This window comes from Leiobunum rupestre, chromosome 5 (genome assembly GCF_980474605.1).
Source record: "Leiobunum rupestre chromosome 5, qqLeiRupe1.1.hap1, whole genome shotgun sequence".
NCBI classification, from domain to species: domain Eukaryota; kingdom Metazoa; phylum Arthropoda; class Arachnida; order Opiliones; family Sclerosomatidae; genus Leiobunum; species Leiobunum rupestre.
This window is the reverse complement of record NC_143388.1, coordinates 36664195-36736283: the sequence shown is the minus strand read 5'-3', so window position 1 is coordinate 36736283 and position 72089 is coordinate 36664195. Positions and strand designations below refer to the sequence as shown.

The 72089-nt window shown below is 36.5% G+C and overlaps 2 protein-coding genes across 2 annotated transcripts; both read right to left on the bottom strand.

Annotated features, from left to right (window-relative positions):
* Positions 1-20239: 20239 nt before the first annotated feature.
* On the bottom strand, positions 20240-21208 carry LOC149944384 (uncharacterized). The gene has a single exon (XM_090176333.1). The coding sequence runs from the start codon at positions 21206-21208 to the stop codon at positions 20240-20242; it is 969 nt and encodes a 322-aa protein (XP_090032459.1).
* Positions 21209-48561: 27353 nt separating this feature from the next.
* LOC149944383 (uncharacterized) lies at positions 48562-49224 on the bottom strand. Its single transcript, XM_090176332.1, has 3 exons — positions 49085-49224; positions 48799-49011; positions 48562-48733 (listed from the first exon to the last, which is right to left on the bottom strand). Exons 1-3 carry the CDS (start codon positions 49222-49224, stop codon positions 48562-48564), a joined length of 525 nt encoding a protein of 174 aa, XP_090032458.1.
* Positions 49225-72089: the final 22865 nt, after the last annotated feature.

Sequence of the window (72089 nt, the reverse complement as noted above, 5' to 3'; positions counted from 1 at the left end):
GCAAACCACGGAGCGAATTTTTTCTGAGTTCCGGCGGGAAGTGGGTAAACGCTATCGGCAACGCGCGAGAGAGTGATTTCGAATCTAGGGTACGAGTTTAAATTATCTTTGATGGCGTGATCAATTTCATTCTGTCCGAGAAATCGAAATATCCAAAGGATATAATAAAATGAAGAATGTCCAATCTCAAGTCAAGAAAAAACAGAAAATTCTAACAGTTTCAAAATAAGATTTTTAGAAAATGCCACTGATAAAAATCTAGTCTTTTAAAATATTTGCTGTTAGCAGTTTCCTTTATGAAAATAGCTAAGGAATGTTAAATTTTAAAACATTAATGAATTTGCTGGATACAAAAATAAACTGATATTAATGATCACAAAGACACAGCTATTCCTAAAATTATTTTTTAATACGACTAATAGGCCGATAAAAATATTATCCTACTAGAAGACTTCCCATCAGTACTTCCCGGCGAAAAAGAGGATTTCTCTGATTAGTTGGAATTTACGGCCAACTTCGACATTTTTTTTGCAGTCTAACGAATTCGCAATTCGCGAATCGGCAAGTTTGAAGCGATGGATTCTCCAAAGAAAAGGTTTGTTAATGTTTTTAATAAATGTAAATTAAATAACATTTAAATAAAATTTTAATTTAATGTATTTAAATAAAGGCATTAAAGAATAGACTGATACAAAAAGTGTTTTAATCGTTAATATTTTAAAGGGACGCTCTTAAGCCAAGGCCTAACAATAACTCACTAAGCGCAGTCAAAATTGCAGAATTAATCCCAAAAGAATATTCGGATGAGATTATTGCCAAACATCATTCAAGAATTAAAAAACACAAAAACCAAGGCTACCGTGTGTTCAAATCTAACCGAGTCACGAATGCTTTCTTATCACACTAACCTAGTCAATGTCTCTTATACATTAAAGCGAAAGTTCGTGCTCCTTACAAAGAAAACAGCATTTATAATTGCTTTGTTTCAATGGATGATAGTAAGGGAACTATTGTTTCGGGATTGCGCGAGTGTCCTTATGGCCAGGGAGGAGTTTGTATCCATGTTGCGGCTACTCTGTGGTACATTTTAGTTTGCGCGTTAGAAAGACGTAAGTTTGTTCCTAAGGATTTGTCACGCACTGAAAGGGCACAAAAGTGGGGACATCTCAAATCTGTCAACAAGAATCTGTCAACCACTTACTTTAGCTCTATCAAGTTTGTTAAGGAATGAATGCAATATTTATATGTGATATTTTTCAGTTACTTTTGATTTTGATGAAATTTTAGATAATGGTGAGAAAGGGATAATACCAGTAATAAAAATATTTGTGATTTTAATGTTTTAATTTTTTACATCAAGAAGGGGTTCAGAAATAAAATTTAACAAATAACAACATATTTTCAAAAATTTTTCCAGATTATCATTAATTGAATTAGGAAATACAAATTTAATAATTCTAAAGTCCAATTAGATGATTCATTTTATATTTTTAACTTATAATTTACGTGTTAATCATCATATGAAACGTTCGCGTACGGCCACGATTCTTGCTAAGGCTTATGTTTCCCACATAAATACTGCAGCAGACGAAATTTGTTTTAAACCTTTTTTATAGTTTTGATATCTGTACATATTGAACATACGTCACAGACTTACTTCCCCTTCCTAACCCCTTTCCGAAATCCTCTAGTAGTGAGGGAAAAAGAACAATTTAGGCGAAATATTTTTATCGGCCTAGTTACCACAGTTCAGTATAATTAATTTTTAAACGTAACTGAGCTTGTCAGGTAAAGCATATTGTCTTGGATATTAAATTGTGATATTATTTATCTCAAAGATATGTCTACTTTAAATGTTTATTAAGAGAGTGCAGTGGCTATAAAAATTGGCCTTTAACAATGAAACGAAATTGTGTATATATTTCATTAACAACCTCTACAAAACCAAATTTGGTTGTAAGGAACATGAGTTTCAGATAACTAAACACAAAATAATAAGATACATAATGATTTCTGAAATTAAACTCTTTTTTTTTATTTCTAGCAAAACTGCAAATAAAAAATTAAGCATATGAAATAATCTAATTCTAATTGATAGCTCGAAAAGACAGACCCTACCAGATATCGTGTAAGCCCCCTTACTCACCTGTTCTCTCCAGGAACTGTTTTCCAATGACGTCACTGGTGCGAAAGAGAAAAAACGTACCTTGCTTAAGGCGAATAGATGATAGATTGGTTCCACTTCACTCATTTAGAGAAGAAATAGGCATATGGCCCACAAACCTTTGACAGACTAGCTCGAGAAATTTCCGCTGAGACTTTTTGAGTGTTTAATTAATTATAATCGAAATATTAAGCTTATTATTTAATTTTAATGTAATAATAATAACGAACTGATTTAAAAGAAGTTAGTCGTGTTTCATTTGAAGAACTGCTTTAAGATCCATTAGCCTAGGTGTAATCTGCCTAAATAACCTGTAATAAAGTTTGTAATAGTTCCATTTAAACCATGTTGATTATAATCATAATAATTTAGAGCTTTTTCCACGTTAAGAACTTTGCCATTATTTCTTACATGTTATAATAAAAAAATTAATTTTATTACACGTAGTATTTTAGTAAAGGTAAAGCCTAGTTATTGAAATTTCTATAGTATTTACGTGTAGACCTTATAATAACACACAAAGTTGATCATAGCATTTACTCTTGATAATATTTACTTAGATCGGTTCAGATTTCACCATTTCATATTATGCCCCCTTATCATAAACGCAAAATTATGCCCCCTTATATCCCAAACATTTTTAGTTGTGCTGTTGTGCATTTAAGCTTCAAAAATACATTTTTCGTGTTCTTTTTTTCTAATTTTAAATGTTCGTTTTGTGGTCTATGTAATTATTTTCACACTCACAAGGGATTTTATGAACGATACTCATCCATATTTTATTGGGTATATTTTTAAATTAATATTAATTTTATTTATAACCTTTAATTATCTAAGCTATCTTTTGGTTTGTTTCGCTAATTGATTTTATATATTTAACTCTTTTTATTAAATGCTTTAAATGCGATAAATGTATCACCGGGAAATGGCTTGTTTTGCGCTTTAGCTAAGTTATTAGATCAATTCTTGTTTGTCGCGTACTTTACTTTCGACTGACGCTGGTTTAAAAACGCTAACCAAAATGAAAAATTAAAACACTGTTATTTATGGAACCACTCTTTGAGTCCTGACTGATTGTAACTTGTTGATCGTCTGCAACGTCACTTTGCATATTTTTCAGTTATACGGAATCATTCTAAATTAACATGTATAGAATTATATGCTCTGAACCTTCAATGAACAAATCAGAAAAAAATGTGTACGGTTCGTAATTTCCAACACCATGCACTTGCGGAGATTGATCCAAAGACATGAGTCCAGCATGGATCAAGTATACGTTGCAGATCACACGAAGAAAAATACGCAAATGACAAAATATGTTTCCCTGTAAGAGGGTTATACGAGTTCGGGGCCGGCATTCAAGTAAATGGAAGAGGTGATAGTGGGCATCTGTCGTTACACCTCTCAAGTTGTATCTGTAGTACAGACCATAGATAAAATAACTTCGTATATAGATAGGAAACTTCAATGGGGCAAACTGACTCTCACGAGATTGCCCTGACATCTAGTGACTGCGCCAGTTGGCTGTGTTCTCAAGAGCGTAGAACGTATTGAGGAATTTGAGGTCGGAGTTTTGGGAATAAACGTATTTTGCAAGGTAAATGTCTTCAAATATACAAGAAATAGCGTTTAAAACAAACTTGGAATCATTACTGAATGCTATTTCTTTAGTGCTATTTTTTAAATTTGCTCTCAGTTCTAGTAAAAAGTACTTTTAATACATATAGCTCGCTTAAGCCTTTGCAATTGGGATTGCGTAACACCAAGGTTTTAGTACGGACATCGTGTAGCACGAACTTCACCAAATAATATTATTTGGGTGCCGCCACCAGATGTCGGCCAAAATTCTGGCGGCCCTGCTACAAGAAGTTTCCTATCTATATACGAAGTTATTTTATCTATGATATGATAAAATAAAATAAATAATAATCACGGTGTCCAATAACTGGTGGCTTTACCGGGGATTCAGAGTTCGGTTCCGGTTACCCATAAGGGCGGTGGTGCACCGTTAGATGTAATTAAGCCTCGATCAAATGGTCGTATCTCCCCTGTCGACTTCGGTCAGATAGGGATTGGAAACTGGGCTCAAGCTAACGGAGAGGGTCCAGATAAACTCTGTTGCCTTGGAGGGTCTGGTAGCCAGCTGTGGGGCGGTGGGTCTCTGTATGAAGCGCTGTGACCCTGTTTCCCGACCTTTTGGGTCCCACCGGGATCTCCGGTGCCAGCTGCGCCGGGTTACGTTGTGTTGCAGTGCGCCCGTCGTCCCCGTTTTGGAACCTTTCCTTACCTATGTGGTTCGGGTGTCGGCTGGCTGTTGCTAGGTTATTCACTCTCTATTCCGTAGCTGTGGAAGCTGGCCGCCCCATTGCAACGCCTTTTGTCGGGATGAGTGGCTTGCTACGACGGTGTGACCCATGCCGGTTTTGTCACCTGTCCGGGCTTGTGGACGCTGGCTTAGGGCATTCTGATGAGACCACCGGTGTAGAAGGCTTTATGATTCACTTGGAGCGCTGGTATATAAATTTCTGACCACATGTATCTGTAATCCAAGGGTCGTTTTATTTTTAGATTTTAAGTGACGTACGACGAATGAGTGTCGAGAACAATTTCGATCTGCATTATCTCTTCAGGTCAAGAAAGGCCAAGAAGAGTTGCTCATTTCAATAAGTTGGGTGACGTCATAGATATATTATCACCCTACTAGGGGGGGGGATTGATATTCTCTAATTATGAATTTTCCTTTGCCCGCTGAGCTATTCATTTATGACTTTTTCTTCGTGAATTAATTTTTATTTAACGTGTATCATAAATGTATTAATTAAAAATAATTGGTACTTCTAATTTGCCTTTTGTTGCTTAACAAACTACTTTGTACATTTTCACAAAAACATTCTAGTAAAACACACAATTTAAATCAATAGTATTAAAAAATATTTGATTTAAAGAGATAACAAGAGAGCTGTTGATTTTAGTGACAAAATCATCGTTAGTTTAACAACGAATACAACTAAACATTGCATCATAAGTTTATAATGAAGTCCCTATAAGTTAGAATCCTACATAGACTCTGTGTTAACTTCAAATTCTCCCGCCTTGAGCTCCCGCAACGTATATGCGAATCCTTGTGGGGAATTTTACTACTAGAATCGGCATTTCCTTTCTCACCGGAAGCGGAATGTAGAGCTAGCCAATCTCGTCAATTATGGCCATAGATATAAGAAATGTATATAAAGGTCTAGATAAATTTCGGGGCGTCTAACCCTAACATAATATACGGAATTGACACCTAGCAGACACCGAGGAAGGCACGTGACCAAGAGCGCGAGCTCTCTTAGCATTTTAGTACTAAGTGTTTGACCTTTCCGCAGGCCGTAGTCTTTAGACACCATCTGTTGGTGACTTTTAGTATAATTTTTAAGCAGGAGACAATGGCTGTCGCGATGATAGCACGAGCTTTCTTACCGATAGATAGCGTCTTATAAGGATAGCCTGCAGAAATTACGCGTTTCTGCTTGCTGTCACCTCCGTTTTCACTCCCTTTGAAATATTTTATCTAGACCTTTATATACGTTTAATATATCTATGATTATGGCGCTCCCACAATATTTTGAACTCCGCTTTTTTAGTTGAGTTTTGTAGTATTTTCAGCAGTGCCACCACTATTTTTGACTCTTTCCGGTGTTTTAATACTGCGATTTTAAAGTACCGTGTTTGTTATTTACTGTTTTCGCGAGTTAAATATTGTTTTTAACGTTTTCGCGATTCAAAGTTTTGCGCCGTTTTCGGGCCTTGGCGTCTTTTCGCGTCGCCTAGACCACGGCCAACTTAGATCTGTTCTCGCTGTACTCGCACAAGAAGGCCCGCCAGCTTGAAACGACTCAATGTTAACGAGCGTATGAGAAATTCACGTTTTACTCGAAAATATTCCGCTTGGGGCGCCAAAATACGGGAGTACCTTCCTAATGCTTTCCTATGGGAAAATATTTTGTAAAGTGGATCACTTTTCCGAACCTTTTTCGTAACTTTACCGATTTACGTCAGTGCCGAGTTTCTTATATGATTTCAGGTAAGTTTCATTAATAAATTCAAGCCTAATATCGTAATTTTCCATCATTTGGTTCGCTCACAATCTATTTTTGAAACCACCGATATTTTTAAGGCGAGGAAGCGTCTCCGCATCGGATTTTAAGCCTTGGAGTCGTCTCGCGCGTATCGAAGGTCCTCTACGGTGCCGCCCAGCTGGAACTTTGTAATTAATTCAACCAAGTAATTTAAACTTTAAAATAAAATTTCATAACTTTTATATTACATTAAATCTCCTAGTTATGTTGTATATTAAATCTCCTTATTGGGTTAAATATTAAATATACTTGTTGGGTTAAATACTAAATCTCTTCGTTGGGTTAAATACTAAATCTCCTTGTTGTGTTAAATACTAAATCTCCTTATTGGGTTAAAAACCGTTAAATACTAAATATCCTTAATTTCACCTAATATATATTTTTAAAATTTCAAGACTTTTCAAATTATTTAGAGATGTTGTGCATCAAATTGTCCAAAAGAGGGGGAACTAACTGATTTACAATATTTCTAGCCAATATTTCGGTGTGTTGGTGAATTTTGGAACTGTTCTGCAGTTTCAGGAGTGTGTCTTGCCAATTTTTCATCCAAAAACTGGGTTATCTTTTATATATAGAAGTTGGCTATTCAACGACATCTCATCATTTGCGATTGATACCACTTTCTCGTGATGGTTTAATTTTTCCGCTTCTTCTTGAATTTTTTACTCATTATTATGTTGGTCAATTTTCTTGTTTAGTCTCCAAATTGTAGAATTGAGTTTATTTACAGTTTTCTTTAAAAGCCCATCTGATTCTTATTGAGTAATTATTTTTGTCATAAATAAATAAATATTCTATGGTTTTATTTAATACTTAGATTGAGTGCGTTTCTGGGTTTTCAATGATAGAAACTTTTGAATTGAGCATAGTTTTTTCACTGTTTTCGGATATAAATAGAGATAAATCAGATCTCTCTAAGGTTTTAATTGTGTTCTTGTTATCAGTTATCCAAGTAGATGTGATCTTGAGACTTTTTTCCCCTCACTTTTTCTAGACATACTTTTCGACTCAAATCCAATTTATTTTATTTTTTCTTTGGTAAACTATTTTCCTTGCAATGGCTTTAAGCCATTCATTACATAAGATAGGATCATTAGGAATCTCAAGGAAAGACAACCCAGCGGTTTTATTTTTATCTGTAGATTTACAGAACGGTAAACAACAAACTATTACCATTTTAAATGATTTTTATTACGGGTTTTTTATTGAAACATAATAATTGAAGTTAAAAAAAGAGGCAAAACTGTGTTTTATTTACTATTTTATTTACTGTTCTCAGTTTTACATTTTCAAATCTCACGCGCGCGATACGACTCCAAGGCTTAAAATCCGATGAGGAGACGCTTCCTCGCCTTAAAAATATCGGTGATTTCAAAAATAGATTGTGAGCGAACCAAATGATGGAAAATTACGATATTAGGCTTGAATTTATTAATGAAACTTACCTGAAATCATATAAGAAACTCGGCACTGACGTAAATCGGTAAAGTTACGAAAAAGGTTCGGAAAAGTGACCCACTTTACAAAATATTTTCCCATAGGAAAGCATTAGGAAGGTACTCCCGTATTTTGGCGCCCCAAGCGGAATATTTTCGAGTAAAACGTGAATTTCTCATACGCTCGTTAACATTGAGTCGTTTCAAGCTGGCGGGCCTTCTTGTGCGAGTACAGCGAGAACAGATCTAAGTTGGCCGTGCCTAGACTCACGCAATGTCTAGCGGCAGTTCTTACGCAGGCGCCGGCTCTCCGCCGGTGATGACTACGGCCGCGCCGCCCGGTTTTTTCGCGTCCGCCGCTCCCTCCCCTCGCTGTTACGGAGGCCTCCTGTCCTGTCCCTGGACTTTTTGTGTCCGAGGCTTAGCGCCGTCGGCGCCTTCGCCGTACGGACTCGTCTCCGGCTACTTTTCTCCTCCCGTTTATGGGAACGTTTTCTCTTATAAGTCCGTAGCTTCAGAGTCTGATGCCGACTTTGAAGACGCGATGATTTTGACAAAGACCCTAATGTCAAAGTCGTAAAAGGCAAAAATCGACGCCCTCTTTCTAAATACCGCTACGAACCTGGGAGGCTATTCTGTAAGCTTCGAAACCGAGTTGTCGATCGATATCTCTCTCGATCTCGAACGGAGATCTCGAAAATGACTGAAATGGTATTCTGTACGAAAGTTATCGAACTTTAGAAGTCGAATATCGACAACGCTCTCGAAGACGATGTCGACAGGGAAATAGCTGTCGACATCGCCTTCGACTAGCTCTCCTCCAATGAGATTCGGTTCGTTAGAGGATTGCGCCGCCGCTAAACGCCGCCGCCGCCGATTGTGCGAAAATCGGCGCACGCCGCCGCCGTTTCTTTTTTCTTTATAGACTTTTTTTATATATAAACATTGGTTTTCATTTACGCGAAAATAACTACATTTGAACACGACGTCGAACGTCCAATTCGGATTTCCGTCGACGCAGAGTATAGCATTTTCACTTCGCGTCAGTAGATTCCAGCATTGCTATCTTGGCTATAGAGAGTCACTAATATAACCAAGGCTTATCCACATTTTAATTATCTTTAAATTTAAATGTTGCTTGGTTTATCGATATGTTTTCTAAAATTACATTATAATAATCAGTGGCGGACTGGGTCTAATATTTTTTGGTTGCTCGGAGACTAAGGGTCCCAGCTTTAACAACTATAACGCTACCATGTTTACGGAGGCCCACTTCATGAACGGTCCATGGGATCCACGCCGTCGGGCAGGTTACCTCTATGGCCAATCCGAGACTGATAATAATTTTTTACTTGAAATTCAATAAATGAAGCATTTGATATACTGCACTTTAGACGTCCAATACGTTTATAAAATCACATCATAATATCTTAAATTATATTTAAATGGAAAATAACTGTTGAGTAAACAACAAGATAACGCGCTTATCTTAATTCCTGTTTGTATAGTTTTTTAATATGCACTATGAATACGAACGCGTTCTGTACATTGCCAGTTCCACGCCGACTGCTGAACCATGTAAATAGTCTGTAAATAAACATCTAGTTAAGATCTTATCTCTCTCAGTTATTACTACTAATCCTCCCTAACAATGGCGACGGGAATGGGATGCCCACGACAACAATAGACGCCCTTCAAGTAACATCGCAGCATCAGTATAACAAATCCATCATCGAGACATCATGTCGGTCAACACGAGGTCCACAAGCATCGGACAATTCGACGCCTCATCCGACCACTGGACAATCTACGAAGAACGGTTGGAACTATTTTTCCTTGCCCATGAACTTAACGAAACCGTAGGAGGAACCAGCGCCGTAAACCTTGCCATAACCGAGAAAAAGAAAGCCATCCTACTCACGGTCATTGGAGCATCCACGTACTCAATCCTGCGAACCCTGATCGCACCCGCCAAGCCGCAATCGAAGACGTTCTCCGAAATCATTGACATCCTGACGAATCACTTCCAACCGCTGCCGACTGAGATCGTGGAGCGCTGAAAGTTCTACAAGCGAGATCGATAACCTGGGGAATCTGTCAAGGATTATATAGCCGCCATCCGCAAGAAAGCAGAATTCTGCAATTTTGGTGACACACTCGACACCATGCTCCGTGACCGCATAGTATGTGGAATTAACGACGACCACATCCAGAAAGAATTACTAGCATTAAAAGGTATCAATCTTCAGACAGCAGTCAGCAGAGCGCAGGCTCTAAAAACCATTGAGCAAGACACCAAAGCCATTAAAGGTCACGATAACGATGACAACACCGAAGTACACCGCATCTCGTACCAGTCACGGCACAAGCTCACCACAACGGGACATGGTCTGGATCAAGACCACCACAACAGCGGCAACCTCCGCCAACGCAAACCAGGACAAAGGACATGCCCACGTTGTAAAGATACGGAACACACACAAGGGGAGTGTCCATACACGACATACGTATGCCGAGAATGCGGAATCCAAGGTCATTTAGCCAGAGCATGCCGTAAGAAGTCAAACAATTCTCACAGACAGCAAAGGCGACCACACACGGCGAGAGACGACCAGGAACGGCGGAGAAATCAAGGACGATGGCCATTCATCAAAGACAATAGCAACACACGCATGAACATGATCGAGTGCCACGGTCGAGAACACAACGATCCGAATCATAAAGATAGATACAACACAGCCTCATCAACAGCAAACCACGCAGAATATGATATTTTCATGATCAAGGAGAGCAGCCACGATGACGCCAATCAACAGAGCAACAGCCCTCCTCCATACGAGACAAGCGTCGTCACACGAGGTCCACAGAGAAGACCACCACCGGCTATCAGAATCAAATGCATGGTCAACGATACACCAATGTCATTCCAAATGGACACCGGATCCGGCTACACGATTATTTCAGAAGCACAGTTCGCTCAGATACGTCAAATTTAATGGCGGACACAGGACATCCACTCGATATCAAGGGTGAGGTCCTGGTAAACGTAAAACACCGCAACAAGAAATTGGAGTTACGACTCATCGTGGCAAGCGGGCAAGTGACAAACATCATGGGTCGAGACTGGATCTTCTCCGACTTGCAGATATTACCCGAGATCTACCAGTCAATACAAGCAATCGATTCGCCACACGACGCACTATCAACATTACTGAACAAATATGACGACATTTTTTCACCGGGCATGGGCCTTCTCAAAGACGTCCAGGTGAAGCTGTACATATCTGAAGACAAGCCCATGCCACGATTTCACAAAGCGAGATCCATTCCCTATTACCTCAAAGACAAAGTAGAAGACGAAATACGCCGACTCGAAGCAGAGGGAATAATAAGTCCCGTGCCGTACGCGGAATTCGCAACACCCGCGGTACCGATAATGAAGAAAAACGGCACGATCCGGTTATGCGGTGACTACAAGATCACGACGAACAAAATCATTGACAGAGAACAATATCCATTGCCCAAAGTCAACGACATATTTGCACAGTTAGCAGGCTGCAAAATATTCACACGCATCGATATGCGCAACGCTTATAACCAACTGGAGTTGGACGAAACATCGAGAAAATACGTTATAATCAGCACTACGAAGGGATTATATCGATATAATCGCCTTCCCTTCGGCATATCATCATCATCAGCAATATTTCAAAGACACATGGAGATCCTCCTGCACGACCATCCATGCAGTGCACCATTCCAAGATGACATCATTATTGGAGTAAAATCACACGATGACATGCTGACCAAGCTAGAAAAGCTATTCGGAACCTTTCCGAAGGCAGGACTCAAACTCAACCGAGACAAGTGCCAGTTCCTCAAACCGTCAGTAGACTTCCTGGGTTACCGTTTGGACGCACACGGATTGCACCCGCAACAAGAAAAGTTGACCGCCATAACGGAAGCGCCCGAACCACGCAATATAGACGAACTACGATCATTTTTGGGGCTCATAAACTATTACTCACGCTTTATACCCGACGCCGCAACGCTCTTATCTCCGTTGTACGACTTATTGAACAAATCAACGGCGTGGGAGTGGTCGAAGAAACACAGAGATACTGTCAAAGCAGCTAAAACCGCCATCCATGCGTCGGACATGTTGGTATTATTTGATCCAACAAAAGAAGTCTACCTCGCATGCGACGCTTCGCCAGTGGGTCTCGGAACGGTGGTCTCTCATCAGATCGACGGCGTAGAGAGGCCAATTGCGTTCGCATCCTGAACTCTGACATCCGCTGAAAAGAACTACGCACAAATCGAACGGGAAGCATTGGCCATAATTTTCGGAGTAACCCGGTTCAGAGATTACCTGTTAGGTAAACGATTTACCCTGATCACAGACCACAAGCCACTCATATGCATATTTTCGGAAAACAAACCGGTACCTCCAACAGCAGCAGCACGACTGCAACGATGGGCGTTGATGCTATCCGCCTACGACTACAGGATCGTACACAAAAAGGGGGCGTTAAATGGTAATGCCGACGCCCTGAGTCGTATGCCTCTCAGAACACCGGACACCTAGCCACCAATACCAACTGAAGTAGTATTGCTAATCCGAGCTGGACCCAACGGACCGATCAATGCGAAACAAATGGCTGCGGCCACTCAAGAGGATAAAGAACTATCCACCATCCTGAAGTACACGAAGCACGGATGGCCAAGCAATCATAAAGCACTGTTGCCCACTTGGAAGCCATACCAGAAGCGAAGCACAGAGATGTCCATCGTCGATGGCATACTGATGATGGGCAATAGAGTCATCGTACCAGCAGCTTTACGTCCCGGCATCATGAAAGAACTCCATAGTACCCATCAAGGTCTGCGATCCATGAAGGAAGTAGCAAGGTCCAAAATATGGTGGCCGGGTATCGACAACGAGTTAGTCACTAATCCAATCGTGCGAATCATGTCGACAACACGCACCGATGCCAGCTCAACGATTCGTACCGTGGCAACGAGAAATCCTCCCATGGCGCAGAGTCCACATCGATTTGGCCGGACCGATCGAGAACCACTACCTCCTAATCACCGTGACTCCTTTTCCAAATGGATGGAAGTGGACATTACCAAATCAACGTCATCCGCCACAGTTATTCGACATCTGCGCCATATCACCCAGCGTCCAACGGTCAAGCCGAAAGATCCGTCCGAACGGTCAAAACAACGCTAAAGAAAATCACAGGGGGGACGACCCCGGAGCTTGACGTCATCAACGGAGGACTGCACACATTCACTGACGGCAGCCTAGAGATCAGAATAGCCAGAATTCTCATGAATTATCAGCGCACTCCAGTAAACGGGGGACTATCCCCTGCAGAGATGATGTTGAACCGGACGATACTCACAAAATTGGACTTATTCAATCCGAAGCAGATGCCAGTCAGAGCAGAGGCAACGCAATTACCAGTTGAGCAACCAGTACTCGTCAGAAATTTTGGTAGAGGGAAGCGATGGATATCAGGACACGCCACCCAACGCATAGGCAGCACGATGTACGAAGTCAGAGTTGCCAACGATAACACGATCATGCGACGACACCGAAACCAAATGTACTTCACGGACGAACCTGCCAGAAAAGGGAAACCAAACATCACGACGACGGACGACGAGGCAAGAAGCATGGAAATGCGAGCAAACGGCGAGGCAGGGACCACCCAGCGCAGAATGAAACATCACGGACCGACCCCCAAAGAAGCCGACTAACCGAGACGACATTCGACTGCGACTCGACGCACTCACCACGAGCCCGAGTAGCATGACATACGAGTTCGATCACGACGCCAGAGCAGAACCACGTAACCGAATCCAAACTGGCTCATCCAAGACTAGCGTCAACCACACACCGGACGAGGCCAATCACGATGCCAGCACAGCGCCGAACGATGCGGATACACTGGGCAATGGAGTCCCTGCGACCGATGTCACGCTACCCATCTTGCCTGAGACATTTATTTCGTTAAAATAATATCAACCATTTTTAAGTTACTCAAACTCGCACTGAAAAGTAGAAAACTATTTTCAAGCATATAACCGTAATTTAGTAAAAATGAAGACCACTTTTTAATATAAATTCTGTTTTTCCTCAATCATTTATAATATAACTATAATTAACTTAAATAACATATTTATTATCTTACAATTAGACATGGGCACGTATTGTATTGTCGCTAGAAGGTGATAAATTCAGTAAACCGGCTGATTAGGACGATGGCGCTGTCTTCTCACGGTTTATTGCACTTTTCAAGAGGACTCCGATTAAGTCATATTGGAAATTTCATAAAAACTATAAGATTTTGGTGTAAATTCCAAAAAGTCAATACTTTATCTAAGTTAGAAGAAACCACCTATGGACTCTGAGAAGGATGATAAAATACGCGAAAAAGTAGATTAGTCCAGAATTAAAAGGGATAATATAGCTAAATCCTAAACAAATTTGAAGAAATTAAAAAACTTACTAATAACTCGTACCAATAGGTCTTCGAGCAAAAAACGCGAAACTCGGATCAAATAGATCTTCGAGTAATAATCTAAATTAAAAATAAATAAAATAGCCAGAAATTCCAACGGTAGACCGGTTTCGTTCTATTTGGAACTCGTCAGTACCGTGCTGGAAATCTGGCTGGCGACTGTCAAATCTAAAGGGGAAACTAAGCCTAAACATTAAAAATTTCAAAACGCGTTGCATATAGCAACGGAAAGCCGAAAAGGGGGGAGTGTGGTGGAGAATAGTATAAACGATAAGTTAAGTTAGAAGAAACCACCTATGGACTTACTACTACTACTATTCTCCACCCCACCCCCCTTTTCGGCTTTCCGTTGCTATATGCAACGCGTTTTGAAATTTTTAATGTTTAGGCTTAGTTTCTCCTTTAGATTTGACAGTCGCCAGCCAGATCAAAATTTGTTTAGGATTTAGCTATATTATCCCTTTTAATTCTAGACTTATCTACTTTTTCGATTACTTTATCTAGGCTGTTCAGGCTTTCCAAAAAGCGAAGTTCTGATGCCTTTAGTTTTATGATAGGTTGCCTTGCCCCTTCCAACTACTCAAACGTGGCTGCGAAATTGAAGTGAACAGTTTACGCCATTTACGTGGAATTTCATTTTACCTAAAATGAAATTGTTCGGAGAGCATTTGAACTATCTGTTTTGTTATTATTTTCAAATTAAGGAACGTCGAAATTCATGATCAGCTTCCTCCGTTGTCAAAAAAATGCGATCAACTCTATCCGTTTTTCCCGAAACCGTCTGGAAGGTTTAAAGTTCAAATTGTGAACGGCGACTAATGTTACTTTCTCCAGTGTGTTTTACAGTTCCATATTTCTGTTGGATCGCATTTCAGCCACTCGATTGACATGGTAACTAGAGCTGGAGGAACTATGTAAAAACTTTCGTCTTGGAGAGATGTTACCAGTTTTCCGAAAGTGGGTGTTTAATGCATAGGTCAACGCCCAGAGCTGGGCTCGAGCTCACCTCACTGAATTCGTATATGAGCTTACGGTTGATCTCGGGTTCAACTTGGTCTCACCAATTATTGGCCAGGTCGCGGGCTCGAAATCGCAATCTAAATTTCCCCGCCGATGTGAGGTCTCGAGCTCAGTAGAGTTCAAACCTATAAACCATCTCGGGCTCGGACTCACGTTAGTTATAAATATACGAGCACTCTTGGGCTCAGACTCGCAACAATTACAAATAGACACGTGATCTCGGGCTCACACTCACTATATTTACAAATTGACGGGTGGTCTCGGGCTCATGCTTGGACTATTACTATTTTAAACTTCAAAATTAACGTGCAAGCACTTGGAAGAATAAAAATATGACCACGCGCAGAATGCGGGAGGGGTTTTCTTAAAAAAACGAAAAAGGCTTAGTTTTATATGTAACCGTTATCCAGGCCATAGACAATAAAAGTTATCTCTGTTATTCCTTTCATTTAATTTCTTTCTAATTAACTGCATTAGAAGGCATAACAACTGGCACACCTGGAAGACAGCCGGAGGCGGTCAGCCAGCCCTGAGCCCGGGAATCCAGACGGCGCTAGGCCGCGCTAGCGTCTAACGCTTTTTTGGCCATAATAAATTATTAACGTAAGCTTAGGGCTAAACAATATCGCGAATTGGAAGGAGATCGATCTCATCCTCAGATACGAAAACAGTATTCAAATCGGTCTTGGGTTTGGGCTCTTCTCAGATATTAAAACTACCAAAATCGTTCTCGAGCTCGGGCTCAAGTATTATGTCGAGCTCAAGGTTGAGCACTTGGTACATTAATTTCTAATACGGGCTCGAGCTCGAGCTCGAAGTAATTGGTATTTTTACAGGGGCTCAAGCTCGAGCTCACTAGTTCACAACACAGGCAGATTTCGGGGACTACAGTTGGAAATTCCGAGCTAACGCTGCATTTTTTGTATGTTATAGGATCGCCTCTACAACAACCGTTATGTTCTAATAACTTTGTTCACCGTGGCTGCTGTAATTTGCGTAGACGCGATAAAAAAGAAAAAGAAAAAAAGGAACTCCAAGTATATCTACTGTGACAACGCACTATCAAAGGTCATCGAGTGTTATTCATCTACTCGCTCAAAAAATTAACAACAGACCGGAAGTTATAAATTGAACTCATCGAGGATTAAAAACTTCACAACACAGGCAGATTTCGGGGACTACAGTTGGAAATTCCGAGCTAACGCTGCATTTTTTGTATGTTATAGGTAAAGTACCATCTTTTCTTATTTTCTCGGAACGAAATCTGCCTGATAACAGTTGGGGGAATTCAGAATGACGAGATCGCAATCGGCATCGTCCAACTCGGACGAAATAATCGCAAGGCTAAAAAGCCTAGAAACAAGTTTTAACGCGCGATTTGATACACTCACTAAAAAATTATATGATATCAACACCCTTTCTATACAAAATGGCGCCAAAATCTCCCAGATAGAAACCTTGCAGCTCCAGTTAAAAGCAACTATAGACGGTATCGAGCACAGTGTTCAAGATATTCCCGGGATTAAGTTTAGATTGGACACCATTGACCAAGAAACTGCTACTTTGCGCAAATATTTTTTAGTTAAAATAGACCACAATCGAATGTTGATTGATAATCGCGACGTTACAATTAGGCGTAATAATTTAGGTATTAAAGGTGTCCAGGACGTCGATCATGAAGATAGACATACGCTTGTTACTAAAGTTACTGATTTATTTTCTAACCAATTAAAAATAACTAATACCATAATTCTACCTAACCAAATTTATCGAAGGGGCCAATTCCAAGCTAATAAAAATCGAGTTATCATTTTCAAAGCCGAGTCATATGATGCAAAAATGGACATATTGCGTAATAACATTAAGCTTAAAGGCCTAAATAAGTATATTGAACAGGATTATACCCCTATACAATCACTAGCCCGCTACAATCTCCGTATGTTCGCAAAGACTAAACTACCTTCCAAATTAAAATGGCAAAACACCAACTCAATAGACCTCTTTCAAAATAGGAACTTCCCAAGTATCGATAGATCCTTGCGCGAGAATATAATTCCGCGTCCAGCCGTTAAATCGCGTGTAGTCTGTAGAGTTGCCTCAAAGTGCGGCAGCGCAGTCTAAAATTTGCATTATTTCCTATGGCGGCGAATTAGCTCTCGTTAGCTTTTAGGCGATAATTATAGTGTATTAAGAACCAGAAAGTCTTTGGAAGCTATTAGAAAGGTAAGAAAATGATTCTACTTTATTTTAAAAGTATAGTTTTCAATTGGTAAATTTGTTGCAGCGAGGAAATGCACTCCAAAGTAAGCCTTGGGCATGATACTGGCGGGACTTTTCAAACACTACCTTCTCTACTCGACTCAAAAGATATGGAAAATTTTAACTAGCTTTTAAAAACGTGAGTAAGAGATTTTACTCTTTTAAAAAATATTGTTTCTAATTGGTGAATCTTTCGCAGCGTATAATTTTAGACTGCACTGTCGTATTAATTTATAACTACTGTTTCATTGCCTAATTGACTTTTCATCTACTGTTTCACTGCCTAATTGACTCAAAAGATATGGAAAATTTTAACTAGCTTTTAAAAACGTGAGTAAGAGATATTACTCTTATTTTAAAAAATATTGTTTCTAATTGGTGAATCTTTCGCAGCGTAGAAATTCAGACTGCACTAGTGTTTCACAACCTATTTGAATCAATCATGGATTTATTATCTCAAATGAAAGGCATTACATTTCCAATTACTGGCTATTTAAATTCGTTGGAGTACGTTCCTAAAATAACACCAAATTTTATCAAAAAGCTCTATAATTCAAAGAGTGCTAGCTCTAGACATTTAGAACGCAGTGAAAACTTTCTTAAAGAGCAATACATTGATCCATCATCAATTCTAGTGTGTTATAAAAGGTAAAATTGAGTTAGTTATTATTTTATGGAAATAACAACTAACTTGAGTATGTTAATTTTATAGTACTACTTCAACATGTTTCATCAAAGCCCAATGCTACAAAAGTACAAAGAAATCACATGACCCCTACAATTTTATATTTGCTATATCGGGTACAAATGGATTGATCTTGGACTCTAATTGTGATTGCCCTATTGGTGCAGGTCAATTTTGCAATCATTACATTGCGGTTCTCAAAGTCATTAGCTTGTTACAAGAGAATGGATTTAAGGAAATACCAACTGAGCTGGCCTGCACAGAACTTCCACAAACTTGGAATCGTCCTCGTGGCGCTGTTATCGGTAATTTTCAAGTAGTTGATTTAAATTTTGAATCAACGAATAGAGGTGACTCAAAAGTAAACATGACTTCCAAACTATACGACCCGCGACGAAAACCAAGGGATGAAGTTGATTATGCTGAAGCAGTTTCTCAATTAGCTACATCTTTAAAACAAAATGGGAACCAAGTGTTTGGAAGAATTTTAGAAGGAACAAAGTATTCAAAACAGCCATGGGTTGAAACGCAACTTGGAAGGTTCTCAGTTGAATCAACGCTACACCATCAGATGTCATTTCTTGAGAGTGGGCATTTTGTAATACATAATTTGAAAACATATCAGAGAGGGTGTGAAGTCGTGAAACCCACCAGTAGTATGATATATCCAAACTTGAATGATTTCCGAGATTTTCAAGCTAGTGGATGTTATTTTCCTTTACTTTTGGAACAGGATATTGTTTTTCAGGTGAATGTTTTTTTGTTTTTTTTTTTAATTTATCGGGTTTGCTACTAACCAGTTATGCTTGAACACAGAAAAATTTAGTTTCTTCCGAAGACGCATCAGAAATTGAACGCAACAGCCGAGCCCAATTTCGTAGTAAAACGTGGACTGAAAACAAAAAAAAACCGGCTCACCGCCTCAAAATTTGGTCGTGTACTGGTTCGTAGAGCAGATTGGTCTGATAGTGCAATAAACAGTATTTTAAATCCTCCAAAAATTGACCACATACCGGCAGTTCGTTACGGCTTTAAAAGTGAACCTATAGCTGCAAAAAAATACGAAGGTGTGTTAATTACTTTGGGTCATAAAGTGGTTATCTTCACTTGTGGATTGGTAATAAGTCAAATACATCCATGGCTGGGAGCATCGCCAGATCGTGGTTGTTATGATCCTACTGAAGATCAAAAGTATGGACTCGTGGAGATCAAAGCGAACTACAAATTCCGATTGAAGGGGCCAGAAGTTGCTTTGAAGGACGATTCTTTCTACATGGAATTAATAGATGGTAAACCACGGCTAAAAAGAAACCATCTTTATTTTCACCAAGTCATGGGACAACTTGGTATCACAGGGCTTACGTGGTGCGATTTTGTTGTGTATTTCGAGAAAGGTCTTATAATTGAAAGAATTAAATATTCAGAAGAGGTCTGGGAAAATATGGTGATACGTTTAGATAAGTTTTACTTCGAAGAAATACTTCCTAGGTTAACCCATTCTGAACCGTGATACGTTTTGCTAAACAGATAAAATTTTTCTATATGGAACAAATTCCTGGTAGCGAAGAGTCACTATAAGGTCAACTAGTTAAACCTTGGGTTTACTCTCTTTCACTGGAAGTAGGCTGACTTCAGAGCACATGTGTATTGCAGCCAGCCTACTTCTAGGGAAAGAGAGAGTAAACCAAAGATGTAATCAGTCTTTTAACTTAAAATGTTTAGAGAAGAGTATTTATTTTAAGTGGAAATGTGTAGAGTATTTATTTTAAGTTAAAATGTTTATTATTTATTTAATGTAAAAATGTTTTTAGATGTTTTACAAATGATAGGCAAAAATAACAACCACATTTAATTAAATTGTAAATAGGAAAAGGAATTTCAAATTCTTCCAGAGGGTCCACGTCAATAGGGATTTCTAAGTCGTCGATTTCTTCCGCGCCTAGCTTCAAAATGGGAGATGGGAAATTTGTAAGCAGAGCAGTGACTGTCCAAATTTGGTTTACAACTGGTCCAAGTGTAAATTATATATGAAAATTGCGAATACGGTTAATTTTTCTCTCAACATGTATTCTGAGGGATGCTATTTTTTGAGTTTCTTGTATGTTATTTACTGTAAAACGTCTGTCCTTTAAAAATGGGGGAATATTTAGTTGGACATTATGGGGAAGGATGTCACTGATGGTAAATCCCTTATCAGCCATAATCTGGTCATTGTCGTTAAATGTTTTTTCGAGTATACCACATCTCAACGTCAGTTCTTTGTCTGATATGCTGCCCGAATACAAGGATGAAACAAATGTCAAGGTTCCGTCTGGAGCAATCCCAAGCAACCCTTTGTAGGTGTTTGTGGATTTATAATGCGAATAGGTCCCAGATTGTAATACAAATGAGCTTGGTCTTTCGCATTTTATCTCTGTTGCGTCTATAATCACTCTTGTTGATGGATATTTTTCTCTGAAAGCTTGAGGCATATTTAAATTGATAATTTCTCGAGGGGCCCATATTCCGAGTTGCCCTAACTGGACGTACATGAAGTTTAGCCATGTGATAAGGATTCTACTAACCGTACTTTCACTTATATCAAAACGCTGAGCAAGGTCATATTCAAATAATCCAACTCTTAACCTCATCATTGTAAGAAGAAACTCATCTACCGGTTTCAATTTTCGATGACGACCTTTTTTCTTGCCCTCTGAAAGTTTTTCATCTTGGCACCACCTATTTACATTTTCGCCATTCTCTCCAGGGTCCAAATAATTGTAGAGATTCATGAAACTTGTGTAATTTTCAAGCCCAGTGTAAAACTTAACACTTTTGTTAGAATCCTTGATGTTTTCAATGGATGGCACTCGTTTTTTCTTATCATTTTCATGCTCTAATTTCAGTTGGTCAAATTCTGTCCCCATTGACTTAATACGCAGTTCTAACTGAGATATTTTGATGCTTTGATTTTTAAATTTCTCTTCAGATTGCTTAAGCTTTACTTCCATTTCAATAATCAATAATGTTTTCCTTTAAATTAGAATTTTCAATACTTAAAAATGAAATTATTTCTTCTTTTAGAGCTTGAGCGTTAATGAGATCTTTAATTTCATTTTTTAAAGTAGAAATTAAGCCCTGGTTTTGAATTTCAGTTTCAACTTAACTCCTAATTTTGTTCCTCATCATTATTACTTCTTCATCATCACCAGTTTGAACATAATTATCAATAAAAATGCGTTTATCAATTACCCTTAGACTCTCGGATGTGTAATTCTCAGAATGACTGGATTCTAAAATATTAGTTTCTAGTTCAACATTAAAATTATCATTATTAACACGCTTGCGTTTCCTTGAAGATGTTTCAACAGGTAGTATTCTTTCCACCGGTGACTTCCTTGCTTTTTTTGCAACTGACCACTGAAAAACTGATGGCACACTATCTTTCTTTAATCTTTTGTTTCCCATTTCACAAGCAGGCTGATAATCAGACGCCAAAAAGTGGAGTGAGCAGACTTTCGTATGCTTCGTCACCTTAAATGCTTTTCCTTCATCACGTCGAATTTTGATTAGCCATTGCTTTTTCGAAGAATTGTCAGATGGGAAAGCATGGTAAGAAATCTAGTAAAGAAATATACCACAATAATTAGCGCAACTCTGCCTGTAATAAGTGATTTAAATAATCCACAAAATCATCCCCTAAAAATAAATGATGACAAAGATACTAAATAATTAGGACCAGAGGCTGCTTTTCAACTTTTCCCAATAAGTATACTTGCTTTGGTATTTTCGCTAGAACGAACTGTTCGTTGCTTGCAGAAAGGCACACAGCAAGCAGTTGGCATGATTATTGTTTATAACTATTAGTTGAAGAAACCAATTAGAAACAATATTTTTTAAAATAAGAGTAATACCTCTTACTCACGTTTTTAAAAGCTAGTTAAAATTTTCCATATCTTTTGAGTCAATTAGGCAGTGAAACAGTAGATGAAAAGTCAATTAGGCAATGAAACAGTAGTTATAAATTAATACGACAGTGCAGTCTAAAATTCTACGCTGCGAAAGATTCACCAATTAGAAACAATATTTTTTAAAAGAGTAAAATCTCTTACTCACGTTTTTAAAAGCTAGTTAAAATTTTCCATATCTTTTGAGTCGAGTAGAGAAGGTAGTGTTTGAAAAGTCCCGCCAGTATCATGCCCAAGGCTTACTTTGGAGTGCATTTCCTCGCTGCAACAAATTTACCAATTGAAAACTATACTTTTAAAATAAAGTAGAATCATTTTCTTACCTTTCTAATAGCTTCCAAAGACTTTCTGGTTCTTAATACACTATAATTATCGCCTAAAAGCTAACGAGAGCTAATTCGCCGCCATAGGAAATAATGCAAATTTTAGACTGCTCTGCCGCACTTTGAGGCAACTCAACAGACTACACGCGATTTAACGGCTGGACGCGGAATTATATTCTCGCGCAAGGATCTATCGATACTTGGGAAGTTCCTATTTTGAAAGAGGTCTATTCAAATCGACAATATAATATACAAATATGATTACCAACAGGCTAAAATTGTTCAAATGTAGTTAATTTAATCTACTATTGTTTGTTTTATTTTTTATTTTTCTCTCTCTTTACTTTGAGTTCGCTTAATCTAATTGCGCATAATAAAAGAAGCGCTAAAGCTAATTTTTCAAGTATCTATTCTAACTGTTCAACAAACCTAAATAAACAAGTTCACATATTTGCTTTGGTAGAAACTTGGTTCTTTGATAATAATCATGTTTTCTTAGAAAACTATGACTTCTACGGCCAAGGTGGCGGCGTAGGCTTCTACGTCAAAGATAATCTTAAAGTCGAGGTAATTTCTAAAGCTAAATTTAATAATGATATTATACATATTTATACTATAAAAATCTATGACATATATTTTTGTGTAATTTACCGTCCACCGGACTCCCCGGTTGATGACTTTATTAGCATTTTTGAAAAAACTCTTGAATCTCTAGGCAATGTAAATAGTAAAAAAATCATTCTAGGTGACATGAATATCAACCTGTTAAAAAATGATAACGATAAAAAAAACTTCTGGACCTCTCGGAGACTTTTAATTTGAAGCAGTATATTAGTTATCCAACTCATACATCTGGCTCCCTAATAGATATTTGCTTTTCTAACTACCCTTTTCTTGAAAATATCGAAATCTTTGATGATTGGGATTTAACCGATCACTACGTGACAAGTTTAGTTGTTCAAACTAATACACTAATCACTAACAAAATTCAAGTTAGGAGTTTTACCGAGAAAATATAAATAAGTTTAAAGAGTTGTTAAAATATATTAATTGGCAGGATTTATACAACCATACCGATTTAGATCTAGCCTTTGGACTTTTCTTTAAACATTTCAATGACTACTACAAATTGTGTTTTCCTACTATCAACATTTTCTCTAAAGACTCCCACTGTTGGGTTAACGAAGAACTAAAAAAAAATATAAAATTAAAAAATAAATATTACAAAAAGTTTAAAAAAAATCCTAGCCACGAAAATGAAGCTAGTTACAAATCCTTTAGGAATAAATTAAATAACGAAATCAGAAATGCAAGAAATAACCACTTTAAAAAACGAATTCTAGACTCAAAAAATTCCAGGGCTCTTTGGAAAACGATTAATAAAATAATTGGTAAAAACAAAAAAAATAAGCAAGATATACCCATTCCCCCGGACGGATTTAATGACTACTTTTGTGTATCGAGGCCTTCTAACGTTGAGATAGACTATTCTTGTAATTTTGTTAATCGAAATTGTTCCTCTATGTTTCTGATGGATATAAATCAAAATGAACTACTCTCGATAATTAACAATCTGAAAGAGGACTCGGCTCCGGGCTTTGATAATATATCCCCAAAGATAATTAAAAAAGTTGCGCAGGAAATACTTTTACCACTATTGTTTCTAATTAACTTGTCTTTTAAAAATGGTTGCTAGCCTACTATTCTAAAAAACGCAATTATTATACCGGTATATAAAAAAGGTGACTACGCGGAGCCGTCCAACTATAGACCGATTTCTTTATTGTCCATCTTTGCTAAAATAATGGATAAATGTTTTTATATATGACTAAATAATTTTGTTAAAAAATACAAGCTTATTTCTAAAAAGCAATACGGATTTAGGGAGAATTGTGGAGTAGACTTTGCGCTTGGTAAAGTGTATGGAGAAATCCTAGACGCGATTGATAATGGGAATTACGTTATGGCAGTGTTTATTGATCTAAAAAAAGCCTTTGACTACATCAACTACAATATACTTTTATATAAATTAAAACTTATGGGGCTTCGTGGTGTTGTCCTATCCTGGATTGAGAGTTATATTAGTGATAGAACGACCCAAACTAAGGTTTATGATGATATTTCCGCAAAAAACGCTATGACCTGTGGGTTACCTCAAGGCTCAATTCTTTCTCCACTATTATTCAATCTTTTTATAAACGATCTTGCAAATTTTGATCTTGGTGATAATTTAACCCTTTACGCAGACGATACATTGTATTTGGATTCCGATTTAATTCTTGATAGACTGTACGAAAAACCAAATGCTAAAATGTCCAAAATTAAAGATTGGTTTAATGATAATATGTTAGAGATAAATAAGGAGAAAACTGTATATATGGTCATCACTGCTCGTAGTATATCTATACACTCTAAAAAAGGTTGGGTCAAATGATACCCAAATTGGGTAAAATTTTACCCAAAACTATGGTCACTATAGCACCTATCCAAGAAGTTGGGCAAACCTTAAAATAACCCAATTGGGTTAAAAATATTACCCAAGTGTGGGTCAATGTAAAATTACCCAAAAGTTTGGGTACTAAAAATTAACCCCAAAATATGGGTTATATTCAAAATAGCCCAAATTTTTAAGTTAAATTAATAATTTAACCCAAATATCTTGGTAGTTTAAAATACCCAATTATAAGGGTCAATTGAAAAAAGTGGACCAACTACAAAAGTTAAATACATATTTGACCAAAAGAACTGGGCTACTGTATCAACCCAAATATATAGGTAAAATTTAAAAATAGCCCAAATAAAGAGTAGACCTCTATTTTGAAACCAAAAAACTGGGATGTGTGTCTCATCTACAACCTTTATTTCTTTCTAACCACAGATTACAGTTGAGGTAACTTACTTTAAATTAAAAAATACTTTAGCTGGTGATTATTTACAAATGCATTTTATTAAATCAAACGTTTCATTTAAAAAAAATTTAAAGAAATGGAAATGGTCATACTATAACAATAATTTTAACTATACATTTAATATCAACATTTATGATATTATCTGTATTTACAACGTTTTAATTCAATTTATATAACAAAAATATTTTTTTCAAATTCATTTAATATCAAGATTTAATATATTATCTGTACTTACGTTTTAGTTAAATATCTTATGTAGCAAAACTACTGTTTAAATTCAATATCACCGATTTTAAACCCAATTGAATGTTTAAGAGTATCGAAAAATGAGTTCTGACTACATAATAAAATATCAAAAAATGTTTTGTTTAAATTCAATATCACAGATTACATGACAATTAAAAAAACAATTCAACCTTAAAAAATTAGATCTTAATATGTATCCAACCTAGCTTGGTGGAGCCTGATTTCTCACTAAAAAACCTCAAAAGTGGCTGTGGGAGGTCATTGCACACTAGCCGCAAAAATATAACACTGGAAAAATAATTTTCACTAAAATGTATCTCAGAAATCTTGGTGGAGCCAGATTTATCACTAAAAAACCTCAAAAGTGGCTGTGGGAGGTCATTTCACACTAGCCGCAAAAATATAACACTGGAAAAATTATTTTCATTCAACTGTATCTCAGAAATCTTGGTGGAGCCAGATTTCTCACTAAAAAACCTCATAAGTGGCTGTGGGAGGTTATTTCACACTAGCCGCAAAAATATAACACTGGAAAAATTATTTTCACTCAACTGTATGCTTAGTGGAGTCTCATTTCCCACTGAAAACTTAGTGTCTGAGCTTTTAAAGCAATAGTTAGGGACGCTAGCGGTTAGCTATGGCAGGGCTAGCCACAACCCTCCTACATGGTTTAATTTCCCCTGTGTCACTGTTAAAAGGGCCACAGGCCTGTTGTGATGCAGGTTATAAATAGTAGATTATTATTATTAAAAAGGGTTTTAACCTGGTAAGTGAAGTAGCTTCTTCATAGATTAAACCTGACCTGTCCTATGAGACAAATACCATGTTAAAACTAGATTAAGCTTGTGCATTACAACCTGGTTCATGCATGGTACTAAAAGAGTAAAAAACCAGCTTTTTTGGTGTGTAGTACTTGAGAAAACAACGGTGTTATGTTTCATTTATGGATTTTTTACACCCTAACACTTTAAGAAATTTTTTCAAAATCTTGTGAATATTAAACCACAATATCTGACCTATTTCATACTTATTTTCCCTCTTCAAAAAATATTTAGTCAAATCATGCTCTAAAAAATGAATTTGGTCTTTAGCCCTTACAAAAACAAAGGTGCTGTTAAATTTGTGGACTTTTCACTCGTTAACACTATTATAAATTTTTCTAATTATTTTAATATTGAACCTTAAATTTTGACCTAATTTAATTCCCTTTTTAGGCTATTTTTAAGAATAGCACCTTTTGTTTTTTTTTGGTTTTGTTTATTTTTTTAGGTGTATTATTTGTCAAGGATTACAGAAATGCCAAAAGTTTTAAGCGCAATTTATTATTTAGAAAGATATGATAAATATAAAATTGTTACTTACCGCCAATATTTATCTCGGAAAATACATAATATTACGACATTTTTGTACGTATTGGGTGAGGTAGGACTGATGAAGAATTAGATTTAACGGCAAGATAACTACTAAATTTAAAAAAAAGTGCTAAGTGAAATGTGTTTTATACGGCGAATTCAATTCGCTAGATACTAGGTACGTTTTCACTGGATATGATGTCCGTATGTGGAGTTAATAGAAGGAGAAAGTGCTAAGTGAAATGTGTTTTTTACGGCGAATTCAATTCGCTAGATACTAGGTACGTTTTCACTGGATACGATGTCCGTATGTGGAGTTAATAGAAGGAGGGAAAACTCCTTCGTGTGGGATCTATTCATCTCTCAGTCGCTCTCCCTTGTTTAATTCGCACCACAAGAGACTATACTAGGTACTGTCCTCTAGGTTGCGTTATAGATGGCACAGCTTGATTAGCAAGAATGGGGCTGGGGTGGCGCCGAGCGCCCCCAGCGCTCGAGCGAAGTGAGTGCGCGGCGCCGTAAGGCGCCAATACGAGTCCAGTTTCACTTTTAGTTAGGAACTGCGCCCAAAGAATAATTCCCATTTTTCACATTTTCTAAATTTATCCTTCATCAGTCCTACTTTACCCAAAAGCTTTGTATAATGCAGTACCATTAAAAAGCCCATTTTTTCAAGATTCCAATTTTTTGGCTTCTTTTTTTTTCTTGAAAAAACATGTTTCCGCAAAATAATTTTATTTTTTTAGATTCCTTGACCACTAATTAACAATTAGAAAAAAAATAATAAAAAAAACAAATTGAATTCGCCGTAAAAAAAACCTTTCACTTAGCACTTTTTTTTAAAAATTTAGTAGTATCTTGCCGTTAAATCTAATTCTTCATCAGTCCTACCTCACCCAATAAGTACAAAAATGTCGAAATATTATGTATTTTCCAAGATAAATATTGGCGGTAAGTAACAATTTTATATTTATCATATCTTTCTAAATAATAAATTGCGCTTAAAACTTTTGGCATTTCTGTAATCCTTGACAAATAATACACCTAAAACAATAAACAAAAACAAAAAAAAACAAAAGGTGCTATTCTTAAAAATTCCCCATTTTTAATATTTATATAAATAATAGTCAAATAGTAATTGGACTTTGTAACAACAACACGATGTTACCATAATTAAGCATATTGAAAGAACTTCACCATCATCAATTCTATTATCAATATAATAGAATATAATATTGAAGCTAACATTAATAATTAATCCAAGTTTTAAGCCCCAAATATTTAATGTACATGTACCATGCTAACTTAACAAATGTGTTTGAAGGTTTTACTTTTAACCTTCATTATTATTAGATTTCGTTAAAAATTATTTAAAGAAACAAGTTCTAACTTTAAACCTCGAAGAAATTATGTACAATTCCAACTTTCAAAGACCAAGTTCTAACTTCTAAAAGATCCTGAAGATCTAAGGCTTAGAAGTAAGCGCAACAACTGTTGAATGCAAATTAACTCTAATGATAATTCATTTATACAACGGATATTTTTCAAAAAATAAAGTAGAATATGTGAAATTACCATTAAACAAAATCTTTCAATTAACATCTGAAACTTTTCCTATTTGTCCGTTGTAGCGACTAGCTAGTTTGTTACTTTGATAGGCAAGATGGCGGGAAACGAAAATGAAACCAAAAGTTTAGCTGACGACAAAATTTTCTTTACCACTTTATGGGCAGAAAATAACCCAAGTTGGGCAGATGCAATAATCCCTAAATAACCCAAAAACATTTAGTGAAACAAGATTGCCCAATAAATTTGTAATAACCCGAATTGGGTCAAAAGTGACTCAAAATGGGTAAAAAAATATTTTACCCAATATTTTTTACCCAACCTTTTTTAGAGTATAACTTTCTTAACATTGTAGTTGACGGAATAAATTTAATCAAAGTGTCGGAAGCAAAATATTTGGGTCTTTGGATAGATGAACATCTAAAATGGTCTACTCATATAGATTCTGTTGTTAAAAAAGTTACTTATGGTATTTATCTGTTGCGTCACAATCGCGAAATTTTTAATGTAACCATTGCTCGCCAACTATACTTTTCCTTTATTTACTATCAGTTAAATTACTGTATCTTTATTTGGGGTCATACCTCTTTACATAATTTAAAACGACTAAATGTTCTGCAAAAAAGAGCGGTGCGAATCATTGATAATGCTTGTTATTTGGCCCATACTAAACCAATTTTCTTGAAACTTAACTTACTTACGGTTGAAGAAATATGTACATATAATGAGCTTGTTTTCATCTATAAATCTCTAACCAATCCAATTTTTAATGTATTTCAACACAATCCTGCCCCTAACTATGAACTTCGCAATCAAAGATATCTATTAACTGATAAACCACGTACAAAGTTAAAATTAAATTCTATATTCTATAGTGGTGTAACCAAATTTAATTCTTTGGGTATCTCCGAGTTACCCTCTCTGTATACTTTTAAAAAAATAGTCCGCAATTATGTTCAAATAAATCCAATAGAGCTAAAGGTTAATATTCAATCCAGACTATAATGAAATGAAAAAAAATAAATTAAATGAAAAAAATGTTGTATGAAACTCCCTGTGTTGGTGGCTTAAAAGTCAGTCTATGACTTAGCCCTATCCTTTTTTTTGTGAAACCAAGTATATTGCTCAAAATAAAATTATTATTATTATTATTATTTTTATTATTATTATTATTATTATTATTATTATTATTATTATTATTAATATGTGATCCACAATACCTCAGCTCGGGGTCGGTTTTAACGTTAAAGCTTATCGTTCTCGTCTCAGGCTCACATTATTTATTTAAAATACCTGGGTTTGGTCTCAAATTGAGCTATGGTTAAATTTAAATTATTGGGTGCATTGATTCCCAATTTGATGGACAGATTGATAATTTTATAGGTATAGACCTGTCAAACGAGACCATTTCCAGGTTTTCCCTTATGGATTGCTGTTTGGTCCTTTCAAACGGTGACGTTATCAGACTTATATGACGTATGACTGATTTTGCAGCCAGTTTTTAGAACTTACACAAATTTTACCATGTTATATTGCCCCAAAAAAAAGCCCTAAACCAAGCCACTTATCCAGATTATAATGGCCCCTTATTTACTAAGGGAGAAGGTCGCATTCATAAGTATATATGTCGCTTTCAGTAATGATAATGTCGTTCGGTAGTGATAATGTCGCATTCAGTAGTGATAATGTCAAATTGACTTTCTTAGAAATAGACAACTTGATAAAATATACGATGGATCATGAGTCCAGTGCTAGATGAACTACAGAAACGTCGTTCAACTTATGACCGCGTATCGCTCAGATTCAAATGCATATCAATGCACGACGAAATCTGACATACTCTTTATTGAATAGGGGGGCGGAGTGGTTAGCACTTTCGCCTCGCAGCAAGCGGAGCCGGGTTCGATCCCACCTTGTGGCATTGGGTGAAAACTCGGAACTACTCCTGCGTTGAGTCATGGAGGAAGAGAGAGGAGGCTTTATGAATAACCTTTTTACCCCGGGAGCTTGATGCCAACTCCCACAGAGTAGGAGAGTGGGGGCTGACAAAAAAGGGGAGCAGCATCCGTCGGTTTTCGTGTCGCCTCACGCGTTCCCTATTTGGCGCCCTCTTTTAGTGTTTAGGCGTAGTCGGTGTAATTTCACAACGGGCAACAATTTCAACAAAAATAGAGGGAGCCAACTAGAGAACGCGCAGCCAGGCCGTGAGAGTTGACGGATGCTGCTCCCCTTTTTTGTCAGCCCCACTCTCCTACCCTGTGGGAGTTGGCATCAAGCTCCCGGGATAAAAAGGTTATTCATAAAGCCTACACTCACTTCCTCCATGGTTGAGTTTGCAAGTTCTCTCCCCACTGGTTTAAGGGGTTTTACCCCGAGTTCTTCGGTTTCCCCTTCCATAAAAACTTGTCTAGGTTAACGGTAATAGTGAGTGTAGGGAGCTGTTGGCTCGCGTGGCATGAAGGGCTTGCCACCACCCTCCTACGCATTCTAACCCGGCCACCTGGATTAATGGCTTTAAAAGTCGCTTGCTGACTTATTCCTAAGGTGGTGCCTTCTGTATTAGCCTAGCTGATTATTATTATTATTCGCTATAGTAATTGTGTTGCATTCATAAGAAGACATTTTGCATTAAGTTATAAAATTGTCGCATTTCTTTGCAATAATGTTATTCAAATCTGAATGATAAGCGGCATTATCTCGGCAAGTTCAGTTTTCATTTACGTCAAAAACTAACATTGTACGTTGTCGCAGTCATCAGCACGAGTCTTGCGTGCATTAAAATCAGTGTAACTTTTTGTCGCATTTGAATCTGAATGATAAGCGGCATAAATAAGACAGTCGCATTCACTAAAAACAGTGTTGCATTTCGTAGAATTTGAACATAGCTACAAAACCGTAAAATTTTTTCAACACTCAACATATTGAGTTTAAGTTACCGAGAATAAGATTATGACATCGAGACCATAGCCAGTAACGATAGTTTTCATTGGGCCCGAAACCAGTGGTAGTCAGTGGCGTAGTTAGGGGGGACGGTCCACCCCGGGTGCCACCTGTTTGGGCGTGATTTCGGGGTGACACCCAACCGTGAAAACAAATAAGTCTTACACAAACTAGAGACTAGTAAGTAGCACACAATGATATCCGCCCCAGGTATCACCATGCTAGCTACGCCACTGGTGGAAATACTCCCAAACTATTTTCTTAGGTCTACCTCAATGGAAAGGTATGAATAAACACCAACAGAGAGAGTGATAGTTCAGTAAAACCTAAATAATATTATTAATAATCAATAAAATTAACGAATTTCAAATAGGTTTTTATTGTAATTTATTACATTTAAAATTATCTGTTTCTTTTGTAACATACAGAAACAACAAAGTGTCACGTATAATATTGGTCCCTGGAGGGAGGTCTTGTTGTACTTCAGGATATCCTAATAATCATGACTAAAAGATTAAAGGTTTAACTTCGATTAATCATTTTAATCTCAGTTTAATAATTTTAACATCGATTTAATCATTTAAATCTCGATTTAATCTTTTAATCGTGAGTTAACACGATTTGATCAAAATAATAATGATTTCAAACATAGTTCCATAATATTGTTTTAAGAGACTGAATGACTATCGCCGCGCCTTGAAACGTCTTTCAAATAGTTTCAATAAAATTATTTATATTTTTATCGACATTTTTAATCACGGTATCTTTCTTTGCAAACGTCTACATTTTAACTTATATAATTATGAGTATTTAATTAAAATAATAATGATTAAAAAAATAATATAATAAACAAATAAAATTGATTTAATCTTAAGAGGTGGTCCTAATATTCATGAGAGTGACCTGCACGAAAGATTGAACAAACATATTACATCATTACGCACAAAACTAGAATTATTCTTATCATTTTAACTAGAAACGCGATACATATTCCTGCAGTAAATAACAAGAAAATTGGGATGCTCTCTGAGAACTCTAGTTTCATGTTGTCGCTCCCCTGATACATCCAAGTAAACGATCTCCATTTCATTTTTGCTTTTTTCGCCGATATATCTAAGCATTTCGTTTCAAAGGTCCTATACAAGCTAAAAAAACGTCAAAGTAACTCAAATTTCGTGATATTAATCGAACTTAGATGTTTAAATATATCTCTTAGGAAAGAAGTATTCAAATACGATGTAGAAATGCAATATTACCTAATTTTTCTGTGTTTAATGATACTTACTTATTTACAATCTCGATATATTTGTTTGTCAGTAGAGAATGTATTTCTCAAAAGTAGTATTTTTTCTCCAGAAAGGTCCTTTGAAATATCATTAGGCGTCTACGAAGGTCATTGAATAAGATCAGCTACAGTAGGAGAGCCTTTAAAGTCAAGGAAATACTTCCCCGATTCCTTCGCAGAGTGTCTGATAAAATCATTTCACCTCGGGCAGAAATCGAACGTGCGACTTTTAGGTTACATTTCATTGGGCTACCGACTGATTCGCTTATCAAACAGGTGACATATATCCAGTTGTAGACTGTGCCGAAGCATTTTCAATTCAACGAGCTTTTTAACAAATGCTTTTCTATCTGCATTATAAGGAGATGGATACCATAGAAAACGCTATTCTTACAATTAGGTTAGTGCAGACAACTCATTTTCAAAAGACAAATGCCGAAAAATCGGGAAAGAGTAAAACGGGGCAAGGCAGCTCATTTTATCCCTAGAGAAAACTCACTTTGCAATTGGTTCTGCGAGACAATTCACTTTAAGACCCTCTTTCTAACTGCGCAAACGTGAGTGAGGTCGTTGGGGTTTACACGCTGGAGATCAAACCTGTAAGCACGTGAAGGAATTGCAACCTATCACCTGACTGCTTGGTTTGATTATGGGATACCAAATGTTGTGAGAGACAGTTTACGTCTTATGAACAAGGTTTCATTAAATAAAATTATTGTCTAGCAAATCCAGAATAAAGGTGATAGAAAAAGTGAAAGTTAGCCTTAGGCCTATCCTAAATAGAAAGCGACATCCAGTGACGAACTGTTTTCGCGTCCATTTGAATGGATACTTCTCTCTGAGATACATTTTTTATACTTATGTAAAAAATTCAAAACTTACCCAAGACTAAGAGTCTCTCGGCAATTGGAATCAACTTGCGGGCCCACTGGTAGGCTCATCATCGTCTGGACAATGCCATCTCGGCCAAAGTAAAAGAAATCTTTGCCCTTTTGAAGTTTCGGTATAAAGAATTTCGGATCCGGGTTAAAGCTAAAAGGATCCGCGAACATAAGGACGAATTCTTTTTTGGTTCGGGTCAATTGACGAGTCCCCTCAACGTCATTTGCCCAATTTATGACGCCTCCGAGTCTCATTGACTGCTTTATGACGTTACGTCCATCGACAGACTCCTGAAAAATATGAAAGGGAACGATTGCGCTTTCACTCTGGTAACCGACATTTCCATCCATTATTCTGAAATGAGCCAAATTTGCTTTGAGCTTCAAAAGCTTTGTCGTTTGAAGGCCGAGATGGGAGATTCTATTTTCTCGTGCGTTAATTTTGACCCCCGCAAAACTGAACTTGTCAATTTCTTGAGTAGTGACAGCGTGAACAGCTTGACCGACGGCTCAGACTGTTTTTGAGTAGAATCAGTTGTCACTTGTCAAAAAAATAAGAACTGGACGAGAGGTGGGGAAATTCGCCTCTTCAAAGTGTTTTGAAAATTAAGGCGTTGTAATGGTGGAGTTGAAATGAATTTCACACTTAGCCAAATCTGCATTCCTGTTAAGTACGATTGCCTTCTCTAAGTTAACACAGCGAATTGCTTAGCACGATCTATTTAGTAAGTTAGTCATCTTGCCCTAAGCTTTAAGGAACTCTTCGGAAAGTAACAACGTTCCTAGTTATGATCAATTTTTCTCGGCTTTTTTTAAATCTTGTTTTTGGTCACCTGCTCGTCCGCCACCAACCTCCTACGCATTGTAACCCGGCCTCCGGTTAAAAGGCATTATAAGTCGCTATATGACTTGGGCCTACGGTGGTGCCTTGGGTATTAGACTAGCTGATTATCTTTGGTGAAAATGAGCAAAGGGGGATGAATGTGAAAACTATTCTTTGGCGAGTCCAGAAAAATGTCGCAAAAAAGGTGCGTAAAAGTCTGGTAATTTAAATTAAATTGTGAAAAATGAGGGCAGTTAAAACCAGACTTAGTGCATACACGAATAGAGAAGAACGTACAAAGGTTTACTTTGTCAATTTTGAAGAAAAAAATTTAATAATATACAACTCACCTTTAGTCTATTTATATAGTAATGGTCCTGATTTAAAATCGGCACTAATGTCCGATGTTTTAGTATGTCCTGAAGAGTATTTATTGTGTCGTAAGAGGAATAAATATTCGACATTTTCAAACTCATCAAATAGTTGATCAAGAAGAAGCAGAGCACCAACCAACAGCCAAAAACGATTCTCGATGAATTGCGCATTGGTTTTATTGGAACGGCTACAAATTAATAGTAAATGTTATTTTTTCTTGTGGGTGGTAACCATAAACCGGCTTTTACATGGGCTACTTCATATAGTTAATAAAAAACGAAGTGTACAACATATCTTTTACTAAAAATGTATCTATGTCGTTAAAGTGTAACTTCTTAAGCTTGAGGCATACGGAATTGGAGCGAATTTCATTATATTATTATATCTTTGGTTTTTTTTTTTTTTCAAATCAGAAAAACCCCTTACTGAAAAATTGGTAACCCAACGATTTGAATTTATTTTAGTAGATTACTGGTACCTCAAATCCGATATGTTGAATTAAATAGCAGACCGAATAAAGGAAGACCATCCACTTCAGAGATATATAATACAGGCACACATTTATTTTTGATACTATTACCAGAGGCGTAGCCAGATGAGGGCACAGGAGGCAAGTGCTCATTCCTAAAAGTAGAGTGTATGTCAAAATTTGTATCTTTACTTTTATGTGCCTCCCTCCGAATCAGGCCCACGAGGGGTCGGAGTGTGCAATAACTGGTGGCTTTACCGGGGAGTCGGGGTCCGGCTCTTGTAACCCATCACGGGCGGTGGAGCACTGGGAGATGTTAGCTCCGTCCAAATGGTCCTATCTCCACCTCCGACTTCGGTCCGGTGTGGGCTGGTAACTGGGTTTCGGAACAGGCTAACGGAGAGGGGCCAGGCAACCTGGCCGTCTCGGCGGATTGAGTTGCCTGCTGTGGGGCTGCGGGCCTCCGTATGAGAGCACGGCGCCCGTCTCCCGGCCTTTTGGGGTCCACCGGGATATTCGGTGCCAGCTGTGCCGGGTTATGCGGTCTGCCGTGTGCCCGCCGTTTCCGTTTAGGCACTCTTTCCAAAGGGCTTGGCTCTCTACCTTTCTAGCTAGGGTGTCGGCTGGCGTTTCCAGAGCATCTGCTCTTATTCCCACTGCTGTATGCGAAGTGGTGAGTTGGTCGGCCCATTGCTGCACCTTCTGCTGGGTTGAGCGGCTTGCGTCGAAGGTGCGACCATCCGTAGTAGGGTTCTGCTACCTATGCTGGTTTTGTCACCTGTCCGGGCGTGTGGACGCTGGCGTAGGGCATTTGATAATGGACCTCCGGTGGTGTGGTTTCAATCTTACCGGTACACCGGGCTATAAATCTGATGCATGTCCCTCCGAATCAAAATCCTGGCTACGCCAATGATTAATGTATGACAATAATTAGTTAAACATCCGAGAATTTAAAATATAAACGATATCATTGTTAGAGCACAATGGAGACTTGAGGCAGTCAATATGTCGCCATTTCGCGTAGCTGCTAAACATGAAATAATCTCGAGAGTAAGAGGATAAAAAAACGTAAACTGCAAAACTAGCCTAAGGTAACCAATTTATCCACATTAAGAAATCAACCAGAAGTCAGTACTGTCCTTAAACGGAGTATAACCTTTTCAGGAATTTGGGGAAATACATAATTCCCTTCCCTCATTTTTCCAACCACGTTTTATACATGGCGTGAAATACAGTGGTTTGGAAAGAATTATCCCACTAAGAGTATCCCCGCTGTGGTAGTGCTTTAATTTATCATATCTACTAGAACGCGTTTCGTGAATCTAAAACCCCGTACCTCATTATTAAGAATTTATATTTGAATAAATATCCAAACTATAATGAAAATAATCAATTTATAGCTGAATATTGTTGTTTATATGTTAATTAAGGTTACATTTAAAAAATAAACAATAAATATGAAACAATAAAGGTTTCAAGTGAGAAAACCTCTTCAGGATGGGCACGCTTTCTCTAATAGAAGAATTTGGTGTTTCTACTATCGTTCTAGACTAGCGCCATGAGCGAGAAACGAGAGAAGCTATGGCGCACCCTACCAAACAAGGAGGGTTCTACTCCCTTTAAAGAGTCGAAAAAAATTAATTTAGCCAAATTATTTTTATCATGCAGATTTATTTTTTAATTCAATTAGAGCAAACGTTTAAAAGTCAAGATAATTATTTCGTCAAATAATGTTAGCAACCCCAGGTAGGTAATGCTGTTGACAAAAATAAGTGAACCAAATCAGAGTTTAAAAGTCGAGACGGGAATTTCTTGTAAAAGGTAGCGAATAAATTGTATCTTCGTTCATAAGTAGCTAGAATGAGTATTGTAGCTTAATAGTATTATTTCCGAACACAATTTGCGGGGTGTTTTATAGTTAAAAAGGACTATATTAAATTAGGGTGGCGGAGTGGTTAGCACTTTCGCCTCGCAGCAAGGGGAACCGGTTTCGATCCCAGTTTGTGGCACTGGGTGGAAACTCAGAACAACTCCTTCTGCGTTGTGTTTGCAAGTTCTCTCCCCACCGGTTTAAGGGGTTTCCCCTTCCATAAAAACTTGTTGAGGTTAACTGTAATAGCAAGTGTAGGGAGCTGCTGGCTCGTGTGGCATTCAGAGCTTGCCACCACCTCCTACGCATTGTAACCCAGCCACCTGTTTAAGGCATTAAATGTCGCTAGATTTCTTGCGCCTAAGGTGGTGCCTTGGGTATAAGCCTAGCTGATTATTATTCCTGAAGGTCTTTACTCTACATAAACATTTTATTTTTCAAACAGGCCTAGTAAGTCCTTGTAGAAATTTATGGCTTTAGGGAAAAGCCTAACTTCATTTAAAATAAGTTAATTTTAAGATGACAAAGGTACATTAAAACTTAAAACAAGTTACTTTTAAGACAAAAATGTACATAACTTTATTTAATTTTTTGGTCTTAGTAATATACTTATCAGAATCTAATTACCGCACCAAGAAGCTCTATGTATTAACTTTACCAAGACATTATATTTGTATACACTTGGAATGTCTAAGGAAGACTATGTTAACGCTGATGATTATCATGTAAATGGCCAGGATTTGCGTTAAACACGGCGGATATTAGATATCAAGCCTTGTCTTAAAATTGTTCAAAATAAAAACTTTGCTTTTTTAACATCTAAGCACCTGATTTTACGTGGAAATAGGAAATAACAAATTATCCAATACATTCAACGTTTTTTAATGACATTTTTATTTTTTTTTCGAGTGAGTGTGATCATTTTTACCTCTCCGAGGGGTTTTAAAATCATCGTGTTTGTGTGTGTGTCTGTCTGTCTGTGTGTCTGTGCGAACGCGTTACCGAGGGCAAAGTCCAAAACGCGTTACCGGGTGGCAAAGTCCAATAGTCGTGAAATCGTTGTTAAAGGTTGGCAAAACCACCGTTTGACGGTGAGCGTTAACGGGTAAAGTTGCGGTTGCGTAGGGTGCGGTTTAGTCGTTTTTACCTCTCCGAGGGGACAAAGTCCCCTAGGACGGGTTATACAACCACCGTGTCTGTCTGTGGGTCTGTCAGGCCTGCGAACGCGTTCGCATTTTCGGTGCAAAGTGTAATCACTGCGTACGCAGTTTCTCAAAGGGTTGGCAAAACCACCGTGTGACGGTGAGCGTTAACGGATGCATTTGCGGTTTGGTTTGGATGGTGTTTTTTCGCTCACCGTCGTGACGGTTTGGTGTATTACGTTTTTGTAATGTTTATGCGTAGGTTGTGAGTGTTGAATTTGTTGTGTTTGTGTTCTGATGGTTGTGCATGTTGAGTCTGTTGTGTTTATATGGGCGTTTTCTCTCCAACTTCTTCTTAATGACTGTGGGACGGACCGAGAGCTGAGTGTAATGCTACCTCTCAACGTCCAATGGCAGGGTTTCCACCAGTTGTACACGGTATTCGTCTTAGTATCAATTTGCGATAGCATCGGGCGGGATTTGAACCCGAGACCTCCTGATTGACAGGCGGACGTTCTACCACAGAACCACCGACACTTGTTACGCCTTATTGAAAATTAGACCTTCAGCTTTATCGGAAGCGTATTTAATAGAGTACGAAATTTTGGTTTAATTGAAATAGAATTGAAATTGAAATTATTGCATCGAAGAAATTCTAATTTAGCGTTTCTCTATTGATTAAAAACAAATGCGCCACCCAGGTTTCGAACCCAGACAATTCGGCTTGGCAGTCGAGCGCTCTACCACAGAACCACCGATAGCTGCTTAGATTCACTGAAATTAAGACAGGCATCGTAAGCATAATAGGTAATAAAGTCTTTTTTTATTAATGAATTTATGAAGGCCTAATCTGGTTTTTTTTTAAGGTTAAATTTTGTTTTAGCGCAGTCAGCCGAGATTAGAGGTCCACTTTGTTAGTTTTTTTGTTATTTATTTACGGGTATTCTTAACGACCTATATATAGTTGTGTTAATTCAAAGGAGATAATTTAACGTTAATTGCTTTAAGAGCTGGCGGTTAGTCAAGTGGCTCTCTGTGCTTTGTTGATGGTAAGGTTTTTGCTTCTTGTAAATATATTTGGTGTGGATATTTGGATATCTACGATTTCTAACGCAGTCAATGATTTCTTGGGTGTGCGAGTCATAATATGATATTGGAAATTGGACGGCATTGGTCTTTTTCATGCGGTATGTGTCACAACGTCAACTGGAAGTTGAAATAAAATGAGCGTTAAAAATGCGGCAAGTATTTCGTAAGCGAGAAAAATACAAATACCATCTGTAGATGTTTCTTTCATTAAAATTTGTTTAGTATTATATTCAACTGATAAACATGTACTGTAAAAAGGGTTAAATTAAATTGTGCATTGTTTTAGTGAATCTAACTCGCTGTTGTAACTACTTAATTTATAATATTCTGAATAAATTAAACTCGATTGTTTCGTCTCAATTATTTAAATTAAAATTAAAATTTTATACCGGGCAGGGTTTGAACCGAGAATACGTTTTTCGTAAATAACTCTGAATTGCGGAGATATCTTTGGGGGTCGTGTCGAGAAATTAATACCACTAGGGACCATACTTCCGAGGAGAGGTATATTTTGGCTTGTCAACTTGTTTTCGTTAACGTTCGCCGTCGTTTCGGTTTCGGCTCAGTTGTAATGGGAATTTGTTGCAATGTTCATGTTTATGTGTAGTGTAGGAATGTTGAGTTTGTTATGGTGGTTGTGAGTGTTGAGTTTGTGTAATGGCGGTTGTGAGTGTTGAATTTGCATATGCGTCTTTGCTCTCCAACTTCTTCTTATTGACTTTTCGTGACTGACCGAGTGCTGAGGGTTACGATAAACGTCTCAACGTCCAAATGGCAGGGTTTCCGCCAATTGTTAACGGTATACGTCTTAGTATCAATTTGCGATCACAACAGGCGGGATTTGAACCCGAGACCTCCTGTTTGACATGCGGACGTTCTACCACAGAACCACCGACACTTATTACGTTTAATCGAAAATTAGACCCTCAGCTTTATCGGAAGCGTTTATTACAAATTAACAGAGTATTAAATTTTGGTTGTTACTAAAAAGAACGAAATTTCGTGTTCCATTTAAATTATTGCATCGAAGTAATTCTAATGTAGCGTATTCTCTGTTGATTAAAAACGAAAGCGCCGCCCAGGTTTTGAACCCGAGCCCTGCGTGACAGGCGATTGTTCTACCACAGAACCACCTTTACATGTTACTCTTCTTTGAAAATTATAAACTCAGCTTCTCGAAAGAGTATATTAATGGTTTTTACCTCTCCGAGGGGACAAAGTCCCCTAGGAGGGGTTATACAACGACCGTGTCTGTCTGTGGGTCTGTGGGTGGGTCTGTGGGTGGGTCTGTGGGTGGGTCTGTGGGTGGGTCTGTCTGTCTGTCAGGATTGCGAACGCGTTCGCATTTTCGGTGCAAAGTGTAATCACTGCGTACGCAGTTTCTCAAAGGGTTGGCAAAACCACCGTGTGACGGTGAGCGTTAACGGATGCATTTGCGGTTTGGTTTGGATGGTGTTTTTTCGCTCACCGTCGTGACGGTTTGGTGTATTACGTTTTTGTAATGTTTATGCGTAGGTTGTGAGTGTTGAATTTGTTGTGTTTGTGTTCTGATGGTTGTGCATGTTGAGTCTGTTGTGTTTATATGGGCGTTTTCTCTCCAACTTCTTCTTAATGACTTTGGGACGGACCGAGTGCTGAGTGTAATGCTACCTCTCAACGTCCAATGGCAGGGTTTCCACCAGTTGTACACGGTATTCGTCTTAGTATCAATTTGCGATCGCATCGGGCGGGATTTGAACCCGAGACCTCCTGATTGACAGGCGGACGTTCTACCACAGAACCACCGACACTTGTTACGCCAAATTGAAAATTAGACCTTCAGCTTTATCGGAAGCGTATTTAATAGAGTACGAAATTTTGGTTTAATTGTAATAGAATTGAAATTGAAATTATTGCATCGAAGAAATTCTAATTTAGCGTTTCTCTATTGATTAAAAACAAATGCGCCACCCAGGTTTCGAACCCAGACCATTCGGCTTGGCAGTCGAGCGCTCTACCACAGAACCACCGATAGCTGCTTAGATTCACTGAAATTAAGACAGGCATCGTAAGCATAATAGGTAATAAAGTCTTTTTTTATTAATGAATTTATGAAGGCCTAATCTGGTATTTTTTAAAGGTTAAATCTTGTTTTAGCGCAGTCAGCCGAGATTAGAGGGTTAAAGGGTAGACCCTGTGGGTGGTCCACTTTCTTAACGACCTATATATAGTTCTGTTAATTCAAAGGAGATAATTTAACGTTAATTGCTTTAAGAGGTGGCGGTTAGTCAAGTGGCTCTCTGTGCTTTGTTGATGGTAAGGTTTTTGCTTCTTGTAAATACATTTGGTGTGGATATTTGGATATCTACGATTTCTAACGCAGTCAATGATTTCTTGGGTGTGCGAGTCATTATATGATATTGGAAATTGGACGGCATTGGTCTTTTTCATATGGTATGCGTCACAACGTCAACAGGAAGTGAACGAGTCGTCCACTACCAGATATCTACGGTATCTTCATCAAGGGTGAGTGTTGAAATAAAATGAGCGTTAAAGATGCGGCAAGTATTTCGTAAGCGAGTAATTCCAAAAAGCCTCTGTAGATATTTCTTTCATTAAAATTTGCTTCGTATTATATTTAACTGATAAACTTGTTCTGTAAAAGGGTTTAATTCAATTGTGCATTGTTATAGTACGTCTAACTTACTGTTGTAACTACTTAACTTATGATATTCTGAATAAATTAAAATTGGTCGTTCGTCTCAATTATTTTAATTATAATTAAAATTTTATACCGGGCGGGATAGAAATGGGTTAATATTTTTAACAAATAACTCTAAATTGCGGAGATATATCTTTAATGGTTATCTCGAGAAATTAATACCACTAGGGACAATTCTACCGAGGAGAGGTATATTTTGGCTTGCCAACTTGTTAAAGTCTACATTTTTTACGTATGAAATTTTAAAGGTAAAATCTCGTTTCGGATACGCTTTTTTATTGTGTTTTTTAACTGATCCCGATTACGTTCTTTTTTGTCTAATCTTTGGTATTGTTGGTTTTTTCTGTCTTATATTTGTATCTACTATTTTTTAAGTTTATTTCCTTTTCCCCGCAAAATCGTCCAGTCTTAGAGGAACCTTTCAGAGCATAAGTCATGCCCAAAAGCTTATCCGGTTTCATTATAATAACGTGAAAAATCGTACTTGTGAATGGTAAGGTGTTGCGCTTCTTGATATTATATTTTCTATTGCTTGATTTCTAAATATTTGAACTAATTTATTGCTTGACTGCGTTATAATATTTTTCTATGAATTATTTTGATTCTGAAGTCTGATTGCTTGACTGCGTTATAATATTTTTCTATGAGTTTTGTTTCTGAAGTCTGATTGATTGGGTTGTATCACGACCCGTTAACTTTCGGGAGTGATCGTCTTGTTATTTTTCTACTTTTTATCGTTTTTTCCCCTCAGTATAGCCAACATATATTGTTTTTTGTTTAATTTCGTTTCTCTGGCCTATTCTGGCAGCCCCGTAGCTTTTTTTATTTATTTACACACCCCGATAAGATAAGGGGTCATCTCTTTATCTAGTATATAAAGCCAAATCAGCTTTGGACAATACTCAGATTATCTCCAGTTTTGTTTCAATCGTTTCTTCAAGTGTAATCAGAATGTGGTGTACGGCATTCGGTGACGCGGTTCGACGTGAAGGTTAAAGTGCACGGTATTTGTGCGGGTATTTCGAGTCGGATTCGTGGTTGTTCGTGATAATTCTTGGTGAAGAGAATTATGTGCGGTTCTTTCCTTGGTTTAAGGACGGTTACTTGAAGAACGATAAGTACTTTTTAAACTATTGTTATTTTTCATTCTGTGTTCTTTATTCTAAAGTGTATTTCGTATAAATTTAACTTAAAGATTCGGCCAACCATAGCCAATCTACTTAATTAATTACCCAACCAAAGTTACCCCTACTATAATCATTGTACACCCCAAAGAGCCCGTCATAGCCTTTTAAGTATTAATTCTCTCCAAATAATTAACTATGTTATATAAAATTACAATAATTGAATCGGTTGTTACCAAGTCCAATAATAAACGAAGAGTTCTATTTTTGCATAACTACCATTGATTTCATTTACCTACTCTGTAACAATAACGACTCTAAGGATTCCGAACAAATAAATTCGATACCTACGGCACGGGGAAATAAGTATTTAAATTTCCCTCGAGTTTAGTGCGTGGGTCAGATTCTCAAGGTTACATTTGGAACTTTTTGAATCTTCCCTCCTTACTGATCTCCACGACTCCCCTCAACCCCCCTGAAAGTTATAACAACTATTACGACACTTATATCTTTCGTTTTATTTGTATTTTATTTCGTTTTTTCAGTCGTATATTTTTATCGAGTTGTATACATCGTGCGCTTACACTTATGTTGGTCTGGTTTTTAACTGGGTCGTCATTACTTCGTTATTTATTTTAAACGTTTTCTCGACTGATTAAGATGTTTAATTTGAAATAAAATGAGCGTTAAAGATGCGGAAAGTATTTCGTAAGCGAGAAAAATACAAATACCATCTGTAGATTAAAATTGGCTTCGTATAATATTTAACTGATGAACGTGTACCGTAAATAGGGTTAAATTCAATTGTGCATTGTTTTACTACGTCTAACTCGCTGTTGTAACTACCTAATTTATAATATTCTGATTAAATTATACTCAATTGTTTCGTCTCAATTATTTTAATTATAATTAAAATTTTATAACGGGCGGGATTGAACCGGGAATAAGTTTTTAGGAAATAACTCGGAATTGCGGAGATATATCTTTAAAAAGTCATCTCGAAAAATTAATACCGCTAGGGACAATTCTTCCGAGGAGAGGTATATTTTGGCTTGCCAACTTGTCTTTCTGATAATTGTTACTGACGATGGCCAACAAATTAAATTGAAAGACATTCTACGTCTTACATGTACATTGGGCGTAGTTAAAACGCCGGCCATTTTCGTAAAGAACCAACTGTAACGGCACTCTAGTCCTCAGCTGTGCGAGGGTGGGTCTCGGGCAGCCCATGGTGTCGCCTTTTGTTGGGCCGTGATGAGGGCGTTTGTTTGCTATATGTGAGGCGGTCAAAATGGCTGTCTCACTGGCCGAACGTTGTTTCGCAAAGCGCACTTTTGTCCAGGGCTGGTTGTTTAAGGTGGCCGCTGTAGTGCTTAAGGCGGAGCAGCGGGGTACAAATACATATACTTATGTAACGGCAGTAAGCACGAGAGTAAGCGTTTATAACCTACATTTCAGGAACGTAGAAGGTAAAAGTTGCCAAAGCGTCCGGTCAAAGATTTTCATTATTACTTTTAAAAATTTACATGTCTTCCTCCAATGAAAATGTTTAGGCAATCCTTGAAAAGGTAAACAATCAACAGATAGGAGCACAGTAGCCACGAAAGTTATGAAAGTCATCACAAAAATCTGAAATCGATCAGGAAAACAATGCATTATAAAAAGAGCAAATGAACTGGTTGGTATTCATCTAAATACATACAGAGTGTTTTTGTTTTTCGGACAAGTGATTTTTTACGAAAACTACTTAAGTTACTAATAATAAATTCTTATCGTTAAGTAAAAACACCGGGGACATTGATTGGTGAAATTTCATCGTATTTTGAAAATATATAATAATTAATATGAGGATAATTTATGACGAAACATTTAATTAAGTTGATAACACCAGAAATTTCATATGAAATAGATCATTTAGGAACTTTTATTTGGCATCTTGGTATTAACTAAATGATCTATTTCATATGAAATAGATCATTTAGTTAATACCAAGATGCCAAATAAAAGTTCCTATTTTTTATATGCAAAATTCTTCAAGGTCACTATCATTGTCACTTTCCACATACTCTATAACTTCTTAAAAAAAACTAGAGATGGCTCAATGTCATTTAGCTCAGGATTAACGGTAGCATTGTCAAAGTTAACTAAAGGATTTTGAAAACTCTGTACTAAAACAACAATAGTCCATAGTTCGTTAATTACTGGGGCTAGTGAAATAGGAATTGCCCGATCTATAATGTGAAATCGCTTAACTATATTAATTTGCGTTTCAACGTGAATTCGAAGTTTCACAATTTTTTGGGTTTCCTTTATTTTTTCTTTTGTGTATTGGTCTTTGTCCCTCAAAAAATGGTGATATACTCTTTATTGAATAGGGTGGCGAAGTGGTTAGTACTTTCGCCTCGCAGCAAGAGGAGCCGGGTTCGATCCCAGCTTGTGGCACTGGGTGAAAACTCGGAACAACTCCTTCTGCGTTGAGTTTGCAAGTTCTCTCCTCACTGGTTTAAGGGTTTTTCCCCCGAGCTCTTCGGTTTCCCCTTCCATAAAAACTTGTCTAGGTTAACGGTAATAGTTAGTGTAGGAAGCTGTTGGCTCGATCTCGTGGCTTGCAGGGCTTGCCACCACCCTCCTACGCATTGTAACCCGGCCACCTGAATTAAGGGCTTCAAAAGTCGCATGATGACTTAGGCCTAAGGTGGTGCCTTGGGTATTAGCCTAGCTGATTATTTATTATCTTAAAAATCTGAAGGTATATATTCCATTCTTCAAAACCTGGAGATATTAGAAGCTGATTTACTTATTTGGTAAGACCAATTTAGGTCAATACTACTACCTTGAATTAATAATATGTTACATATTATTAATCCAAACTGCTACATTCAGATTTTAAACTTCACATATTTTTCAGATCATACTTAAAGGAAAAGTCCAGGTTGGGTAAAACTTTGGTCTATTTCAACGATCATGTTTAAAAATACTCAAAAATATCAGTCGTAAAATTGTATATTGTTTTAATGACGAGAAATTAATTTTTAAACGAGCAAAATTTACCCGCCAAGTGAGCTGCCATTTTCTTTCGTACCCTCAGACAGACCGCACGCGGAGCAAGCGCGCGCAGGGAACAGAGCGCTGCTATAGCGCGAACAGCGCGTGATTAAAGTCCTAAAACGAAACAAAATGGCAGATCGCTTGGCGGGGAAATTTGGCTCGTTTAAAAATTAATTTCTCGTCATTAAAAAAAGATACAATTTTACGACTGATATTTTTGAGTATATTTAAACATGATCTTTGAAATAGATCCAAGTTTTACCCAACCTGGACTTTTCCGAGGGGTAAGACACTCAAGAACTCAGGTGTACATTTGCTATTGGAACTCTTATGAACTCCCCTGAACTCTAGAGAACTTTCACGAACTCCCTCGTACTCTCAAAAACTCTCCTCGAACTCCCTCGAACTCTTCTCGAAGTCTCCTCGAACTCTCCTGGAACTCTATCGAACTCCCTCGAACTCTATCGAACTCCCTCGAACTCTCCTCGAACTCCCTCGAACTCCCTCGAACTCTCCCGAACTCTCCCGAACTCTCGAACTCTCCCGAACTCCCGTGAACTCTGCAGTGTTCGAACTCCCGGTGTACACAAAAAAAAACCACGTTTACTATAATTATGCCTGCTAATGTATGTGCAGTTTATAACTGCGACAATCCCCGCATAAATACCAAAGGAAAAGGAGTTCGATTTCACGTATTTCCTAAAGATCAAGAAATTAGACTGCAATGGATTAGAAAATTGGAAAAACCAGAAGATTGGGATCCGGTCTCAAATTTAGGAGTGTGTTCTTGTCATTTTTCTGATGACTGCTATAATTACAATTCTGAAGGGAAAGAAATATCCCTTAAACAAGCTGCGGTACCAAATGTGATTGGTCCTACACAATTAAAAAAAGAAGAGTAACTGAAGCCAGTGACGAATCAAGCTCTGCGAGTGCAGCAATATCCATGCCAGGGCCATCAAATGTTGCAGCATTAGAGACGAGTTTTCACGATCCTGAGAGTTCAACGCAGGCTTTATTGTTCCACACCTATGCCTCTAATGGAAGAGTAAATTTACTTTCTGTTGAGAAAAAATTTCCATTGAATATTTTTGAATATAGAAAATTAGTAGAGAGATTGGTATTCAGACGTTGGGACCGCAAGAGTTAAAGAAGTGGAAATGTGTAGGAACTCTGGTCCGTCCTAATGGTAAAACTTAAATTTTATTGTATCAATCACTTTGTAACCTTTTTGTACATTTAGATTTAGGTTTAAATGAGCCATTTGTCATAACAATAATGTTTTCATCTCCTATTGTTATGAGTGAATCAACTACGTGCGACACAGAGTCTGAAGATGAAGATCAATCTGAAGAGCCAATTCCTAAAGCAATTACATCATCCCAAGAGACTGTATTCAGTGGAAGTGATAAGCCACGAAGCTCTGATATCACATATGAACCCACTAACGATAGTGACACTTTAGAGGGTGATCAAGAGACCGAGGACTTCGAATCTTGCGAGTAATATATTTTAGTTATAATCATTGTATGTGACTTCTAAGTTTTTTTTAAGGACTTGTTTAGCAGCGCTGCACTTCAACGAAAATGGCCAGAAAGCAGGCCCGTACACAGCCGCCAAAACTCGGGGGCGCTCAAATTCTTTTTGGGGGTGCCAATGCCTTGAGTCATTTTTATCTCCCCACCTATGAAATTAGTAAATTGGGGATGCTCAAGTACTCATTTGGGGGCGCTGAGCATCCCCTGGCGCCCCCCCCCCCCCATGTACGGGCCTGGCAGAAAGCTAACCGAATCAACCAGCAAGGTGAAGTAGAATATTATTTAGCCTATCCTAAAGCCAAAGCATGCTAGTCAACTGCAAAAGTAATTTTGGAAGAAAATACTTACAGTAAGTGAATATAATTTAATAATTGATATGATCCCTCGATTAGATATATTTTTACTTTTCAGATTATGTTGATAAACTATCACAAATGGTTTATGAAAATGCCTTAGAAAAACAGAAAGGTATTAATTTAATGGCACCAGCATGTAAAGCAGTAACCCTACCTTCAAAATACTCTAAAGGAGTAGATAAAAGCCAAATTTTTGCCAAAAAACGTAGCCGATTTCAATGAAATTTGCAAGTGCACCATTTTAATAAAACAAAATAGTTATTTACATGAAAAAATATTTGGTTATTTTCTACAAATATTAAGACAGATATAAAATAAATTGAATAGAAGATACAAAAATTAATAAGAACTATGTTAGCTTAAAAATCAAGGAAACGTGGATATTTGAATCCAGTATATTCTTCCGATTGTTCTGGAAATACCTCCCATATTTTCCGAACAGCGCAACTTGCAATTGGAGTTCTTCTATTTTTCCCCATTCTTCCATAAACCACATATATATAGTTGCGATAAGCCACATACCTATATTTCCTATAGGAAGAAAACAATATAAAATTTTCTAAAACTGGTTTCCCTTTAATGAACAATCAACTTACTCGTGTATGTTAAAATAATTTGCACCGTGCATTTGCTGAGCGTATTGTATGTAAGCGACTTCCAATACATCAATATTAGTGCAGTTCAGTATAAATTTCCTGAATGTTTCTATACAGGAATGACCAACTGCTTTTTCTTTAATCTGCCAGACCTCCTGACAACAATTGCTTTCAGCGGCTGTAGGCATTGCTACACAGTTTTTGCAAACGCACCTATTTTTATACTAAAGTTAGTTAAGAATTCAAGCTTTTTGAAAGAGTTATGTGGAATAACAAGTTTACTTACCAATTTGTATTCCCAATTTTTTCATTGATGACATCCACGTTAACTTCATTTTCCTCCTCATCCACACTGCCTCCATTTCTATGTTGAGCGGCCTTTGGTTCAAACATATACGGTTGCGTGCCTAAGCTTTCTTCCTCCATATTAGCCTTAGCTTAAACGCTTAATTATTAATCACGATTCAAAACCAAACTGCATGAAACGTATTACAAATTTCCAACTATAAACTACGGTTGGCCCTTAGCGAACTATAGAACACAGTAGTTGTCTGCTTCCGAAATCGATAATGAAACACGAGCCGTTATTGGCTATTGAGATTGGAACTAAAACGCGATTTTATTGGCTGCCACTGCGGAATCGGGAAAAGCGCAGAATACAATCTGGATGTATCGAAATCACAAAGGCCCGTTTTTCTAAAAGTTTTACTTTAATTAAAAATCGAGTTTAATTTTTTTGGTAATTTAAGTATATTTTTGGACTTATTTTTGGATTAGGAATCGATAAAATATAGGTTATTTACGTTTTTCATTATCCCTTTAAGAAATATATCCAGAGTCAAAATATCAGTCAGAAGTTCAAACTGCATACCGTTACCACACTTTGAGGCTAATCAACACTGTGCAGAAACTCCGTCTTTACTCGGAAGAAGCGGCCGATATCATTAAACTAATATACATCCAGGGTTCCCTAAATGTGAGCAGTCCATTACAATTTATAGTGAAGTTATTTACCTATTATTGCTTGGCAGTCGCTATACAGCAGACAACTTTTACGATCGGGCTTCCGTTTGAAAATCTAACGTTAAGAACTATATCAAAACTCAAAATTTCAGCCAGAGATTCCAACAGTAGACATGTTCGCCCTTTTCTCTGAAACATTTTTGACATTTGATATAATTTTTTACGTTGGATTTTCAAACGGAAGCCCTAGCATAATTGATGTCTGCTGTATAGCGACCGCCATACAATAATCGATGAATAACCTCACTATAAATTGCAATGGACTGCTAACATTTAGGGAACCCTGAATGTATATTATTTAACTGATATCGGCCGCTTCTTCCTCGCCATGCCGGAATTCCTACAGAGTGTTAATAAGACTGAAATGGGGGAAACTGATTTTGTGTTTGAATCTCTGACTAAAATTCTTATTGGGTTAGTCTATGATACCAACCATACCTTCAAGAAAATACCAAATATGATATTCTGCTCATTGACGCTTTAAAGATCTCGCTCACCGCGCCATGAATCGTCATGGACTAGTGAAGGTTTTAGCGTTCACATACGAATTGCTCAGTGAGGCTTCCTCACTGACGAGGAGACTACCCGAGGTGATAATCACCGATTTTGTTGAAACTAGGTGGGTATGTAGACCTTATGGTATCATGAAATTTGACCAAGGGAAAAGTTGCAATGGGCATTAGTTTTGACATGGCAACCGAAAATGAGAAAAGCGAAATGTAAAAATAAAAAGTTGTATTTACCAACTAATCGCCAAATCGACGGTAACAAATGAATTTTTTCAAAATTAATAAAATTTAATTTAGTTGTTTGAATTTGATCAAAATTAATAATTTTAATAAAGAATTATTATTATTATTTTTTAGAAGTGCTCAGATTCCCATGTTATTTTCAATGGGAAAATATACATACTGTGTTGTCAAAAACATTTTCGGTTGCCATGTCAAAACTAATGCCCATTGCAACTTTTCCCTTGGTCAAATTTCATGATACCATAAGGTCTACATACCCACCTAGTTTCAACAAGATGATTTTCAAATTAAAGCGCACGCTCGTTGTGGGAGATTTTCAAAAAAAGCAAGCGCTTTCAACTTTAGCTCGCCTCTGATGTACCATGCTAACTTAACAAACGTGTTTTATACTACCAATTTTAATAATCAACATTACGTCAATTTAAAGTAGGGCACTTTAAAACTTTGCTTTGATTAATTATTAACGGAACCTAATAGTAAAGAACATTAATAGTACTTGTTGCTTTCGCAAAGAAACCAGTTCAAAGACCCAAATCTTAGGCTTTTTAAGAGCTATGGCTTATTACAACAGTCTGGAAAGCTGCTTGTGAAAAGGTGGAACAGCCTAGATTTATGCAAATAATATACAATTTATAAGTCGGATCTAATTCTAAACACAATCTTAAGTACGATAAATTAATTTACCCTTAAGCAAAATCCTTCCAACGTCTGTCGCTGGAAATTACTTTTATTTATGAACCAGAAAGTTGAAAAGACGAACAAATTTATTTTACTACTTTGTGGGCAGAAAATAACCCAAGTTGGGCTAGTGCTTTAATCCATAGATAACCCAAAAGCCTGGGTGAAACCCAGCTACCCAAAAAAGTTGTAATAACCCGAATTGGGTCAAAAGTGACTCAAAATGGGTCAAAAAATATTTTACCCAATATTTATTACCCAACCATTTTTACCGTGTATTAGTTGCTTATTTATTTCAATTACTTATTTAGTTTATTTTGTGTTAAAAACGTTTTAACTAAAAAAAGTTAATAAAAGTACTTGGTACGTCTTAAATCAATTAATTAACGTTTATTTTGGAGTTTTATTGGTTTATTTACCTCGGGTAAAAGGTAATTTGACTTAAAAAACTGGCGGGCATTTTTCTAATTTGAAACATTCTCCTAATTCTATTGGTTTTCGAGATAAATTTTTAATGACTTTGAACTAAGGTTTTAAGGTCATCATAATTTACCAATTTCGAACTTCTCCACTCAGTTTAGAGTGTCACGAAAATTTTGATCCATTATATCTGGTAGTTTTCGATTTATAAGACCTTAAATGTCGTGTCTTGATTAGAATACCACACACATTGGTCTAACATTTCTCGGCTTCACATTGGTCAAATTAGATCGGATCAAAGCTGTTTAGACTTAAAATTAAACGTAGAACACATTTCTTACTGGAACCATTCTACTAATCTTAACGGTTCTCGAGATAAAATTTAAATGACCTTGAAGACCCGGTTCAAGTTCATTGAAATTTTCATTGTCATTTGTCCCCCTGCACCCTCTATGTAACCTGCAAATTTCAATTTCTTATAAAGCATTAAGGTTATTTTTTACTAGTTTTACAACGGGGACATTGCACGAGATCATTAGAGCGGGTATTTTTAATTTTATTTCATTGTACAGATATTTTTTTATCGCCATGGAAATCTTTGTATAAAAACAGGACTGTAACGTAATTATATTGTTGGAAAACATTTAAAATTTGTCTATTTTTAAACAAACTTGCTGTATGCTCTAGGTATCTGGCATTTTTGATTGATCTTATTGCCCGCTTCTGCAGGGTAAAGATTCTATCTATATTATATTTCGCCGAATTACCCCAAATACAGAAGGCATAATTGATTTTTGAGTGAAATAGGGCGTAATATAATTCTTTCAAAGAATAAAGGCTTAAGATACTCTTGGTCTTATGCAAAATTCCGCATGTTTGTCTAAGAGATTTACAAACGGAATCAACATGGAACTTCCAATGTAGATTAGAATCAAAAATAACCCCTAGATATTTATATGATTCAACTTTCTCTAGTTTATAGTTATCAATACAAATATCGACTACCTCACTAATCGATTTATTTATGTTATAAAATATAATATACACCGTCTAATCTTAATTAATTTGTTTTAGCCAATTATTGATTTGGGCCAAGACTTTGTTTGTTTGCTCTAAAATGTTTTCTAGGCATTTACCACCAAAAAGTAGGAGCGTATCATCCGCGTAAAGTGTAACCTATATTTATCAAGTCGGCAATGTCATTATAACAATCAAGTTCAATAATAATGGAGATATTATAGAGCCTTGGGGTAAACCATTACCTAAGATCTTAAAGTAGGATAATATACCATTAACCTTAGTGAAACACTTCCTATTTAGGAAGTAACTTCTGAGCCATTTTTTAGCTTTTCCTCTAATTCCTTGCCGTTCTAGTTTAGCTAACAGTGTATGGTGGGAAATTGAGTCGAAGGCCTTTTTTACCATAATACTTTAAAATTACTAACTTAAGTAGTTTTCGTAATAAACAAAAAAAACACTCTGTATGTGTGTGTGCAGTTGGATTTACAAGTATTTTATAATCGAAATTATAGTCTAGCAACTTGGGCAACAATTACTAATAAAAAAATTAAAGTAGAAACAACTATTTCTTCTAGTGCACAAGATTTTATTAAAAAATAAAAACAAATTTCATTACACAACCCCTGATGATGGAAGGATGTTCTACCGAAACTAGTCGGGTTGTGAAATTAAATTTGTTTTTATTTTTTAATTAAATCTTGTGCACTAGAAGAAATCGTTGTTTTTACTTTAATTTTTTTATTAGTAAGTATTTTATCTGAAGCATAATCTTACTAGTGTTTCTAGAAGGAAATTCTAAAATTAAATGGTGGAAGTTTTAATCGTGGTTTAAAAATACTTTGAAGTCAAAACGGTTCATTTTTTGCGCTGTACTTAAAGCTTTCCATTGTCATGCCTGGTAAAGGCAGGCTCTCAAAACAAATTCTTCAGTTTGTTGGTTGATGTTATGGAATAAGTAAAGCAGAATTGGATAAATAAAAACGTTTAATGATGGATTACGAAGATAAAGATTATATTGAAATAGCTATACTTGAATCAATTCACATGGTCTAGACTAAAGAGTTCCTAGAACCATATGAGGTTAGAGTTTATTGAGATTGTTTTTATCACATGAATAGATTTGGTGGCGCCCGGTGGCGTGGGAATACAAACACAACACAAATGTTTTAAATAATTAGACGGGTTTCATCAATTATAGCGGTCCAATGTGTTTCTTAAAAAACTATTTAAACCAGTCATTGGCAGTCACGATTAAAATGAGGGTTAGAAACCATTAACGGTCTTTCTCATGTCTCGGCACAGTTTTCCAAAAAATTTAGTGATACAGTATATGTGGAGATTTAGTTTTATAATTAAAAAATAAAAATATGGCCGCCTGCACAAATAAACTAAATCTAGATAACAAGCTTGGTTAATTGCAGGGTTCGAAAACAGAACACACGACCCGAAAACCCACTTTCAAATCTTAGATTTTAAATGAAAAACCAACTTGTCAATATATTGAAATGACCACCTTAATCTTACAATGAATTGAAATGTGAAACAAATCCTCACATAACCTTTGATGGACATTCTTCAATAGTTTTTAATTCATTCCATTCGGGAGCGAGTTTTCTGCCGAAAGGCGTTTTAACGTTCGTACAGACTCCTACCTGACAAAGTAAGAAGACAAGCAGTCTATCTAGCAGACGATGTCTAGTCTCTAGAATCTTTATTTAGCAGCGCTAGACTTAAAACATTTCTAATTTGTCTTAGTTTAAATTTTTTCGCCATATCGTCTAATACCAATTTGGAAATAGTAAACTAAAATAAAAAACCCACCCAAATGAAAATACCCATTAAAAACCCACTGAATTGGGATTTAAAAAAAAAACAGTTTTTTTTTCAAACCCTGGTTATTTTGGATCAGCGGCGCATGCAGCGTCACGGTGTCCGATATTGGAAACATTCCCACTCAAATATTGGGCACGTGCGCATTATAAGTGAACGATGTTAGGCCAAATATCTTTAGATCTTCATCTAACGCTTTCACCCACATGCTTCTTATTTGAGTAGAAACGTTTCAAGATTCCCTCGGTAGGAAAGCGGATTTGCGATGCATTTTGAAGAATGGGGCTTATGCTTATTACTGTAGAAAATTATAACGTGTCACTTAATTGGATAATGTACATGTTAATGTATTGTATCATATTAGAGAGAAAAGGGATGTCCCGCTGGTGAATGAGAATTTCATTCTCATTCACCAGAAGGACACAAAGCTGTTGCTTGGCTCCCGCCGTTCACCCGCTCCCCCGTTCCTCCCTTAATCACCAGAATTTCTAATCACCAGATTCTCTCTCTCGTTCACCCGCTGCTTTCCCCCGTTCCTCCCTTAATCACCAGAATTTCTAATCACCAGATTCTCTCTCTCGTTCACCAGCTGCTTTCCCCCACCCCCATTCACTGGATATTTTTTCTCTCGTTCACCAGCTCCTTTCCCCCATCCCCATTCACTGGATACTTTATCTCTCGTTCACCAGCTGCTTTCCCCCATCTCTAGGCAATAAAAACAACCATAATTGTTATATCTTATACTATCGCTCCCAATCGCTAGAAATTGGCTTTTTCCCCATTCGCTATAAATCGCAGCAGTTTGCCAGAATTAGTTTTATCTCTCCGAAATAATTAATGTACCCAAAATTGGACCGCCAGTTTATTATTCTTTTTAGGGGAATCTCTATGGGAGTTTAACATTACAATAAAGCTAAAAGGTCCAGTTTGGGGTACATTTGGTCCGAAATGGGGTACATAGGGCCGAAAATGGTGACTTTGGTCGTTTTTGGGGTACATTTGGTCCATTTTTGGGCACATCCCTGCTTTCCCCCATCCCCATTCACTGGATACTTTATCTCTCGTTCACCAGCTCCTTTCCCCCATTGCTATCCCCATTCACTGGATACTTTATCTCCCTCTCTCTCTTGTTCACCAGCTGCTTTCCCCCGTTGCTACCCCGATTCACTGGTCCCATTCACCGGAAGTACATAAAACTCTTTTCCCCCATTCACTTGTTCCTCCTTTCACTGGCTCCTTTCCCCCTTCCAACCCTCCCCATTCTCCAAAATTAGTTTTGCTCGTGCAGATATCTGGAGATTAGATTTTACCCGTTTGCTTATCGCTTCCGAACCCCATAATTTCTAATCTCTAGGCAATAAAAACAAGTTATTTACATTTAATTTTTTATTTTAGAACTTTGCTTTACATGTTAGTAGGTACTATCAGATATTCCATTAGATGAGTATCTTGTACATTACACAATTAAAACAAATTAAAGTAGTTAAGTTTACAGGCATTTAAAGGGGTGAAATGATCTCCTGCAACTTAATTTAATTAAAAGTTCTAACTCACGTATTTGTAGTGCTTAGCAGCAGTATCGTCTGACATACAGTCACAAACGTCTTCTTCTTCTTCTTCTTCAGGTACAGGTGAGATGCATTTGTCAGAGACCGTAGTTACTTTTGGTGTCGGGGGAATGTCCCATTCTAGCGAGATGTACTTTTTTTCCGATGGTGAATTATCCCTCGACGGACAGTTTGGAAAGCATCTGGCGTGTTCAAGTTCTGGTACGTCTCCTGATTTCCAGTGTTCTAAGATTCCATGGCATTTGTAACATCGTACTTCATCGCCCCGCTGAATATAGTAGAATCCAGCCTTCGCTAGTTTTTCTTTGGAAACATGTGGATTTTTCCAGTGACGAAACGTTTCAAGTCGATACACTTCGATGTCCATAGCTGATCTAGACCAAATACGTTCTATAGTTTCAAATGATACATTCTCTAAGCCTACATTTACCCCTAAGTCTACTAAACCTAATTTTATCAATATGGTTAAATTTCTACGCTAAAATTCTCAATATAAACGCTTTTTTCAATATGCAAATTGTTTTAAATATGTCTAAAAATATAGTCTATTACCAAGAAAAAATAGTTACTTACTTTACGGGTAGAAATCCTTTGTCGAGCTGTAGAAAAGACTGAGCGATCCGTCAGCAGGTCTTTACTCGTCAATGCGCCGTAGAGAAATGACGCGTGGAAGATTAATTTATTCCTATCTTGTTGAGAATAATTCATCACGTGATCTAAACTTCAAATAACCCTCAAATTCTATTGGCTGTCTCTCTCTGACAGTTTAAACTGCCTCTAATGATTGACAGCACATATTAACCCACTTGAGTATTTGGAAAAAACCCTTTGCTACTCGAAGGAGAGTTTTGGAAATACCACGTTGACGATATCAAAATCGAGCTCTCACTTGAAAATGTTTACGGAAAACAATCCTCTTGGAAAATTGAGTTACGTAGAAGATTGCTAAAAAAATGGCTAAGTGTTATGTTTTTTTTCAATAATGAGTCTTATTTTTTACATTTTAAAGTATTTATTAAGAGTGAAAAATCCCATGACTACACTGACGGCATATCTTAAGTACCGGTGGAAAAAAATCCATTGCTCAAAGTTCAGTTATCTTATTAAACGTGCGCGTGCACAGAAAAATGAACGAGTCACGTGATAGTAACTTAATTTCTACGCTAATCTTACCCCTACTAGGCCTAATTTCTGTCTAATACATTTCCAATATATATATATATATAAAAGAATGCCTAAAAATTTCATTTTAAATATAATAAAATAGCCTAGCTGATTATTATTATTATTATTATTATTATAACTTACTTTTCAGCGTGACCTTCAATGACTATTCCCAATGCTAAGACTCTTTATTTGGATAACGAAAACTGTAACTAAGAATTGATTGCCATGACTACACTGACGGCATATCTTAAGTACCAGTGGAAAAAAATCCATTGCTCAAAGTTCAGTTATCTTATTAAACGTGCGCGTGCACAGAAAAATGAACGAGTCACGTGATAGTAACTTAATTTCTACGCTAATCTTACCCCTACTAGGCCTAATTTCTGTCTAATACATTTCCAATATATATATATATAAAGAATGCCTAAAAATTTCATTTTAAATATAATAAAATAGCCTAGCTGATTATTATTATTATTATTATTATAACTTACTTTTCAGCGTGACCTTCAATGACTATTCCCAATGCTAAGACTCTTTATTGAGATAACGAAAACTGTAACTAAGAATTGATTCCCATGACTACACTGACGGCATATCTTAAGTACCAGTGGAAAAAAATCCATTGCTCAAAGTTCAGTTATCTTATTAAACGGGTGCGCGCGCACAGAAAATGAAAGTCACGTGAGAATCGGTACGTCACTGAAAATAGTGGTTTATCAAAGATAGTATGAATCCGGCGATTGTTATCAGATCCATGCTGCCTGGTGTATCTTTGTACCAGCCAGATGTCGCTAGATCCTTCAACGAATAAATATTTCACATGGTACTATGAAATTCTACGTGTAAAGTTCAGTTATCTTATTAAACGTGAGCGCGCACAGAAAATTGAGCAAGTCACGTGAGAATTGGTACGTCACCGGAAATAGGGGAAGTGTCATCACTTGAGCCCTTTTATCAATATATTTAATTAAGGATTATTTCAAAGTTTAGATGGCGCCATGGCACTAAATACAGTAACCCCAAACTAAAATATGGTAATAGTATGCAATAAAGAACGCAAAACGTATTTAAAGGCTTTAATATTTTCGATCGCGTTGGTTCTTTTTCCTCTGATCTCCTAGTTTCTGCTAAGACTAAATTTCTAAGCCTAAGCCATGAAAGTACATTTTCCATAAATTATATCCAAGAAAAAACCTGAGGATGGCTATAATATGAACATATACCTAAAAAAAATCGGGAATTATTCAAAAACAACCTTAAGTTTACTATTTTTATATTCACACGTCCTCAATTATGCAAATTTTATATTAACATTTCTACTATACATATTTCATAAATTATATTTACATAAATAATTATTTTTTATATAAAATCGTACAAGAGATGCGATGCGATGGTAGTCCAGATCGAGCAACGGCTTCTGCGCGGACTCGTTGTTTATCAATTTGCGCTTCTACTTTGCCTAAGTTTACTTTGTGAGGGTTTAGACTGCAACGTCTAATATGTCGACTCAGTTGTGATTTAAACGATTTATTGCACGTTGTACACGATGTACGTTTACATTTATGGGTTCTTAATCTATAGTTACGTATTCGTTTCTCGCAACTTGGACACTGAATATATTGGTTTCGACCCATTTGGAATATATTGAAAAGGAGACAAACACGTACTTTTTACTCGAACCAAGTCTATTCATAAACTGTTCTCGATTTTTGGGGGATCTCCGTATATAAAGTTTAAAATGTGTGTTCTGAGGGTAGAAATAATATCAGCCCTATTTTGATTTTCTTCCAAGTTAAGTGTTTCAGATAACGTTTACTTATTCCGCACCTTCCATCCATTTTTTTTCACATTAATTTGATATAACCTTTATCTTCCTACAATTCAGTTTTATGCTATGTACAATTCCCTTATTCATTACATCATTCCAAATTTAGTCTAATTCATTCACGGGCGTTGATCTTCTGAAATGGATATTCCAATAAAACCTTTTTCTTATATCATCGCTTCTGATTAATATGAATGTTGTCAATATAAAAAACATCATATGCTATATTTAAATATAAAGGATAAACACTGCTTAGGTTAAGGATAGATTGAAATGGAATATTTAAGTAAATAAGCATAAATTTTAGATCGCCTTTCCTCCAAAATATCTAATAGCGCTAGTACATTCTCGATAAATATACAAGTTCTTTGGAATAAGAGACGTTTTTATCAAAGATAAGCCAAGTTTATACCTTATTGTCATTAGTTCCATAACAAGAACCACGTTGTAACGTGATAATGGCTACCCCTATCGAGAATTTTCGGCACTAAGAAATTCTACGTTTCTATGTATTATACGGGTTTTGACAGATTGATATTTTAAATATCCGTGAAACGTAAACTTATCTGAATAAGAAATGGCATACAATGAGATTACTGTAAATCTGTGATTTTTTAAATCTATATACTACCTTTCGTATCTCCCAGGATTATTTGAATCGTGTAAAAAAAGATTTTTTGGTTGAATTTACAGGGTATTCCCCCTTCGATATAAACGAATTAATTTCTCATTGTTTAAATGATGTCGCATACTTAAATTATGCCTTTTCACAATCAATGTAATTTTAATAAAGTTATTGAAAGATTGAAGCATTTTTTTGTATACTTAGATGGAATCATATATTACCCTACTTTATCAAGTCAAAGTTATTGAAGTTTAGTAAATTATATCCTTCGCATACTTAAATTATGCCTTTTCACAATCAATGTAATTTAAATAAAGTTATTGAAAGATTGAAGCATTTTTTGTATACTTAGATGGAATCATATATTACCTACTTTATCAAGTCAAAGTTATTGAAGTTTAGTAAATTATACCCAGGATATAAGTTATCATGTTGACTTATAACCCTAACTTAATAATTTAAGCAATTCTTTTCTCTCTCTCTTAAAGAAATCTTATTGTAATAAGCTTAAAAATTTAGGAATAAACTTATATTATAGGATGAAGAAAAGTCAATAGACATTTATTTGTAAATTATTCGCAATTTTATTTATTTATTTATTTATTTATTTATAAAACGAACTACAGTTCGGTCTCTGGGAGGCTTAGGGTAATGACAGCATCCCATGAAATCGAACTCCACGCACTCCTCCTGTCGTCGGCTGCTCTTTGACCCTCTTCTTCCACAGTACGTACAACGGAGATGGGGCGGGAAATCCGTTATCAGATGCCCGGGGATGTGTTTGGTATAGACATTACCATGACGAAAAATTACACTCCTTTGATAATGCTCGCACTCTCTACCCCAGCAAAAGAAGAGTCCTCCGCCTCTTACTGTCAATTCTTCTGTACATTCGCCACAATGAAAGCAAATCATAGATTCGGTTGTCGTACCGACGTACTCTTCTCCGGATACCAATTTTATGGAAATATGCCGAATCTATGATTTGCTTTCATTGTGGCGAATGTACAGAAGAATTGACAGTAAGAGGCGGAGGAGTGCGTGGAGTTCGATTTCATGGGATGCTGTCATTACCCTAAGCCTCCCAGAGACCGAACTGTAGTTCGTTTTATAAATAAATAAATAAATAAATAAAATTGCGAATAATTTACAAATAAATGTCTATTGACTTTTCTTCATCCTATAATATAAGTTTATTCCTAAATTTTTAAGCTTATTACAATAAGATTTCTTTAAGAGAGAGAGAAAAGAATTGCTTAAATTATTAAGTTAGGGTTATAAGTCAACATGATAACTTATATCCTGGGTATAATTTACTAAACTTCAATAACTTTGACTTGATAAAGTAGGTAATATATGATTCCATCTAAGTATACAAAAAACGCTTCAATCTTTCAATAACTTTATTTAAATTACATTGATTGTGAAAAGGCATAATTTAAGTATGCGAAGGATATAATTTACTAAACTTCAATAACTTTGACTTGATAAAGTAGGGTAATATATGATTCCATCTAAGTATACAAAAAAATGCTTCAATCTTTCAATAACTTTATTTAAATTACATTGATTGTGAAAAGGCATAATTTAAGTATGCGACATCATTTAAACAATGAGAAATTAATTCGTTTATATCGAAGGGGGAATACCCTGTAAATTCAACCAAAAAATCTTTTTTTACACGATTCAAATAATCCTGGGAGATACGAAAGGTAGTATATAGATTTAAAAAATCACAGATTTACAGTAAAGGTTTCAACCATAGTAGTAAACAATTCGCACTACTTGTCGAATAGTAGGAAACAGATAACTAAAGAAAAAAAATTCTACATAAATTAAAACAAATTTAAATTCATGGTATTAATTTTTAATTCTACCATAAATTATACTACAAGAAAAAAAGAGAGAGACAAGTATATTTACCAAGTTTGTTTCTTGAAAACTATTGAAGTTTTGTTTCTACGTTGTGCTTGTTTACGAAATTAATTAGCGTATTTTTAAAAAAAACATTTATTCTCAACAAATGCATTCATGTTAGGAAATGATTTACGGAAAATGTACTTTCATGGGTAAGGCTTAGAAATTTAGTCTTAGCTAAAAACGTCTCTTATTCCCCAAGAACATGTATATTTATCGAGAATGTACTAGCTCTATTAGATATTTTGGAGGAAGGGCGAACTAAAATTTATGCTTGTTTACGAAATTAATTAGCGTATTTAAAAAACATTTATTCTTCTGGAATGATGTAATGAATAAGGGAATTGTACATAGCATAAAACTTAATTGTAGGAAGATACAAGGTTATATCAAATTAATGTGAAAAAAAAATGGATGGAAGGTGCGGAATAAGTAAACGTTATCTGAAACACTTAACTTGGAAGAAAATCAAAATAGGGCTGATATTATTTCTACCCTCAGAACACACATTTTAAACTTTATATACGGAGATCCCCCCCCCCCCCAAATCGAGAACAGTTTATGAATAGACTCGGTTCGAGTAAAAAGTACGTGTTTGTCTCCTTTGAATATATTCCAAATGGGTCGAAACCAATATATTCAGTGTCCAAGTTGCGAGAAACGAATACGTAACTATAGATTAAGAACCCATAAATGTAAACGTACATCGTGTACAACGTGCAATAAATCGTTTAAATCACAACTGAGTCGACATATTAGACGTTGCAGTCTAAACCCTCACAAAGTAAACTTAGGCAAAGTAGAAGCGGAAATTGATAAACAACGAGTCCGCGCAGAAGCCGTTGCTCGATCTGGACTACCATCGCATCCCATCTCTTTGGAAATTTGACAAGTGCTTGGGTGGAACAAATGAAAACCACTAAACGAATAAACAAATATATAGAACTTAGACCATGGCAGAAAAGTTTATTGGAACATTTAATTATCTCAGACCGAAATAGAATATTTGTAATAGGAAAAGATGGAAAGGAAGGAAAATCGTGGATGTTAAATTACTTGAAATCCCGTAAGCCCAATTTTACACATTGTCAGCAAGTGACAGTTTCGGGGTGTGAAATGCTTTTTCAATTGAAAAAAGTTTGCTCTGGTGCGAACCACTTTTTCTTTAACACCTTGAGAAGTACAAAAATATGCGACGAACACTTGGCAGTATTTGAAAGTTTAAAAGATGGTGAAATTGTTAGTACGAAATATAATTGTGTAAGTATAAATATTAGTACTCCAAATGTAGTTTGTGTATTTGGAAATTATATGCCTGAATCTTCCGGTTTAAGTTCTGATAGAATTGTACGATTTTATATAAAAAATAATTATTTATGTAAATATAATTTATGAAATATGTATAGTAGAAATGTTAATATAAAATTTGCATAATTGAGGACGTGTGAATATAAAAATAGTAAACTTAAGGTTGTTTTTGTTTAATTCCCGATTTTTTTTAGGTATATGTTCATATTATAGCCATCCTCAGGTTTTTTCTTGGATAAAATTTATGGAAAATGTACTTTCATGGCTTAGGCTTAGAAATTTAGTCTTAGCTATTTACACTTTACGGGTTTTTAGGTCTAGCTTTAATTTTTTACTTATTGGAAAATGTATTATTATAAGTAAAAGTTTAGTTTTAACAAAGTCCACCAGTTAGGAAATGATTTATGGATAGGAAAATATTTATAAATACTAAAGACAGAGGCAGAAACTAGGAGATCAGAGGAAAAAGAACCAACGCGATCGAAAATATTAAAGCCTTTAAATACGTTTTGCGTTCTTTATTGCATACTATTACCATATTTTAGTTTGGGGTTACTGTATTTAGTGCCATGGCGCCATCTAAACTTTGAAATAATCCTTAATTAAATATATTGATAAAAGGGCTCAAGTGATGACACTTCCCCTATTTCCGGTGACGTACCAATTCTCACGTGACTTGCTCAATTTTCTGTGCGCGCTCACGTTTAATAAGATAACTGAACTTTACACGTAGAATTTCATAGTACCATGTGAAATATTTATTCGTTGAAGGATCTAGCGACATCTGGCTGGTACAAAGATACACCAGGCAGCATGGATCTGATAACAATCGCCGGATTCATACTATCTTTGATAAACCACTATTTTCAGTGACGTACCGATTCTCACGTGACTTTCATTTTCTGTGCGCGCGCACCCGTTTAATAAGATAACTGAACTTTGAGCAATGGATTTTTTTCCACTGGTACTTAAGATATGCCGTCAGTGTAGTCATGGGAATCAATTCTTAGTTACAGTTTTCGTTATCTCAATAAAGAGTCTTAGCATTGGGAATAGTCATTGAAGGTCACGCTGAAAAGTAAGTTATAATAATAATAATAATAATAATCAGCTAGGCTATTTTATTATATTTAAAATGAAATTTTTAGGCATTCTTTATATATATATATATTGGAAATGTATTAGACAGAAATTAGGCCTAGTAGGGGTAAGATTAGCGTAGAAATTAAGTTACTATCACGTGACTCGTTCATTTTTCTGTGCACGCGCACGTTTAATAAGATAACTGAACTTTGAGCAATGGATTTTTTTCCACCGGTACTTAAGATATGCCGTCAGTGTAGTCATGGGATTTTTCACTCTTAATAAATACTTTAAAATGTAAAAAATAAGACTCATTATTGAAAAAAAACATAACACTTAGCCATTTTTTTAGCAATCTTCTACGTAACTCAATTTTCCAAGAGGATTGTTTTCCGTAAACATTTTCAAGTGAGAGCTCGATTTTGATATCGTCAACGTGGTATTTCCAAAACTCTCCTTCGAGTAGCAAAGGGTTTTTTCCAAATACTCAAGTGGGTTAATATGTGCTGTCAATCATTAGAGGCAGTTTAAACTGTCAGAGAGAGACAGCCAATAGAATTTGAGGGTTATTTGAAGTTTAGATCACGTGATGAATTATTATCAACAAGATAGGAATAAATTAATCTTCCACGCGTCATTTCTCTACGGCGCATTGACGAGTAAAGACCTGCTGACGGATCGCTCAGTCTTTTCTACAGCTCGACAAAGGATTTCTACCCGTAAAGTAAGTAACTATTTTTTCTTGGTAATAGACTATATTTTTAGACATATTTAAAACAATTTGCATATTGAAAAAAGCGTTTATATTGAGAATTTTAGCGTAGAAATTTAACCATATTGATAAAATTAGGTTTAGTAGACTTAGGGGTAAATGTAGGCTTAGAGAATGTATCATTTGAAACTATAGAACGTATTTGGTCTAGATCAGCTATGGACATCGAAGTGTATCGACTTGAAACGTTTCGTCACTGGAAAAATCCACATGTTTCCAAAGAAAAACTAGCGAAGGCTGGATTCTACTATATTCAGCGGGGCGATGAAGTACGATGTTACAAATGCCATGGAATCTTAGAACACTGGAAATCAGGAGACGTACCAGAACTTGAACACGCCAGATGCTTTCCAAACTGTCCGTCGAGGGATAATTCACCATCGGAAAAAAAGTACATCTCGCTAGAATGGGACATTCCCCCGACACCAAAAGTAACTACGGTCTCTGACAAATGCATCTCACCTGTACCTGAAGAAGAAGAAGAAGAAGACGTTTGTGACTGTATGTCAGACGATACTGCTGCTAAGCACTACAAATACGTGAGTTAGAACTTTTAATTAAATTAAGTTGCAGGAGATCATTTCACCCCTTTAAATGCCTGTAAACTTAACTACTTTAATTTGTTTTAATTGTGTAATGTACAAGATAACCATTTAATGGAATATCTGATAGTACCTACTAACATGTAAAGCAAAGTTCTAAAATAAAAAATTAAATGTAAATAACTTGTTTTTATTGCCTAGAGATTAGAAATTATGGGGTTCGGAAGCGATAAGCAAACGGGTAAAATCTAATCTCCAGATATCTGCACGAGCAAAACTAATTTTGGAGAATGGGGAGGGTTGGAAGGGGGAAAGGAGCCAGTGAAAGGAGGAACCAGTGAATGGGGGAAAAGAGTTTTATGTACTTCCGGTGAATGGGACCAGTGAATCGGGGTAGCAACGGGGGAAAGCAGCTGGTGAACGAGAGACAGAGAGAGAGATAAAGTATCCAGTGAATGGTGATAGCAATGGGGGAAAGGAGCTGGTGAACGAGAGATAAAGTATCCAGTGAATGGGGATGGGGGGAAAGCAGGGATGTACCCAAAAATGGACCAAAATTGACCAAATGTACCCCAAAAACGACCAAAGTCACCATTTTCGGCCCTATGTACCCCATTTCGGACCAAATGTACCCCAAACTGGACCTTTTAGCTTTATTGTAATGTTAAACTCCCATAGAGATTCCCCTAAAAAGAATAATAAACTGGCGGTCCAATTTTGGGTACATGAATTATTTCGGAGAGATAAAACTAATTCTGGCAAACTGCTGCGATTTATAGCGAATGGGGAAAAAGCCAATTTCTAGCGATTACGAGCGATAGTATGAGATATAACAATTATGGTTGTTTTTATTGCCTAGAGATGGGGGAAAGCAGCTGGTGAACGAGAGATAAAGTATCCAGTGAATGGGGATGGGGGAAAGGAGCTGGTGAAGAGAATCTGGTGATTAGAAATTCTGGTGATTATGGGAGGAACGCAATGGGGGAAAGAGCGGGTGAACGGCGGGAGCCAAGCAACAGCTTTGTGTCCTTCCCGCTGGTGAATGAGAATGAAATTCTCATTCACCAGCGGGGCATTCCTTTCTCTCATATTCTTAGTATTTGTACGCGTGTGAAAACTCACATTTCGAATTCTTTTTTTTTAATATGTTATGTATAATAAAAATAAATGTAAAATAAAAATTGAGCATGTAAATTAAAACTAAACGATAAAAATGTAAAATTAAAATACCATCACATGTAAATTTAAATGTAAAATTTCCAAAATACATCAAACTTAACAGTGAACCAAACTTTAAAAATAAGATAGACTTTTGGTATTAAAAAACCGTTGTAATTTAAAATTTACTCTATTGTAAGGAGAAAACGCTGGCGACGGACAGTCGGAGAAAAAGGATTATCTTTTCGGCCGGGTTTCAACCGTCCACATTCTTTTGACCTGACTCATATCCTCGCCGGACTGTCCGTAGCTAGCGTTTCCTCTATAAACTTTGTAAATGGAAAATTTAGCTATCAGGGCAGTGATTGGTCGAACCCTTTCACTACCTTGCGAAATTTGTATTTTGAAGAGAGGAAAGTTGGAGGTTCGCTGGGCAGTTGCTACTTGGGCTCCGCTACGAAAGGACCCCAAGAAACTCCATAAAATAAAATACGTGTTCCGAGCAAACAGTCTCATCTTTAAAATAAAATAAGTTAGCTACTACATTTTTCAGTCGGTGTGGTAGTAAGAAGAAATAAGTCTCTCCCCAAGAGCGCGAACCTGAAAACTTACAATTAAAAAACAAAATAAATTAGGCGGGTTTCTTCAACGCGCAGTAAATAAAATTAATGTATATGTATTGTATATAAAAAAGACTGCTTTTTATTACGCGAGCAAGCGCGCTCCTCGTGATATGGAACGAGTCAGTCTCGATGTACGTTTTGAATTGAAAAGTTGTTTCAAAAAGAGGAGTCTTATCGAAATTAAAAATAACAGTTTATAACGGAAATTTGGCAAATTTATTTTCACCACAACGGCTTGTCTGAGTAAATCGGGATCCATGGATGGTTTTATACTAAAATTTCGACGTATTATCGCGTAGCTAATATACTGTTTCAGTCCGGAATATTAGCTCGACGTTCGCTCTCCCCAACGAACCCAGCATAGGAAAAGAAAACAGTCCACCAAAGGAATCTGATTTCCTTACTTCGGCACTCCCCCCTCCTCCAATTTTCTTTAATTACTACCAAGCAAATTTAAAAGAATGGTTTTTATTCCCAAAAAAGTTTAATATAGTCCATTTCAGAGTAACAGCTCGTCAGAAAAGGATTGAAATCGCTTTAATTAAAGCATGCTGATTTTAGAGTTGATAATTTTCCGGGAAAAAAATGCGGAAAACTTAAAAAAAAATTTACATAAATTACTGTTTAAGGGTATTTAATGTTTTTAAATTTGTATCGATATAAAATGCCTAATAACAGTAAACATACTACAAAACATTTATAGTGTTACATTGGTAATCAGTTTAAACTAGTCTAGAGGTTTAGTTTTACTTTTAGATTCGAAAAAATTAGTCCAAAATTCCGCTTTATTTAAATCATGGAATGAAAAATACGGAAAATTTTCCGGAAAGTTTTCCGACTTACAACACTAGCTGATTTTAACCAAAAATAAATGAATGATAGCAAAATTAACGAACTTACTTCCAAATCCATGGGGAAGAGATTTCCGTAAGACACTTTAGATATTGGTTTTGGATTTAGACTTAAGAGAATCGTTTTCTCTCGGTAAAATGGAAATACAAATTTCGCTTCACTGTGTTTCGCATATGTGATGTCAGTTCCAAAGACTACAGCGTCGTATCCCTGCACATCGAGAATTGCCTTTCGTTATTAATTTAGAAAAGGTTTTCTTTTGGTACAAGATTAAATGTACAGAAATAAGAAAATGGGGTTAAAAATCTTCATTACGTTTTGTTTTAGAATATAAATCTAGTTCTTTTAAAAGCAATGCAACATTTATTTAACTCAATAACCAATATCTTAATAGAGACGATTTATAACTTTGCTCCCAATCCAACTCACGCTGTAAGCTCCGCCAACCTAAACAAATTAAATAAGCCTGCTATCTCATTGGTTCCCTAAAACTTACGTGGAACACATTCCAATGACGTTTTTCCTTTCACCCGCTCTTACCGATATAAATTCGACCATGTTACCCGCGGATCGAAAGCGCTGACCACTCCGCCACGCCAATTAATATTTATATTAAGTAAATAACTATGAGTTACATGGCACAAATATTGTCAATCTGCAGCACCTTGCCCAGAAATTAGCTTTCCTTCAGCAATATAGGGCTTTCTTTGGTAATCGAGAGCTCTTAGGGACATTGTTACATGGGAAAGCATTCACAATCAGAAGCTACTTTAAACAGTGGGGTGGCGGAGTGGTTAGCACATTCGCCTCGCAGCAAGAGAAGCCGGGTTCGATCCCAACTTGTGGCACTGGGTGAAAACTTGGAACAACTCCTTACGCGTTGATTTTGCAAGTTATCTCCCCACTTGTTTAAGGGGTTTTCCCCCGAGTTCTTCGGTTTCCCCTTCCAGAAAAACTTGTCTAGGTTAACGGTAATAGTTAGTGTAGGGAGCTGTTGGCTCGATCTCGTGGCATGCAGGGCTTGCCACCACCCTCCTACGCATTGTAACCCGGCCACCTGAATTAAGGGCTTCAAAAGTCGCATGATGACTTAGGCCTAAGGTGGTGCCTTGGGTATTAGCCTAGCTGATTATTATTATTATTAACACTGATCTACAAGCTGTTTTAGGCCCAAAAAGGTAATTTTTTGAGCATTTTCACAAAACAAGCAAGAATACAGAATTTTTCGAATGTTTACTAGGAAACTCCTCCGGTAAGTCGATTTCGTTGGTATTATTTTCCCTTCGCAACCTTTGAAGAAATTTACAAATAATTCATTTAATAAAATGAATTTCACTTTTTCTTTCAACAAGACTGATTGTTTCTAGGCAACTTTGGGAATTTCGTTAGTTGTTTCCAAACTTTAAAGCTCTAATTTAATCGCGAAAGGACACGTACAATACTTACGAATGAAGGTTCAGGAATGTTTACTAGATAACATTCGGAAATTTATGGATGTCTACTTGCTGTTTCTGTTGTAAATCGCGTGTCAACATTGTCTAAAATAACAGCTTTGGACCCTAAAACTACTTTAAGTTCCTCTTAGTCATATCTTAAGAAAAAATTTGTAAATATTATTTAAATCTGACCAGTAATTAATTTTTGACAAAAAATAGGTTCATTGTAACACTGTGGAACAACGCCTGAAAGCCCCTGTAGGACATACCTCCTCATAGAGATTATTCTTCCAAGAGTTCCAATCCATCCTCGTGAAATGGACAAGATTCAAACTCACTCTACAACAATAAAACATTTATAATTATTAAAACAGTAGATGTCATTCACATAAACCCAATTTTTGTTTAAAGACTCAGTAGTAAATTTTATTGGTTTTATTATAGAATTAAATCAGAATGACTGATCATCCTTTTAAATTCCACATTTGGACAGCGTATAAATTAGTAGTAAGTAATTGCATAATTTATATTTAATCTATTAATATTAATAAAATCTGTTTGATTTTCGGTGAATTGATTGATATTTCATGTGGCTCAGAAACGTCATCTAAAATGTTAATTATTGTGTATTACATTTATTTACTATTTTTTTACTTAGATCTCTTTAAAGTCATTGCCACAAAGCACCACATTTTTATACATCTATTGCATAAATAATCTAAAAATTCATTTAAAAAATCATTATATTTCAAAGAGTTAGCGCTTGAGATGTTGCAGTAGCCATAAATCTAATCCCAGTATCCGGCAAAAGACCATTTCTGGAGCCTGAATTAAACGAACCTTCTCTAATGGGTGCCGTATTTCACCTTCAGATGGTGACATATAGGATTCGTTTACACCAAGTATGTCAATTGCTTTTAGAGTGCATATAGAAAGGTCGGTATATTCTTACGTTTTATTGCACTTTTCAAATCGATTCCGAATAATATTGGTCCAATCACGATACATTTCCGACTGAATCATAAGACGCTGTGCAAAAAAGGAACAATTAGAATTTACTATACGACGAAGAAACGTTTCTGTACACTTAATTCTTGGACTTTAATTGTGTTTGTAATTGCTAAGAATATAGCAGGATAAAGAGACTCTCAAACATGTAAATCCTTAAATGGTCTTTCTCGGTCCAAGTGGTGGGCGAGAAGCCGGTTAGAAAGCGAAAACAAATGAGACATTTCTTATTTGTTGTTGAAAATTGTTCAATGCAATTTTCAGACGCGCTTTTAGATAAGCCTATGTAGTTAGAAGTAAACCTATTTGTAATAATTGTTGCTAATCCTATTTCATTATCGGAGAAAAGGGAATTACATAATAAGCATCTCACTTTTCCAATAATAGATGGCTTGTCTTTTAGGGGGTCTAGGCCGATCATTCTTCTGAAGTGCTGTACTTCACGTAAATATGATTTTTAACAAAGCATATTGATCATTCTACCATGTGGGGAGAGAGGCATAGTAACTAAGAGGGTCACATGGCATGGTCTTTGTTAAAAGATAAGTTCACTCGAAGATCTATTTGGTCCGAGTTTCGCGTTTTTGTTTGCTCGAAGACCTATCGGCAGGGCCGGCGGATAATGTGGGTATGGTGGGTAGAAGTACCCACCCGGGAAATTCCGGGTGGGTATTTTACCCACCCGGAATTGATGTCATCAAAGTCGGTACTATGGGGATAGAGCCACGGCCATTGTCACAGAATAGCTAGGTTTCCACAATTTTCCAGGGACTACGTATTTTTCCTATCCCCTCCTTGATTAAGTTAATTCATTCAGTATAAAAACTGCAGAAGTAAATTTGTAAAATAGGTTATTAAATATTAGTTTTTAATTCTAATGAGACAAGCGTGAATAGTAAAATGCAGTCTTCCCAAAAGGGCAAATCACAACTTAAGCATAGACCTTTGACAAGTCTTTTCATTTCCTTCGCGTCCATCCCCTTTCTATTTCTGAAAATACGGTAAAGACTGACTTCTATCGGGAAGTGATGCAGAAGTTAAATACAACACTATCTTTATCTCATGCTTTAAATATCGGTGCTGTTGAAAACTATGCACGCGGCACTGCCCCGATTGAAATAGATTAAAGTAAATCATCAAAATCAAAATTTAAAAATACATAAAATGACAAAAGCATAATTTTCATAAGTGTATTTAAACGTTAATGTTTGTCGTCATTAGTCTCTTTGTATCAAACATTTATATAAAATAGTTATTAGCTACCTCCCGTTGTGAAGTAGGAATTATAAGTGCATATACATACACTATAAATTTTAGAAGGTAAACGATACTAAATGTATATTACATATATGATATTGAGTTGATTATTTGGTTAGTGGTGGGCTCTAATGTAAGTGTTCAAAAAATAAATAACTGATTCTCCCTAAACTGCTTATTTGACACCAAAGCCATAAAGTCTCCATTTATTTTTTAAATAATTGTAATTTAAATAATCGGTGCCTAATTTTAAGGAACGAAGTCTTCTACCACAAATTGGGGTAGTAAAAGTACCCACAGTTGTCAGTACTACGTTTTATAACGTTGTCTCTACCTTTCTATATAATTGAGTTTAAATATTAGTACTCAGATCCTTCAATCATCGTTACACGTAGCCATATGAATTTTAATAGCTACATGA

Bases quoted from the DNA above. Each gene is read 5' to 3' on its own strand.
- LOC149944384 (XM_090176333.1), bottom strand. From the start codon at position 21,208: ATGGAAGTAAAGCTTAAGCAATCTGAAGAGAAATTTAAAAATCAAAGC.
- LOC149944383 (XM_090176332.1), bottom strand. From the start codon at position 49,224: ATGGAGGAAGAAAGCTTAGGCACGCAACCGTATATGTTTGAACCAAAG. The intron at 49,012-49,084 runs GTAAGTAAACTT...GTATAAAAATAG, and splicing joins AAAATTGGGAATACAAATTG to GTGCGTTTGCAAAAACTGTG. The intron at 48,734-48,798 runs GTAAGTTGATTG...TTCTTCCTATAG, and splicing joins AATTATTTTAACATACACGA to GAAATATAGGTATGTGGCTT.